The sequence below is a fragment of the Eutrigla gurnardus genome (assembly GCF_963514095.1).
Source record: "Eutrigla gurnardus genome assembly, chromosome: 8".
NCBI lineage: Eukaryota > Metazoa > Chordata > Actinopteri > Perciformes > Triglidae > Eutrigla > Eutrigla gurnardus.
The window spans coordinates 6,746,466-6,816,975 of NC_139922.1; the positions used below are offsets into that span (position 1 = coordinate 6,746,466).

Sequence of the window (70,510 nt, forward strand, 5' to 3'; positions counted from 1 at the left end):
AAAGTGCTGTTCATGTCAGTTTCGATCGATGAAAAATAAGCTACTACTTAAGAATTCATGGTCCGACTATGTGCTCCAACTTACCTGACTCCCTTGAACACTAAAACGGTCATTCGCGTTGATATTGTGTTAAAATCAGAAACCTATCTGAAACTAAACAGCCAATTTATCAATGTCTGCTCACAGCCTTTACATATGACCAAGAAAACTACTACATATCATTTGTAGCTGACAATAGTGTTTGCTTTGCTTGCCAACACACCCGTTCAAACTAAGTTTGAAACATTTGAACAGCCGACCAGCTGCTTTAACAATGAATGAAGTTTATTTTGCCGTGGCCGCGTTTAGTTCATTGTGTGAATGAATGCAACCATGGTATTATGACGTTGTGTCTCTACACCAATCAAATTAGAGCGAGTAGAATTCTGACCAATACAGTCAATGGAACCAGCACCGATGAATTCGCGGACGCAGACGTTGATCCCCGCAATTGAGACGGAGATTAATCACCGGCACAAAGAAATCTGAGCTCAGATCAGCTGTTTCCACCGAGTTCTACTGGCTCTACAACACTGGTCGAAAGAGAAGCCATGTTGGGACGTTTAGCTTGAGAAAACACGCAAATAAGCGACGGTACGATGTCGGGTCCAAACATGAACGTTAACACTGCCACAGAAACACTGAACGGAGAGCATAGCGTCCTCTAACCCTCTGCTAGCATTGACAACTACAGTAGATTCGCCATGTAACATAAACTAAACCAAATTACATTCACAATGTTCTAAACTTTGGGCATATGTAAGTTTATCGATACAACGTTTCGCTACTAAACGCAGACAGAATCTAGTTATCTTACTTTAAATCCTGACTATTAACCAAAACAAGTTATTTCGGAAACGAATTTAGCTAAACATGCTTACAGTTGGAACAAATAAAGACGTTAGCCGATGCGGCTACACGACGCAAGCTAAAACGTGAGCTAACATATCTTCAGCACTATAACGTTAACTCAGAGCGTCGCTTGTTATGACGAACAATTGCGTTCACAAAGTTTGTGTTGTGTTGAAATAACCGAGAGTCTGAGGTAATAGTTCACATGCCGTTGGCAAACACAAAAAGTAGTCGGGATACATGTTCCACTCACCCTCTCTGCTTCATCCCTTGTGGATGTTTAAACGACCAGCGAGCCTCGGCAGTCCCTCCAGCCACTAAACCCGCCCTCGCTGCGCTCAGAGTCCGCGCTCTGACCGATTAACGGCCCGAACGTGGCCGCTCGAATCGAAGAAGACATACTATGTACTCTTAAGTATACTTACCTACACATACAACACACGTACCAGTCTACATTCATGAATCTGACAGTGATCAGAAAATAACGCCACATAACCCCACATAATGCTAACGTATATAGCCCACAATGCTAACGACCACAGCGCGATGTCACGTTTCAACTCCGCTAGCAGGTCTTCCTGGTTAGCCTTTGAGGTTAACTTAACTTAAGTTAACTTAGTTTCGCTAACGCAATGTCTGTCCTTTATTTAAGTTAGCACGTTAGGAGATTTCGTGATTTACTTGCAATGTTTTAATGTGTAATGTTCAATGTATTCACCAAAAAACGACACTATACTAGGGCGAAATTCGCTACATTAAGCTAACAAAAGAGAGTTGGGAGAGTAGTAAAGGAACAGAATGTAAATACTAGCTGGTAAATGAGGACAAAGAATGAAATTTGCATTCATGAATTGTTATTTAAAATAAATAAATTCTGTCATCAAGCCTCAGATGCTTTGAATCATTCCAAAACTACTGAAGGTAGACTGATTTTTTTCAGTAGGCTACTTGTTCTGCTTGAACATATATCCGTTAACACTGATCACAACTTTGTCTAGTTAATAATGTTTGTTTCATTAGTACTGAACTATGTTTTTATGTTCAAAAAGACTAAACCAGACGTTCATTTAAAACCAAAGAAAAAAAACCCTGTTTACATCATTAAAGGAAATTTCTTCCATCTCCACCACAAAACTCAAATGCTTCTATTTGTAACACGATCAGATGCAGAAATTCTCACTTTGCATTTCTTTCTGAGACGTGACCACTGTGACATTGGTATCTCCGTTCTTCCACACCAGAATGTTGTTATGGAACCCAAACATTTGAGCCCATAACAAAGATTCGGTCCTTACCCCAATGTTCTTTTTTATGTTTCTTTTCTTTTTCAGGTCAGACTGTAAAATTGCTTATTACCTGTAAGGTATTCAATACAACATCTGATCTGGCAGAATCTTCCATATTAGATAAGCAGATATTGAGATTTTTAACAAGAAAAATCTTCATTCTCATTTCAATGTATGTAGGCTACACCATGTTTGTTTTGATGTTATTAAAATGGTAACCCCGATTAAATAGAGGTTATCTAGCTATTTGTAAATCATTTGTGAAGAGCACTGAGACAGTTGTGATTTTGTACATGGGATAAAGATAAACCGACATGCTTACTTCCTGTTCTGAACTCCAGGCGCCAACCTTCCGTTCTGAAAAGAGAAGCCAATGTGGAAGTGCCTTAAACTAAGCGCCCCCTGATGGTGCCTTAACCATCAGGGGGCGACTCCTCTGGTTGCAACTAGAGCCGATTGCATGGAAGTTAATAAGAAAATGACCCTATCTCAGAAAACATTGTAAACATGAGTTTATGGTCTCAATAGTTTCAAGTCTTCTTCAATACAGCATGATGTTCATTTAGTACATTATGGCCCATTTAGAGTCAAATAGATGATAGTAGGTGTGCTTTAGGGCATGGCTCCCTTGTGATTGACAGGTCACTACCATGGCATCTCTACTGCAGCCTCCCTACCACCACTGAGATTACAACATGTAGCTATAAAGTTATATGGTCTCTTTTCCGTTCCCTGGTTGCAAAAATTCCAAGATGGCAATAGCAAAAATCGAACTTGAGTCTCCAAAACCTTATTTTCTAACAAGTGTTAGAATCATATTCAAATTCAGTCTAGCAGAAGTTCCCTCATGATTGAACTTCATTGATTAGTCATTATACGAAACTGATAAATCATTAGTTGTTCAGCAAAATCCCAAAGCACTAAAGGCTTTTTCTTTCTCCTGAAATCAAGCAGCTCAAACCCTCTCGTTTAAACATAAGATTAGGAAAAAAATGTGATGAATAGTATCATAATTGATTGAGAAGAATGCACAAAAGAAGTTCTTTATTTTGTACAGCAATCTTTATGAATCATCATACTCAGAACAAAATGCAAACTGTTTGTTTGATCAAATAAATATGATTCCTGTAAGTGATGAAAATGTTTAGAGATGTTTGTGAGGAAGTATTCAAAAGTGACGGGTTTGACTGCACTATTAAATGGACTGCTTCTGGATGCTCATGGGGTAAGGATGGTCTAGGGGCACATTTTTATGAACATTTCTGGGAAGAAATCAAATTGTTGATCTACCCTGCATACTCCTGATATGTCCCAGAATTATCAAAGAATGTAATCCAATGAATATTACCTGAAAACTGAACATCATTATATCAGAAAAAAGATTGGATCCAAAATGATGAAGAATGTGAGATAAAAGCAAGATTTTTTGAAATCATGAATTAAAAATAAAGGCTTCAATCCTTTCTAAGAAATGTTCAATGTTTTTATTCCCCTCACTTGTCCCAGGACAGAGGATGTCGTACATTGTACAGATTGTAAAGCCCTCTGAGGCAAATTTGTGATTCGTGGCTATGTAAATTAAATTGAATTGAATAGAACTACTAGAACTATGTAAATCCTTGCATGACTGACTGAGCTTAAAATCTAAAAATCATCCTTACTTGCAACTTTATTGACATTTACAGACCCGAGAGTAAATATTAGAACACCAGATTTCTGCACACAAATAGATTAACATTTCACACAGGACACAATTGTTTTTTTTAAGCAGCCGAGCTGCGTTTTATTGAGTAAAAATTATATAGGTTGCTATAGGAAGTATACAAATGTAAAAAAATACGTCAATGCTTTTCACTATTCAAATGAAGTATAAAAATAACACAGAATCTGTTCTTTTGACATGCTTTTGCACTTTAGATTCATGAAAAGCTATAAGCAAAAAAAAAAAGAAAAAAAAGAAAAGAAGAAATCCTCAAATGGGATCCTGTTAAAGCACTAAAAGGTTATATTAAAACAAGTTGAAAACTTCTCATATATCATTCACATGCAAGCCTACGAATGCACTCAAATGGTTTGCACCTACATGAGATATCAAAAAGCTATTGATTAATAAGCTCTATATTGTGCTATAATATAAGACATTTAAACAAAGCTTTATGCTGTATGTATCCTTAATATAAAAGTCTTAAAAGAGCAGGAACAAAGAAAAAAAGAAGAACAATTTTTTTGTGTACTGTTTTCAAGCAAAACATTTGACAAGCTCAGCAGTATTAATGAAGCATGTAAGCAATCACTCTTTGTTTTTAAAGGATGTTAAACATCTGACAAAAAGAGGGTCCTGGTGGCCTTTTCGGGGCCTTCTGAGCACCATAGAGTCTTGCCATTCTAAATGTACTGGTCATTGAAACATGAAAGAAAAAGAATAAGGCAAGCACAGTTTGTAAAAAAATAATGTAGTTCTTGGTCAAACAAGATAGTTCAAACACTTGTAAACCTTTTGTCAATACAGTACACAGACATTGTTTTCTAAAAAGTTCCAGTGATATATATAGTATGAATTCACAGAACAGCAGAGATCTTACAGGAGGAGTGATGTACAGTCACCCCTTTGTTTGAGGTAATGCCCATTTTGTGTGATTTGGTGACGGCTGGCATTTGAAAATCTTCCTCCAGTTATCGAAACAAAACAAAAAGATATTTTAAAGGAATACGACATGTTTTTGTGACTTGAGTTTGGTCACATTAAGATAATTGGTCCCAAAATAAAATGTCCAGTATTCCCTCTGTCTGATGAACATGCTAAAGCTTAAGCATACAGTATGATATATAATTTCAGGTAAAAAACAACAATGTGTATCATTATCGCAACAATTTACAGTCTCACAGGATAACAGTTCTTTTGTCAAAACATGTGTGCAGTAACTGAACATTCAGCTACTTGTTATTATTTCTACATACTGGATACCAAAGCATGTGCACCACATGGAACAAAGAAGAGTTTCAACCAGCATCATGGTAGTACTCTTATTGTTTTAGAAACTGAAAAACCCCTTTAAAAAAACCTCAGTGTCGTTTACAGAAATATTGCCTATTTACCAGTGTTTTCCACCTTTTTGCTTCTCGTTGTAGAACAGCATTTACACATAGTGACGCTCCCTCTTTCGTGGATTCAAATGAACGTCTTTCAACCAGGATCATTCACACGTGATGCCACTGGCATCCAGCCATTACAGTTAGCAAGATCAATGTTACTTTTCAGATTAAATCGAAACTTAAATGCCGTCACTCGTTAATTCTTAGCTGTCTGGAATGTTTTGCATTGGCTTGTTTCAAGTATTTGTATGTAGCTATCAGGGAGAAGTCACTGCGACATTACAACTCAACGTTTCACACTATACATCTATACAAACACATTTGTATATAGTCTTTAACAGAAGTTTTTTTCTTTTTAAAGGAAGCTATTTTACTCATATGAACTCTCAACGCAGAAGACAAAAAACAAAATAATATTTTCTTTAAACAAATGACAAAAAACGTTTGCTGAATGTATTTCCCATAGAGCCCTTGTTTCACCTGTCTTTTGAAGAAAGCTAACATTGTTCTCAGGTTTTCTTTCCATAGTCAAATCTAAATATATTGTCACAAACAACATAACAAATATAACATTTTATTTTGCTAGCATTGAACAACGACAAGGCTTTTCACAGCACCTGTCTGGTGTAAGCATGGCGCATGTTGTTGTTGAATGCTGACAAAATATTTGAGTACTTTTAATATCCAGTACAGTCGCAGACATTGATTATCTTAGACTCCAGACAGATAATTCCAATATCATGTTCCAGCTTTTCTAGACAAACTCTTTTTTGAGAAAATACATTCAGGTCTGAGGCGAGTGGAACAGCAAGTAACTCCAAAAGCGTCCCTCTAATGACTTTGGTTCAAGTGTTTTTGTTTAGATTAACAGCCTTTTGTCACACGTGTTAAATGGAGGAATGAGCTTCCTCTAAAAACTTTTACTCCTAAATAAAGTTTGATACGGAGCCAGTTAAAGCTGAACCACTGGTGCCATGTTGGTCTCTATTTTCTACAACTACTAAGTGTCGCCAATGTACAAACAATACCTTCTAAGGGCATTTAAAAGAACGAAAATCCTGTCAAATCACTGTACAGGCCTAATGTTAATGAACAAAGCGGAAGTGTCAGGCGTTGCCATCTTTCCCTTTTACTTTAGCAGAACCTCCGGAGAGGTAAGAACTCTACTGGCCTCCGTTATGAACGATGTCATCAGGGATGCTACTATGGGGTAGTGATGAAACACAGCCTATGCTGTATATCTCTGTTAGTGTGTGTTATGTGTGTTGAAGGCAGCAGTGCATTATCACCTGCATTGCAAAATGGCTGGACACGAATGAACAGCTACTTTCACTATTTTCCAGCTCCAATGATTTGTAGTGAAACTGGTGTTTCTCCCGCCAGCGTGGAGAAAAACTTCCAGCTCTTCACCAAATCCGGCTGGCGGCTGATGTTCCTTGGAGCCAGCATCGCAATAGAGAAGCTGGTGTGTGATCATAAGTGGCGTCTGTTTGCTGGTGATGGGTGGCATCTATTCACAGGCGAAGTAGTCCTTCAGTGGTGCGAACAGATGCCTGATGACGGGGACGCTCCAGGACCGGCCCAGGAGCTTCTGTCTGGCACCGCGGCCCATGTTGGACACGTCTGTGTAGTGGACGGGGAAGCCGAAGATCCTGCAGGGTAAGAAATACACAGACACCATTACACTCAATGTCATGATGCTGCTTAAGCTGTAGGACTATAAGAATAAGAACGGGCATTCCCATTCAACGTGGCAGGATAGTCGGAGTCACCGCATTTTAGAGTGTACTGCTGCTGTTGCAGCAGGCTAACTTCCATTTAATCCAAACCGATTTGGGGCAGTCACAAACTCACTTAGGTGAGTTTTGGAAGGGATGACTAAACAAGCAGTGGAGTAGTTACGTTACGAGGCATAGAGAGCCAGACTAAATACGGTGACTATGGATTTTCTCGGTTTCAAGCTGGGTATCCTGAATCCCGACCGATGTTAGTAATACTCTCAAAATGTCTCTGTTTTCACTGAAAATGCTGCATTCTTGACACACTGCAAGAGAAGCCCACATTTTTAATGGTTAATGCCGATATAAAAGATCATATTAAGACGGCCAATATAATATAGCTGTGTCACAGCCGGCCATTTAGCCATTCAGCCTGTGCTTCTGCACACTGATAAAATTTAGTTTAGTTTTAAAAGGTATCTGAGAATGAATAATTAAATTACATCTAGCCTGGCATTTTATGTTTTCTACAGTTATACAGTTTAAAAAAAAAGTGTTCCATCCAGCTAAATTACTCAAATATTTGCGTACCTGTGTGTGTGTGTGTGTGTGTGTGTGTGTGTTTCCTGCTCACCTCTCCAGCTCAGTGCACCACAGTATATCCTCCTTCCCGTTCATCAGGACAGGGAAGTGTTGATCCTTCCCCTGTTTGATGGAGTTGGAGCGGGTAGTGATGGTGCGCACCTTCCCAAACTGTGAAACAACAAATACACAGTCACTAACACAATACAAGAGCGTCCAAGTAGCCATTTCGCAAGTCAAACTGTAAAGAGTGACTTTGTTCTGTATTCTGAAGATAAATCAAACCTTTGCAACTCTGCCGTGATCCAGACAGTCCTGGAGCTCCAGCTTATCCATCCCAGATGCACACAGAGGCCTGAAACACAGAGAAGGAACACTATATGTATACTTCATTAGCAAAACTCACTCAGAATATCAAACTTGTCTTTCGTGTAGATGCCAGTAACAATGTTCTCCTCAGACATTGAGTTGTTTTTCCTACCTGTTCATGCCCGGCAGGTTTCCCCAGAAGTATCGGGCACGGTGAGCAGCAGAGACCTCGATAGCGTCGATCATCACAGGGTTACACTGCAGAAAAACACACACAAAGAAACAGTTATTACTTATAAACTCATGGTTATCATAAATATGAGGCATTTGAAATACACATCTCCCCAAACGGAATAAGCTCACTATCTGTAATTTGAGCAGCTGGGGACGGGTGGGGACGAGCGAGGATTATAGATTGAACATCCTTACACATTGCCACCGTTTAGGCAAACATGGAGGATGGACAGGTGAAGGGAAGATAACAAGTATCTGTATCGGTTACCAGCAGGCTCAGTATTGAACTTCATGCTAACGTGTTGACAGATTCAGTGTTTTTCTCCTTTTAGCTGAGAATATTCAGTTAAAACAGATGGGGATGCTGTTTCACCCTTATCATTCTCCATGAACTACACTGGTCTCAATTTAAAAATAGCCCTTTAAATGCTACATTAGCTGTGTCCCATTTCAGCAGCCACATCTTCGGGGGCTGCATTTGAAGGCTGAATGCGTCCTAGCAGCTGCGACGAGGCGGTCTCATTCCAAAGACTGCTTCAATTGCAAAGGAGAAGTGCGGCCTTCCTCTCTTGGATCCCACTGATGGATTCTTCAACCCATAAATTAATTCATTACTAAATATTGGCATTCTTCAAAGCGTTGAAGAATTTTCTTTCTTTCACAGACGTGGCTTTGATATCTCGCGGCTACAGTCCATGTAACTCACCTCCAGGAACCGTGAGATGTCCCTCTTGTCATTGACGCCCATGGCGACTACGTTCTCGAACATCCAGAAGAACGGCCGGTCCTCTCCTTCTTTGGGCTTGGCCTCACTCAGCAGACGGTAAAACTCGAAGAACAGCCTCCCTGTGCCTTCTGCAGGAAGAAAGCACCTTCAGTACAGACTGGACTTATAACTAATGGTGTTCAGGGATATAAGCACATCCCAAAACTACAAATAATCTCAAAGACAAAACACCAAGAATATTTAAAACTGGCCATTTTGAGCCACAAAAAAATTAAAGCATTGGGTCTTTTTCAGGACTTCTGTATCTGAAACGGCCTTTAGACCATCTAAAAAATGAACAGTATTCATCTAAACTCTTAATAATTCAATAAAATGACTTTAACACATAATCCCCAACAGCATGCACAGCTCAAACACTTGAATAGATTCAGAAACCTACCATAGAGCCCTTTCCTGGCAGGATTGACGATTGACAGGTCATTGCAGGGACTTCCTCCAATCACCAGGTCAAACGGACCCCACTCCAGAAGCTGAGAGAGACAACAGCACCACCAAGTGTTAGACTGAGGGAGTGACAGCTACTGCATGAATAAAACAACAATGGAAGTCGGAACAAAACTGTGAAGCACCGAGAATCATCTAATACTTGGTAAATTAAACATTTATGTATGCAGATGTCCATGCAGTAGAATAAATAACCTTTTTTTTTTACTGAAAACTGATGTACGTGTATCTAATAGTGTTGTTGATCAATTCGGGTCCAAATCCTGAAATTCTGTTTTTGACTTTTTGACATTTTGTTTAAAAATGCACAGTCAATGCCCTCTTCTGGTGGAAACCTGGCCATTGCAATTAAATTTTGCCATTGCCTTGTTTGTTTTTTGAAATATTCATATATAAGTTTCTCAAACCAAATGAACCGACTTAAATGACTATTATTAGACAATCAAAATATTTGCTGATTAATTTTGATCTTGATTGACAAATCAATTAACTGGCTCCAAATGTAATTTATTCATTCAACCAGCAACAGGGACAGCTACAAATGTAACCCACTGTCCGAACTCTAACATCTGCTCACGCTTTGTCTTCTTTCAGTCTCTCACACACAAACGCCTCCTTCCCCGGACACAAGAGTCCTTTTACAAGAGGACAATGAGGGAAGCAGGGATTGAAAGAGATGAAGAGAAAGAAAGAGGAATTAAGGAGTAACACACACACACACACACGCACACACACACACGCGCACACACACACACACACACACACACACTCAGTGTGACTAACAAGTGAAAGGGTTCCTGAGGGGATTTACAGAGTTTGAAGCTGCTCTTTGTCCTTCGCTCTGAACAACGTCACTGCAGCTGCCAGCTGTTACATTGATGCCACTCTCATGTCTGTGCATTAAATATGGATTAGCATCCGTTTGTAAACATAACAGGTAAAAACAAAATGTTTTTGTTGCCAGACAACCAGAGGGGATGCTGCACCGACTGATAAACAATAAGGCACAAAATAAAATCCTGAATCGTTGTATTTACATTTCCGTTGGTGTCCAGATGAAAACAAACAAGACGTGTATTAAAGAGTGTGGGAATTTCCCATATGAATGAACATCCGTTACATTCAAACTCTTGTTTAATAAGTTAATAGAATGCTGAATAGGGATGGGGAAAATATCGATACAGCAATATATCGCGATACTTTGCCGCCCAATTAAATATCGATTTTTCAACTCCAAAGATCGATTTAAAAAAAAAGATTCATGTTTAGATGTGATGTGAATGCAGTACCGCTCCGGTAGGTGGCGCAGAAGAGCCGCAGTCAGCAAGTCTGGCAGATCGAGTTGACTCAAAGTCAAATTTCGAACACTCACGCCCCTCCCCCTCTACCACCGAGCTCCTCCTCCTCCTGATCAATATCATCTGATGTACATATACAGGTACTTGTGTTTTCATCTTTATTTATATCGCAATATCGTGATACGTATCGTATCGTGACCAAAGTATCGTTATACGTATCGTATCGTGACCAAAGTCTCGACGGTCTTGCCAATACTCGCCCCTAATGCTGAATATTAAGCCCATAGCTGCCAGAGAAAGCTATCCCTATTTCTCAGTATACCAGAGTGGTGTTTCTATGGCAACATTCCAGAAGAATGCCGATTGTTCTCAGAACGAGTAAGATGGTGTCTTAACTCCAGAACAATGTCGTTAACGTTACATGAGCAGGACACAAAGTTACGTCAACTGAAATTGCTGACTCAGGCAGGAAGGGGAGAGAACCATAGGCAGCAGCTTGGAGTATGGCAGAAGTGTCTGGAGTGAATGTTCCAAATGAAAAAAAAGAAACTTAGCGTTCAGAGGATGGATTCAACTCCAAAAAAGAAAGAGATGAAGGGCAAAGGAGCGTTCTTGGGGGGGGAGGGAGATGAGGCGAGCTCAACCGGCAGGCAAACGTCTTCAGCACCTAGACAGTGTTTGTGTAATCCACACAAATTATACTCATAATATGGATTTTATTTTTGCTTCCTGGGCAAATGGGACATTGAAGACAGGTGTGACTCTGTGCCTTGAACTGAAAAGTTGAGTCTAAAAAACACTAAAAGGCGCCATGATCGGAGCAAGAGAAGAGTGCAAGCCAGGCCACCATAAGAAATAGGTTCCACCCATATCAGGTACCATGACAGTGGTTTTCCTGGCAATGCCTTCCTAGCAAAGTGTCTCTGTGTGATTGAGAATAAGTCATGTTTTTAATTTCATTTTTGGGACTTTTAACACTTAAAACAATTTCTTTCTTACGTTTTTCTTAGTGATGTTCCTGACATCATGGACGTATTGGATCTTTCCTTCATGTCTGACAACACCCACTGAGATGGAGTCCTCACACACCTCTGACGCCACATACTGGTCCACCTTAAAACCCAGGTCCCTTAGCACCAGATATCCTGGAAACACAGACACAGTTTGCATGAGTTTGAGATGAATGAATCATCAGATGGTGACGACATCAGCGCAAAAACATTCATCTACTGTCTCTTATCCTTCAAACACTCGCCCTTACCGGTGGCAATGCCGTCAAACAGGGAAAGGACTCTGATTGGTCGTCTCTGCTCTGCAGGAATTGCTGCAAAAATCTTTGGTTTCTCCTGCAAAAGAGAAATAAAGACAAATCATATTTCAGTCATCTACAAGTGTTATTCTTATATAAACAGCTAAATGTGTTTCTGATATCAAAATGTATTTTTTGTTTAAGTTTCATGTGTTATTTTAGGTGGATGTCAGTATACAGGAGTTCATTTCTGCCTCAGTAAAAAGCAGATTTGTAAGTCAGAAAAATAGAAAATAATTTGCATCATGTTAATCATATTGCAACCCCACTGATTTATCTTGGCTGGGAACCACTGACATACAGTATAAACATAAACATTTACAGACACAGATATATAGACTATATAGATTGTTCACAAAAATGTTACTTTGCCAAATCTTCTACAAGACATCTTTAAACAAACAAACAAAGTGACTCACAAACTCCTGTCCGTTGTCGTTGGCAAAGAATGCCTGCAGCTTGAGGCTCCAGTCGTGCCGCCGCTTCAGGGCGCCGTACTGCAGCATAGGCTGGCACATGTAGCATCGCCACGGGTCCAGATAGCGAGCGTTGTTCGATGCTCCGGGATCGATCAGGATGTCCAGACAGTCCACGCAGAAACACCTGGAGAGAATGGAGGAGAGGAGGTGAACGGATGGATAAACACTACAGAGGAGAAGGAAGACGGTCATGTGACGTGTGGACTGTTTCTGTGTGTGTGTGTGTGTGTGTGTGTGTGTGTGTGTGTTTGTCGGACCTGCAGCAGTTGGCGTTGCCGCAGAGCAGAACCTCCCGACCTCCGCAGCAGACGGTGCAGTAGGACTGGTAACCGTCATCGTCGTACATGTAGGACATCTCCAGGTACACATCCTGAACACACACAGGGAAGACGACATGAACATTTAGTGAAAAACTCTGCAGCACATCAGAAACTATTAAGAGAAAATCCTTTGAGAGGTACATCAATGAAAGTAACTCAGTAACTTTCTCCAGGGATGAGGAACCTTTTGAGGAAGTCACCACAAACATGATCTGGCTGGCAGAAAGCGCCACCTTCAGGAACTCATGGAAATGTTACACTTCATGACTTTCATGAAAAGCAGTTCTTTGTGGGAAATAATATCGTTTTTGTTTCTCTACCTTGCATGTTTGGCACAGGCCTCCTTCAAACAGCGGGTGGAAGGTTGCTGCTCTCATATTTCCACAAGAGAGACAGAACTCTGTAAAAATTAAACCAAGCGATTAATAATCCACAAGTTCACTCACAATGAAACACACAATGTGAAAGTGTGAGTCTTTACCTTCTATACTTCTTTTATTCTTCAGAACTTCATTCACCATTTGTTCTGAGAGGAAAAGAAGGACATGGTTGAAATGTATGAAAGGACAAACATAAATTTGGTATTCAGTACTTCAACATACATTCCTTTACTAGTGTTTTCTGTTTGGAGGTTAAAGAGAGTCATCATTCCCTCTTTAATATTCATTTTATTTGCTGTGAAAACATCTTTAAATAACTGTATTTATTCAACTTAAAAATTAAAACAACATTTTACAAGATTATATTTGATGTTTGAATTTACCTTCGCTCAAAAATGTTACTCAGTAGGGCCTGAATGCATCATAATGTAACTCAATGCAAGCTCCGTTGATATTGCTGCTACATTCATGACTGTGCTTATTACCGGCTGCTAACGGCTAATGAACTAGCTCTAATCTAGATCTAAACTACCAAACAGATCATTTTAGTTCCTGTTTATATGGAAAATTGACAAAAAGCAGGGAAAAAACATCACAATGTAAATAATAGAAAGATATCCTTCCAAAACACCTGCACACCATGCAGCATTGTTGACATGTACCTCTACTGTAGGACTCCTCGGGGGCGGCCTTGCTCTTACAGAGGCTGACTCTGGGCCGCTTGGCGCTGGGGAAATACTCTGGCAGGGAAACGTCGAGGACCTGATGGTCCAGAGGGTTACTGTCTGCAGGGAACACACAAACACACTAACTTTACCCTCATTTCCTCACTGAATGCACGCTTGCAGGCAGTTTGTATGTGATGAACAGTATACGACTGTTCTGCTGCCTTGCTCACCAGCTTTGTGCGTAGGTTTGAGTCCCTCCTCTCCTTTGGGCAGGAAGCCACCGTTGGCCCAGTCCAGCATGGGCTTTACCTGGTCATCTGCATTGTCCGACTCGCAGGGAGGAAACTTCTTCTCAGCCCGGATGCTGGCCATCTGCGATGAAAGGATGTGACATAGAGGTTTTATGTTTACGGACGCTGCAGACAAAGAACTCTAAAACTGATGGGCAGCAGGGCAAAAACAGGCAGAAGTAGTAAGATACGTAGTAAGAAAACAAGGCAGCCCCCAACGTAGCACTGAGAGGTTGGTCTGACTCATGTTGTCACCTCCTCCTCGACTGCATTTTGGACCTTGTGGCCATTTCAGAATTCCTCTCACTCGTTAATCACAACTGAGGAGTCCGAATCCGAGGAAATGACGAATGGTTTAACCGTCCTCCTTGTTTCCTAATCCTTTAATTACAGAGAGTCTAGATTGAAAGGTCGAGAGAAAATGAGAAGGAATCTTCAAAAAGGCAATGGAGAACCGAGTCGCCTCAAAGAGGGACACGATGTAGATGGGGCCAACGAGGCAGACAAAAGCCCCTTTTTACCCGCGGGGACTGGGAAGCTTTTGAGGAACTCACAGTTTTTCGACTGCAGCGACCGGAGTGTAAATGAAGTTCTAATAGGGGCCATTTTACCCCCAAAAGGATCGCAGTCAGAGGCAGGACTTTGACAAAGTGCAGGAACTTTTTGAAGGGATTTACAGGGAGGAGCGTCACTGATTGGTCAAACACACACAGCGTTGCTGCTTCAGCACTTTGATAACATTAAAAGTAGTGAGGCTTTGCTCACGACTGAGAGGGGAAAAGAGAGAGAGAGAGACACACACACACACACACACACACACACATCCATGCTGTGGTGTAAGCAGGCAAAAATGTAATCCAACTGAACCGGTGTGATCTCGGCAGGGAAACCACACAGCATGTTGTAACAGCAGACACATCCCCGAACACACGCATGCACAAGCAAGCAAAGATAAACTGCTTCGTTGGTTACTTCCAAAGAATTGACTCTTACCTCCAGTGCTTGGAAGATAGCCCTGCGGTAGGAGGCCAGCTTGGTGTAGGAAGCATGGCTGAAGAACTTGGGGAAGGCGGTGATGGAGTCCAGTTTGTCTGCCGAAACCTGGTGAGAGAAAGAAAAGTACGGGATCAAACAACAGCACACGATTATCTGATTTCCCTCTCTCTCACTCCTTCAGTCCACTGCTTTTCTTCTTCCCTCCTCACCTCAGAGAACTTGCCGTCTCCAAACCACTGCAGCCACCTCATGCCGTGGCTGGCCTGCCGTTTGCCAGTGGCGCGCCACGTCACCACGATGCCCGGCCACCAGGAGAAGCCCTTGATCTTCCCCCACACCAGCTCGCCAATGCCAAAACCCTTGTTGTCCTGGATGAAGGAGGGAGAGCACAGATGAGTAAGGCCATGGTTTTGTACAAAAGGTTCAGAGAGCTTTAGAGACGAGGGAATAAAGACATGAAAAAGTCAAGTGTGTGATTTGACCTTTCCCTGATAATGCAGGTGCATAGGGAAGAGAAAACAGGACACTTTGGCACATTCTTGTCAGGCTTCTTTGAGGAAAGGAGGACATGTGAGCGCGTGGAAGAAGAGAGGAAGAATGATCATCATGGAAGGAGAGTTATTTTGATGCTTTGACAGAAAGCTGTACAGATATCTGTACTATGCAAAAGCTAAAAAAAACCCTGCATATATGGTTTGATAATGAAAGAGGGGGAAAGCAATTATATTTTGGAAGAAATGTCTAAGTTTATCTGCCAACTCTAAATAAAACTCTGTGGATAGAATGAAGGGATCTAGATAGAGAAGAACTTCTTGAATCTTCAAGAGTAGATTTACAGTGTTAAAGATAAAAGATGAAACGGGTGAAAGGCGAGAGGAATAAAACAGAATAAAAACACAAATTGTGAGAAAGATTAAGAAGACAGATTTGGTAATATGCTCCCTTCTCTGCACTAGATTAAACTAAATCAAATATTTTGTTGGACAAAGAAAGGCGAGATAAGTTGAGACAAGAATATTAAGCTAACATTTAAAGAAACAACTCCTGTACCCTTGATTTCAAGTTTTTAAAAAGGTCCTTTTACTATAGTTTTAGTACAGACGTAAAAGCACATTGTGTTCTGATTTCCTCCTTTGCTCAATGGCTTCTTTTATTTCTGCTGTGAGCTTTGAACTTCAGGCCTTAAAGAACACACCAAACATCCCTGATAAAACCACCATTGACCCGTTTTTCTTTCTTTCTTTACGCAACTTATGTGTGCCGGTTTATGAGTAGGCGGAATGTGTATGCTTGCGAGTGAATCCCAGTTGAGCCCCGGCTATTTGATCCTTCAGTCTTCCTTAAGAGAGAAACCCCATTAGGCTTTGCAGGGATGCTACGCTCCAATGAGTTCAGCCTGGGTCGAGTGAAAACACAGAAAAATACAGCGAGACATGCACAAAAAAAGGCATGCTTACTGTGAGGCAGCGTGCATGCAGACCTGTATGAGTATGAACCAACACACACATAAAGGTCCTGCTGTGCAGACTGGTGGTCACATGACCTGAAAGAAACTATTGATACAGTGCAAACAAAACCAGACTGAGTGTGTGTGTGTGTGTGTGTGTGTGTGGCCACCTGCACTAACACAAGGCCAGGTGGAGGAGGTTACCCTCCTCTCTCTTTCTGTCACTGCCAAACCTCCACTTCCCTTTTTAAAGTATGCCGTCTCTCCCACATTGACACAGCTGTTTCTCTTCCTCAAACTTTTTCAAAGAGTGCTTTCAAAGTAGAGGTGTAGAGGTGTGTGATATCAGACTGGGAGCAGTTAAAATGTCTCCGTGACCTGCCTCGACGGAGAGCTCATTGGCATCCTGCTATAGTGCACATTCTATACATTCTATTAGTTCAGTTCTATGGCTCCAGTGTTTCGCTTAGTTTCTTTTCCCTTCATTTCTCTGAAGATCTTCCAACTCATCGTTCTGCATCTGTGAGTGGATTTGATTCTCATCCTTCCAACCGTCCTTCTCCAAACACACATCTTACACTGTACTCAGGCTGGATCTCGGAGCTGGAGGAGGTGCTGATGCTCTGGGCCGAGTCCTTGGAGTCTTGTTCCATCAGCTCCAGGCGGGGGACCTCAGGGACCCCGCTGGATGCAACCACAGCCACCCGTGGACCACCGCCACCGCCACCCTGATGGAGAGAAGGACATGTAAGCTACTTTTCTTTTCAGATGTTATTATCCAGCCTTCATACTCGGTGTGACAAGGTTAATCCTGATCATTTGAAGGGCAGTTGTATTCATACAGTCAGTACATTATCTATAGTAGATGATATAGTAGATGATGGTCAGAAAACCCCATGTTTTTCTGAGTAGGTAAAATGACTGTTTCCTAGTTAAATTAGTGAAAATATTTGAAATATTCTTGATTTTATATAACAGGCTCAACATTCCTAGGATTGTATGTTTAAATATATGTGTAGACATAGCATAGTAGTTTTAAGTCTGCAACAAAATGTATTCGTTTTTTCTATAGTTGTGGACATCATTGGTCTTACCCACAGGCTTTTCATCCACCAGCATGTGGGGAAGTAAAAACAACAGTTTAACTGACTGAACTGTTCCTCTGCACCAGCAACTACAGTAAGCACAGAGGGTCAAACTGAACCAACTGATTGATTATTTTCACATTTTCACAAAATTAGGCCTGAAAAAGATCTGAATCAGGAGGAAAGTTAGTTTACTGAAATATTCTTTCAAATAAACAGCACAGGATTTGGAAAATGTGAATTACGTGATGTAACGTGGGGTAAAAAATGATGGTGTGCGTGTGTTTACCAGTAACATGCTGTGTTCCTGTTTGCGGTTCTGTCTGCGAGGTTTGTTGAGCGTGTGCGGCGTCAGACCGGCCTGGAAGATGGTTCTGGGTCGAGGCGTCTGTCTCAAACCCAGTTGAGATGCTCCTGATGTCTTTTCCGGCTAACAAACACATATAAACACACACTTGATGGATTCGATGTCACATTTACACAGAGGAGATTTATTAAAGTACGCATGTCTGTGGTCATACCTCGCTGTAGGAGTCCCAGGTAGGTTCCTCCTCCTCGGACTTCTTCCTACTTCTCTTCCTGCTTTCCCCTGAACACTGGTTATCATCTGAGAGGAGAGACGGCAGGAGATCAACAGAAGGGTTGACAGATGGCTCGGAGAGAAACTCAATATAGAGATAACGTGTGGACAGTAAGTAGCAGGAGGGGCACTTCTTCTCTGTGGTTTTGCCTTTTAAATTAAAAATGAAATGAATTTGTGGCTAAAGTGCTAAATCTCAGCCTTAAATGAGTTTAATCATTTTATTCAAAAAGCCAAAGTTCTTGTTTGGCCAAGTCAGTCACATGACCTCAATCCTCAAAAGCAAGAGGGTGAAAGTGGCTGTTTTTCAGGTCTGGCAAAGCATCCCCTACTACCTCAGGCACTCACTGACAACAAAGACTTTTTATCTGCAGTTAAAATCAGCTCCTTTCTTGTAAATGACAGGAAACTTGTAAACTAAAGTTTTACTGACTATGGGTGAAAAGAGTGACACATTTAAACTGTCACTGTCTGAATACTGGATGTGTGTGTATTACCTTGAGGTGAGGCGGCGTCTCCGTTCTGCTTAGGGCTGAAGGGAGAGGGCGGTTCAGCCGCCGCCAGAGGGCTGTTCTCATTTGTCAGCTCCACACCACTGTCGTTCTCTGATAGGCCCTCAGCTGGAGGCTTGTCTCCGTTCACCGGCGCCTAAAGACAGAGCATTAGAGCCGATGATCAGATTGATTCACTGAGGAAGGCGAAGGTGTGAGGAGCGGAAGCATACAAAACGCCAAAGTTCTGTTATAACGATGAAGAACATTGTTACAAACTGCATCTTAAATTATTTAAATTTCCAGGTTCTTCATTTTGGGTTAACAAAAGGCTTCCAATCTACACTGGCTGAGGTTACATTACAACAGGATTTCTCAGGAACAAAACAGAAATTCTGGTTTTACCAAACATGGTAAACTGTGTGCTTTTGGTCCGGCTGAGGCAGGTGCAGCATGCATAATGAAATCATGGCAGGAAAAAGAAAGCTGTTTTCTCTGAATAAAAGACAAATGTGCACGGGGAAAGCACCTGTGTTTGAAGCCACCTGGACATAATGCCCCCAAAGTGAAACTGTGCTGATTCTCAAGAAGACTGCTCATCTGCATGCTCCGACACTCTCTCACACAAACTCACAACTCTTACCATTGAGGTCTTTGTGAGGGAAAAGCCAAAGGTTGGTCGCCAGCCAGCAAATAGCAAACCTGTCTTGTTTCATAACTCTATATTCATGTCATAAATATACAGATTAGATGGCAATCTACATGAGGAATACAAAAAAACAAGCAAACAATTATAATAATCATCCACTTAGCGATGAATATGAGCTTAATAGAAGCTAACGAAGAATAAAGAAAGTGTTGCCGCCCACAGCTGAGGATGACGGTGTGTTTGATGTACTAGCTGTCAGCAAGGCTTTCCCAAAGACTGTCAGGATGTATTACACCTAAGGAATATTAAAAGATAACATAGCGTCTGGCTGCACAAGAATGATGCCTGCTATTAAACTGTCACAAGATATCCCTGTAGTGCTATCATTTCAAACTATTAGCTGACATGCTAATCCAATGCTTATCCCCACAACGCAGAACACAAAGGATAAACGCTTTGCCTGAAAATCCTGAGCGTATTCCAGTCCTGCTCAATGTGTTAAGTGTCCTGAGATGACCTCTGTTGTGATATGACACTATAAATAAAACTGAATTGAATATGCCATACACTTTTGGTGGCTTTCCAACTGGGACACAGGTTTCCACAAACCTCTTGGAGAACATCCAACATATGTCACATACAATATATCAGCTTGATTCACGATTGTCTCCTGTCTACGCATCACCAAAACTACGCTTAATATAATTTTGTTCAAGCTACGTCTTGCAAGCAATTTGGAAAAATAAAAGCATGACAAGGATCACAAGCACTGAAATGTTAAGAGTTTTTTGGTTTAGGAACAAAATATATTAAAGCAAAGCAGCAGCTGATCAGACAAACTGATTTAAACCTAAAGCACCGGGGCATGAATGTCTTCTGCAAATCCAGCTAACCCTCCTTCACCCTCTGGCATTGTTTTTATTAATTAAACAAATTCTTGTTCTTTTGAAAGTAATGCTGCCAGCAAATCCAATGCTGGCAATGGAGCCAATAGATTTGGATAAATTAATATGTGAGAAATGTTACACAGTGCCTGCATGTCAACCAGAAGTAAGCTGTCTGACTTAACATGAACCCTGCATAGAAACTAGGAGAACAACATGGCAGACGATTCATCTTCAGTGACCGGGTTTCATCTGTTTAGAGAGAGAGAGACCAGCACAGATGGCCTGAAGGTGAACAGGAAAGCTTGTGATTACTGTTTCTCTCTGCATCACTTCATCTCTCACCTCATTGGAAGTGAAAGAGTGAACCTGCTGGCTGCATTTCCGTGGCAATGGGGCTCAGCTCAGTTCATGTTTGGACTTGTGCTTTCTACACTTAAAAGTACTGATTCCACCTAATCTCCCCCTAGGACGAGTACAAAAGATGTGCAGATACTGATGTATTTACGTAACACCTAGGGAGATTTACACAGGCACGTGTCTAAGGGTGTGTGTGTGTGCAGGTTTGAAAAGCATGTGGTTTTAAAGTATTACATCATCTTAGCCACAGCAACCAAATAAAAGTTATAATTGTAATATTTCCTCAAAATGAATTCATTCTTACACATGTCACCCCAAATAAACTGGCTGCATGGTATGGCATGGCAAAAAATGTTATCAAAAAAATTCAACTTGCATTTTTCTTTTTTTAACATATGGCACTAGAACGGTGTTATACTGACAATTATAGCCACAATTGTGCTGTTTACATAGACAGTGCAGGCCTTTGAGTGAAATGTGAGCCACTTTAAAACTGCTTGGGTAAGTTAGGCTAATACAAAAACAATGGTAATCATTGAGTGGAGGGTAAAATGTAAACCTTCACCCATCAGCCATTTGGACAAATAACTTCATTTAGCACCATGTATGTGGCTGCTCACATTATACTGTTCACAAGGAGTCTTTCATTTACAAAATGTTTTGATTTGGTGCAAAACAGACAAAAGATGGAACTAAAAGAGAGAGGAGAAAGGGAGCGGATGTGCAACAGATGGAGAAATTGTGTGATTTTTGAAGGAAAATCCCAGCTCCGCGTATCGAGGCTGTTTACGATTGTTAAACGTCGTAAAGCAGGGAATGCATGTGGTGTGTAAGTGTGTTTGTGACGCCAAATTTCCACTATAACAAATGAACTCCATGAACTTGTGCATGAAGAGTGAGCCCAAGATGATTAAGTGTCAGAACTGCTGGCAGGAATGAGGAGAGAATACTTTTTTTTACACTTTCATAAATAAAATATAAAACATTTACAATATGTTAATTAGCTTTAAACCAATGTATCAGCTTATCTCCCTGGAGTTGTACCTTATATGATTACATATAACAAATATAAAATATTGACTGATTGATTCCAATGTCCCTTCACATGCAGAGCCCACTGTCATTTCTTCAAATAGCATGTTTTGTTTAAAAAATCCATCCATAATAAAAAGAAAATTGATAATTGATACAGAACATTGAAATGCAGCAAATCCTTACATTTGAAAAGTTGAAAGCAGGAGGATGTTTTGGTTTTGGTTTGATAAATGTCGGAAAAAAAATTAAATTAAAACTTCCATTGTTTAATTGACCAACTGATCACTTCAACACTAATCAAGTCAAAATCTTCGTTGTTTGAGACCGTATAATGCATCTACAAAAGAGGGAAGAGTGAATAATGTATTTCTGTTCGGTGACATCAGAGTATGAAAGTGTTCAAAGTTAGCTCCTGGATGTTAAAGTGAGTCCTCTTGTGATATTTCAGGAGTAGAGGATTGACAGCAGAAGAGGGTGGAGGGAGATGTGTCTGGATTGTGGAGGTGAATGGAGGTGAGGAGTGACTACAGAGCTAGCAGGAAGAAAGTTTGGATAACTGGAACAAGTGATGACAGAAGGAGGAAAGAGTAGCACTTCTGGCTGAGGAGAGACAGGAATGGAACAGCTGTTTCTAAGAGGCTCCGCAGATGTTTATACTGCATACTACAACTGAGTGGAGTTGTAATCTGTCCAGACAGATAACAGACTGGGGCCACAGAGTATCCAAGTGTTTGGGTTTGATTGGAAGAAAGAGCATACTTGTTTTTTATACGTATTTTGCATTTGCAGAAAAATGTCTCCAATCTTAGTCCTGTGTCACCTGGGCCTGCTGTGCTGGAGAGACACGCTCCGTGTAGACGCGACCGTGTTTCATCATTCATGGCTGAAATAGCAACTTTTGCTGCTTTGTACATGTTGTGGAAGTCCCAGATACACCAGGTAATCAAACTGCGTCCTGTCTGACATAACATCACCCAGAGTTGCTCGGTGAATTGAATTGAGCGGTGTTCACTGTGAATAGCAAGCCGCACATCGGCTGGTTTACTACCCAATTTGTTGTGATTTATTAGCAATAAACAAATAAAAATGATGCCGAAGTAACGTCATAATGACTACTTTGTAAAACGTCCAAAGTCATGGTTTGTTAGCTCTGTCCGCAAGACGATAAGCAAATAACTTTTAAAATGCTTGTTTTCTGAATGGCGTTCGGGTTGATCAGCGATAGACTATGCTAACACTGTAGCTGCTCCATCGCCATCTCTGCATAAATACGGCAGTGACCGTGTTCTTTGTACCACAGACAATCTCTGGTTTGTACTGGTTTGGTGTATAATAGCTGGACGTGTGTCTCTTCATGAGCCTTAAATTTGAAAATGTGTTAAATGGAACTGTCATGGGACTCCTCTAACACTAAGAAAACACACTAAAACATAAAAAACAACACTTCAGGGGAGATAGACTGACTGGGGCTCTTTTTATCAGCTTCCTGTTATCAGCCATATATTTACAGCCGGCAGCTGCCCAGTACATAGTCCTCATGTTGCGTCTGCTGGGGATCTTCATACTGATTATACACATGCAAACAGTCCAATTGTGTGAAAAAAATACTTTCACTCAGAAACCTGTAGGACTTTATTGATATGCACCTACTTTCATACTATTTTACCAGCAAAAGCCAACAAAAGATGTAATGCCACCGATAGCTGCTAAAGGCATGAGCTATCTAGAGCTTCAAATTCAACATTTCTCCCCCACAACATAAGATATTAGTTGGTTTGGTCATTTCTCTGTATGGCTGTTTGAAGGCATGTCTCATTGACAATGGCAAGCCACTGAAGAATGCCTACACAGCTACAGAAAGAAAGCCAACTACAAAGAAAGAAAGAAAGACACTAAGACGCTGTGAAAACAAGACTGAGCTGTTCATTGTTGGCTCCAGGTAGAAATGTGCTTCCAGCGATGTTTTGACTCGGGCACATTATGGCTAATAAAGCATGTCACTCAAGATGGGAGACATTAAACATAGGCTGCAAGTCTCTGCTGCTTTGCATCCATTTCTTACTGATCGTTCAGTGTTTATAGGAACAGAAGTTAAATTCAAGAAGCAGCACACAAGAATGAAAAAGAGCAAATAGATCAAGTGTAAGTACATATGGCATGTTTCTTAAAATGATCGGGAGGTATGCAGCTAGGCAGACGGAACACTCTCCTGCCTCAGAGGCACAAATGAATAACGTATGGAGCTCTGACGATATATCTGACTTACATCCGACAGTAAAAACATAACCATAAATCTTTCGTTTTCAGAAAAGGTTTGTCATAAAATGTATCGTAAAAAAAAACCAAACAAACTAGCGGTCGTGTGTCTTCGTGCTTTAACCCCAATTTAACCCTCTGAGACGATCCCGGCCTGACGTTAGTCTTCAACAGGCTGGAGCAGTCTTAAAGCTAGAAACAAGCTACTGGTATCCCATGAAAGTAGAACATCCAAGGAATCGATTGATATCATGTCATGCTCGCTGAATGACGCTCCAACGTTAGACTCAAGTTAGATGAGTATAACCTGGCATGGTGATATTCTCTGGCTACCCATGAGCCTCCCCAATGGCCATGCCCATTATATGCTAATACCGTGCAGATTTGGGCATGTCTGTAAAGTTGAGACTGGTAGGTGTTCATCATACAGTAGGCATGTCTATAAAAAGGGCGAGTGGGGATATCTGTAAAGGCTAAAGCTGAGTATTTTGCATGCAGTATTAATGTGCTATTTTTCTCCGATTCAATAATGAAATATTGGAATATTTCTGCATACTGGGGTCCCGACACAGTCTTGCATACATAGGGCATTACTGGGAACCTGAGACTCTTTCTGGATCCAATGAGCCTAATGGCATTCCTATGTGACAATGTTAGTCCTCATAGTAGCCATTTCATGTAATGAGAACATGTTTTGAAAAGTGACCTGTTGTGACCTCTAGGATCATCACAGCCTCACAGACTTTACAAGCATAATGGGGCATTCAGATGATATATTTTCCAAGATACATTGACAATAAGGGGGTTTGTGAAAAGCGCCCGCCGAAAAATGTAATTCTTGCAGAAATCTTCAAAAAGTTTTGGATACTAAATCACAGACTTCTTCTATGGTGTTGCTCAGGGTCTTTGAGTCTTAATGTGGAATTTCGAGGGATTTGTGATTTCATTAATTCTTTAATGTTAAAAATGTATGCATTTCAAGTTAATCGTCAGGTTTCCAGCTTTTAGATGAAGTAGACCCCCAACACACACACACACACACACCAAAATGGTGTAGAATATACATCATCTATGTGGTAGAGCTATGTAAATGACATTAAAGTTTAAATGTTCAAATAAAAAATCTGATTTATTAATGAATGTAGAAATAAAGTGCCAGTGTAAACCACGTGGACTGTGGCGATGCAGATTCCTATTGGGCAACCCTGTTATCTGTTTTTAAACACTATAACCCAGACGGGAAACACTGATATTTCCAGCAGCGGCCTGCGGGGAGGAGTGACAGACAAGGGAGGTCATACACACTCACACCTGGAAGCTGATCATGTCTGTGTGTGTGTGTGTGTGTGTGTGTGTGTGTGTGTGTGTGTGTGTGTGTGTGCGTGTGTTTTGAGGCAGCTTAAGGGTTCACACACTTGCTGAAGAAACTCAATGAATGTTTGGCTTAATTTGAATCTTAATGGGTTTACTCGACCATAACTCATCCTCTTCTGAGCGGCTAACAAACAAAATGATTATCTGCCTCTGATTCTTCTAAGAAATGTTCCATTTTTACCCGCACTATAAAATAAACAAGAGTTGGTAAATTTGCCACTGGATCCAATCTTTGCAGATTCTGATTCCGACTCTTTCTAAAAGTTGACAGCGGGGCTATTGACTTTTTTCACCACTGTCACAAAAAGTGACAGTGGTGAAACACATTCTAAATGTTCCCTTTACTTTGTCGTTGTCATCTAAAGTGAGTATCAACCTTCTCTTCTAACTCATAACTCACATTTCATAAAAAAAAACACTGTTCCTTTAAATGCAGGCATATAACGCAATATCATATGGACAAGTATGACAACTTTAACATATTTCTAAAAAGTCCTGAGGAACTGCATCGCTCTCTGTCATTTAGTGATTAAGTAATGTCTTTGAAACAATATGAAATTCACTTAAAAGTCACTTTGGACTGTTGGACAGAAACTAAACCATTTTGATCCTTTTCTCATTCTAGTTCCATCTTCTCTTATTTCCCCCTTTCAACTCATTTTGTTTAAAGCTCCTCTCCCTCTCTCTTTGTATCCAACTAGACCAGACCAAGTCTGTTTTTGTAAGAGATGAGGGAGGAAAAACTCCAGTCGATACACAGAGAAAAGAAGCTGAGGCGGCAGCTTGGTGGTTACAATTCTCGTAAACGCTGGAAAACATGACAGAAACTTGCTGAAAGAACTTGGTTTCTTGACATTGTTTGGTCCCACACCTTCTACACATCCCTCGCCTTAGAAGGATTTACACCCCCCCCCCCCCCCCCCCTCCTGTTTCTGGATGACTGCATCCATTAAATGTGTGTTCTGTGAAATGGTTAATTGCTCGTTCCAAATCCTCTAGTTCACAACGTCAACGTCAAATAGGATTTGAAGTGGGCCAGGTAGCTTTATGACTATTATCATCATCATCCTCCATTAACCTGCCTTCTGGAATATCCATCACTCCTCCTCCTCCTCCTCCTCCTCGCTGCTGGCAGACATGGACATGCCCAATGGAGCATTAAAGTTGCACAAATGATCCCCCCACCCCCGCCAGCTCCTGCCTTTCACTCGTTTAAAAGACAAATACTCAAACTATTTCTACTCCCACCACTACAGTGTCAAGTGTGTGGAACATCATCAGTCTGCACTCTATATGACTCCCGATGTGTGAGTGTGTGCGTGTGGCAAAGCTGTGTGTAAAGCCTTGCACTGTTCTGATTTCACCAATCTACGTCACACACACACATTCCACACGGAGAGACCGTCTACCCCGCGGCGCTCCGACGATGGCGCTGCCAAAACGTCTTAGCGAGGCCTAAATGATTAGGGTTCACTGAAACTTGGGACAGGACTGCTGCAAATGTGTTATCTTTTGTTGACAAAGGTAAAAAGTGTGCTTGTTGTCCGCGATGCCGCGGGCCTCAACAAAAATGCAAGCTTGCAGAATTGAGGGTGGAATGAAGCCCAGCATCCTCTTTCATGTAACACACAACTAACTTGTAGGGGTGTAACGGTACACAAAAATCTCGGTTCGGTACGTACCTCGGTTTTGAGGTCACGGTTCGGTTCATTTTTGGTACAGTAAGAAAACAAAATGCAAAATATAAATGTGCTAGTTGTTTATTACTTTTGTGCTTTTAACAGTAGGAACATGCACTGGAGCTAGAATGCTGCTCAAAAATATAAATACAAGTATTTAAAATATTTATTTAAAAAATAAAAATAACAGACCGTTTCTTTAAAAACAAATATTTTCTCCATCTGATGGTGCAAAATTGAACAGGGCAGGGAGAGGCTGTTTAAACGCGGTGGGGAGCTATGTTTGCACTAACGTTACGCTCGTCTTTCTCCTCGTTGTAGCGATGTTCACGTGGGGGTGGTGCCGTTTCAAATGCGTCAACAGGTTTGACGTGTTGCCAGAAATATACCCGACCTCACATGAACAATGTCGGCAAACCGCTTTGCCGAAGTGTTCCCAAACGGGAGACCTTAATGTCGCGGGAGGGTCCTCCAACTCTGGCTTGTTGCCAATGCTAGCGGCATTAAGGTACGTGTCCACAGGAGCGATTTTAAACGTGAGTGGACGCGCCGCTTCCCAGTATTGCACGCTTGGTGGGCTGCCACTAGATGATGATTGACAGGCGCTCTCCTTCAAACAACAGATTTTTGCGAGCGTTCGCGAGCGTTCCCGAGGCAGCGAGTCGAGCCCGGTGCCTCTGATTAGCATAAAGTAGCTGCATGTGCGGCTGCAGCATCCTCCACACATGCGGTCCTCTACTTAATATGTCCGTATGGAAACTCGTTCGGTACGCCTCCGTTCCGAACTGAGCACCCCGTACCGAAACGGTTCAATACAAATACATGTACCGTTACACCCCTACTAACTTGTGTTAGTCTATAGTGAAATCAGGGCAGACGTTTGTTTCCCAGTTTGTGTTTTACCTTCACTTAAAGGGACAGTTTCAAAAATATATCATGAGACTTTATGGCACTCGGCTGTTGTGCTTAAAGCATGATCGAAAGCTCCAGAACGGACACTAATGGGACCTTGTGGTGTTCAATGTCAATATCTTCAAATAAAAAATCTGCTTTCGAAGGCAGGCCACTATTCCCTAAATCCTGCACCTTTCCTGTAAATGGGTCCTGTCACACCGAAACACTCCAATGGAAAACCAAACACAGAAAGTGTTGAGGATGAAATCACTTCATGTGTTGACATTGTTGTACGATTTGAAAGGTGATAAGAAATAACCCGGCTGCCATCAAGCTGTCTAAGCTTGAAGTGAATACCTTCAGTCCTCCTATCACACATGATAAGGGCTGAGCCTGTTAACACAACAAACAACAAACAGGAGAAAGGGATTGAAGGTGTGACGATCATAAGAAAATAGGGACAGATGGAGAAAAAAGAGAGGTGGAAAGAAAAGGAAAGCAGATGGTGGAGGGAAGGAAGTGTCCCTCTCAGACCGAGTGAAATATGAGACTGAAAAAGAGGAACCAGTAATAACGGACGACAGGAGCCCCGTTACTCGTGTGTCTGTGGTTGTTGAGTGAGAGTTAAAGTGTGTGTGGGTTCATGTGAAACAGAGAGTAAAAGTGTGTGTACCGATTGTGAAAGTTTCTGCAGAACGTGTTGCTGCCTTGGAAGGAAACGGAAGGCTTGAACTCGCGGTTACAACATGGGAAGTTGGCGTTCAAGTGGTTAACTCGTGAGACGACTGCTGCTAGGCAACCGCAACATGGACACTACTGTCGCGCACTGTCGTCATCCAGAAAACACAGAAGCTAACAATTTAGCATGCAAGTGACGTAATGCAGGAAATGCTAAGTCAGAATAAGGTACTAATTAACTTTTAAAACTTTTATAGCATATTTCATACGAAAGGCAGCACCGGGTGCTTGACAATAAAGGAAGAAAGGCATTGAATGGATATAAAAGAGGTAATTTGTGACATATTAAACGTAAACTTTGAAAGTTTGGCGTCTTGGGCAAAATTAAACCAGCACTTAGGTGTCTGGGGCAAGAAGCAAACACAGACCCTCCCAATATCCTGCCGCACACAAATTCACGACAGGCCTCGATTACACAGAAATAAGAATAAAACCACCCAGTGTGGCCTCACAACACACAACATCCTAATCTACCAGCTACTGATAATAATAAAGTCATAACAAAGTCAAAGATATTAAAATCAGTACCAAGTTTCAGCATATGCATATACACATCAGTACATAGGATGTATACAATTAAGTAATACTAATACAATAATTAAAATAATAATAATAATAATAATAATACACCCTTTAAAATAATTGCAGCAGTGAAATTAAAAAGAAAAATAAGATGAATCGAATGCATAACTTGTCTGAAAACATCAGCCAACACATCACCAAGAAAAAAAAAGGAAAGTTCTTACTGGCTTGTAATTAGCACACGAGGGGGGCGTTCACATGGATCTCGTGAACGCGGCACCGTTTGAAGGCAGCATGTGAATCAAGAAACATGTGTGCTTTCTTTTCTCCGGAATATAATTCAAGTGAACCCATATAAAGACACTAGTGTCCTCCATCCTCCCATGAATCCTTCTTTCTTGCCTGCTTCCTTCCTTCCTCCCTCTGTCCTTTGCTGCCTTCATCCTTCTATCCACCCCACACATCCTCTCATTGTTGATGCAGCTGTGGTGTGTGTGTGTGTGTGTGTGTGTGTGTGGCACATGCACACACCCTCACAGCCAACATGCATTCTCAATTAGACTCATATAACATGTTGGCATCTGCCTTGGCATTTAAACACACTCTTAAAACTGCAGCCTTCTCAGAGCGAGGATCAGTGTGTGTGTGTGTGTGTGTGTGTGTGTGTGTGTGTGTGTGTGTGTGTGGGCGCATTTTGCCGTCATGTGGGGACATAAAACAGTCAGGTAACACAGTTGTTGGGGACAATTGCACATCCCCATCATAGAAATAATTAGATTTTAGGATGCAGACTTGGTTAAATATTAGGTTTAAGTTGGGTTTAGGTGAAGGTTAAGATATGGGTTAGGTTTAAGCAGTAATGCACCCAAGTTAAATATTAGGTTTAAGTTGGGTTTAGGTGAAGGTTAAGATATGGGTTAGGTTTAAGCAGTAATGCACCCAAAAGTCATGAAAACACGACTGTGTGTATGTGTGCGACTCACTGTGGCCGTCATGTTGTTGCTCTCCTCCATGATAGCAGCAGAGTATTTGTTGGAAGGCATCGTTGTCACAGTGGATTGGTCCAGAGGCTGTCCTGACTCCTTTTCAAACCTGGACAAAACACAAGGACACGGTCAGAAAATAAACCAGGACAAATGAACGAGTGTTGTCAGCTTCTGCACTGGCAGTTCAAATCTAACAGCTTTCTTTTAAATCCATTCAGCCAAGAATATGGATTAAATCAGAATCAGCTTAATTCGGCCAAGTATGCGTGCGCATACAAGGACATACAAGGAATTTGAGTTTTTCTCACAATGGTCTTACAGTACACAGAAATAGAGGTAAAAATCACATGAAATTTGTCTATGAACAAGTCAAGCGTTCGTAAAATAGGAACTCAATCTATATAAAGAGTCATGTTTTTGCATTTATATGAGACATTTATACAAAAAAACATCTAGACACAAAAGCTGATACCTCACAAGCTCATCCGGAGAACACTTCGGCTCTAGAATAGCAAAGCATGATTCTGGCTAAGTTTAGGTAGCCAGCATCATTTGCAACAGGATGCATTCAGATTCCCTGCACAAAGATGGGACACCTGGTTTCTGAGTCCACCTCACTACTAAAAAAGGACACGCTTGAATAGGCGCTGAAAATGTAGGCACATGATCCGAGCGTCTACTCGGGAATGAAGGGGACCGCTAACCTGTTAGGAACCAGATCATGCCTCAATGACTATCGATGCTTTCTGACAGTTTTGCAAGCACAGTGACTTAACGGCATACGCATCTGTATCACGTTTCAGTTAGTTTTGAGCCGGAGCCAAGGCAGAGAGGAAAAACACTTATATGCATGGCCGCATATCACAAGAGCAGATAACAACAGTGCACATTTTGATATTTGCTGAATCTATATTTCATTCTCACACTATGCTGACACATTTGTCAACACAACATGCTCTTAAAATGCAGTCATGTTGCACCGGTAGCGCAGTGTTCGACATCCAAAAGGATCTTAGTACCAATTGTTTCCTTGAATAATGAAACCTAAATGGAAAATGAATGCTTTCTCTTTATCAATATTCTCCCATTTCATCCAGTTTAGATGATGACAGTCAGACGAAGGCTGCACAAGTACTGATAGTTCAGGAACATTCTTTAACTAACACATCAGGGTAAAGTGAGATTTGTGATGGAGGTCTTGTTTAACCTGTTTCTTTCTGGGGTTTTTTAGGTGTGGTGCTGCATGTTTTGTTCACAGATTAAGAAATAAAAGTAGTTTAACGCTGATAGACATGTATGGATCTTGCTCCACCCAATCATTTATCAGGAATCGATAAAAGTTGGATCAACAATTTCTTATATTCTCACCCATTGCAATTAGAGTTGAGAATAAGTTTGATTCAGTCTTTGTAGCACAAACGGTGTGACAGCTTCCCAGACTAGAACCAAGTCAAGAGTGGAAGTGATGGGAAATCACCATTAATGGATTCTTTTTGAAGATGTCAATTATGGATAAACCTGCGGAAGTTTCTCCATGAAACCAAGTCAATTAAAAAACACAAATGATCATTTATACATGACTCTGTGTGTGTGTGTGTGTGTGTGTGTGTGTGTGTGTGTGTGTGTGTGTGTGTGTGTGTGTGTGTGTGTGTGTGTGTGTGTGTGTGTGTGTGTTTGAGGGAGTGAACAAAATAAGTGAAAGTGTATTTGTACATGCATTATGGATTCAGTACTGCATTCTTCTTTACATTGTGTGACTGTCGACTTTGGAAGCAGATCAATATATATGTTAATGCGCATGTAAGTGTGTGTGTGTGTGTGTGTGTGTGTGTGTGTGTGTGTGTGTGTGTGTGTTACAATTACAATTAATTATAGAGAATGCATTCGTAAAAAACAGCAACACACAGGGGAAACAGAAAGATTGTGCAGGACAACATAAGCGGAAATGCTTGTACGTTCAATTAATTTTTGCATAGTCAGCAATAATCCAATCCAAAATATTATCTCACTGGCTTGTCAAAAACACATTACATGTTATATGCACCTTCTTCGTGGGATTGTTTGCATTTCAAAGTTGTGGAGTTTCAACACTGGACCTATTCATGAATAAGTCCACCGACTATTTGTCACGAAGTCATTTATCAAGTAAGAAACTACATTATTTGCCAAACTAAATATTTGGGCTTTGAAATCTCGGTCGAACAACTTTCTTGAAGTAGTTTCTACACTAAATTGAAAAAGCTTCAAAACATTAAGCATCATACTTCCTCTGGCTATGTTCACAAGACGAGGATCTAATTCACGCTTGGTTACCAGATTAGATAAACTCACCAAACACAGAATCTTGTTTAAACAGAACAACCCATATTAGCTATTAAGATTTTATTGTTCCATTTTTATCAAATGAATATATTTTTACATCTATATCTTTTACTATGATTAAGGTGTGTGAAAGTGACAGCAATGCTCCGCTGATTTAGTTTTGGTTGAAATGTTTTTGTACAATTTCTATTTGGTTTTTAGGAGATGCACTGTGATTTAGGACCAATCTTATTTTCATGAAATTTGCAATTTGTTAATCAGCAGAAATGTAGCAAATAAAAGCACATTTTAATTTGAAACATTAAAATCAAATAGAACAAAAATTAAATATAAACGCTTACCAAACATATTTTCCCCTTAACATCAATAAATAATTGTGATCTCAATATTGAGTGATAATCATTTTTGCCATATTTGGGATGCCCTAAGTTTACCACAAAATGACAAAGACTCGCTTTGTGTTAATCAAGCTGCTGAAGGCTGTTAGTATTATCTTTGACACAGAATCAAAGATAATACTAAGAAGAGTACTGTGCTGCACATTTCTTACAGTGTAGTCATGCTACAAAGGAGTTTTTATGGCATGTGTGGACAGGACAGGAGGAGTGATTACGGCACAACATAACTCTATTGACGTATATCTCTTAGCTCTAACATGTAATGGGGTTATGCTGTGAGGAGCAGCTTTTGCAAAAATGAAGGTGAGTTCCCAAAATGGGATTTATGTCCCCACAACATGAGTAATACATGTTCACACACACTTCTGGTGTGGAGGTGGGTCCGTCTGACACAAACTGCCTCAGACATTAATACATCTCAATATTCTGTGATCAGGGAGTCTCCCTTCAGAGAGGTGAAGGAGTTGATCACCCAATCAGGATGTTGATGCCCTCTCATTCTCCCCACGCCTTTGACCTTTCACCCACACACAACAAGCAGACCAAACAGAAGCCTTCTGCTAACTGTCATTCAGGTCTACATCAGTTTGTCCTGGTGAGTTAGTTAAAGTAACCCTTGTAACACTTACTTATGACAAAGCATACAGATTATCATGTGACGACCAACCAGGTGAAGACTGGAGGCCACACTGACAGAATTAAGTGAGTAGAGCTGGGCGACATGTTGGTAAGCAATGATAGATGAATGAAAAGATATCAGAGATTTTGCCAAACAAAACGTTTGTAAGTTGTAAAACTAAAACATGGCCAACTTCCATCAGGACAGCAACTACCCAGCTATGTAATCTGTTGTACTCTAAATGGGAACATAATACACAAAATGAACATCATGCTGTCTTGAATACATTTGAAACCAGTGACTGAGTCCATAAACTCATGTTGACAATGTCATGAGTGAGTTTATGAGTCATTTTTTATAGATTTCTACACAATCTGGCTTCTTTGCAACCAGAGGAGTCGCCCCCTGATGGTCATTATAAGGATGACGTTAATAAGGATAAAGTTTAAGGGACTTCCGCATTGGTTTAACTTTTCAGAACCGCCTGTGTTTATATGATTTTTGCATGATGTAAATACCCTATTCATTACTGTTCTATTCACTATTCAGACAGTCTAGTTATTTTATGCATAAGCAGTCGATTTTCTGGAAAACATCAATATTTCTATATAAAAATAGAAAAAAGTTTTATTATTTATTATTATATTTTATATCCAATTAGGCCCATCTAATGGCAGGTAGTGCAATCTAGCTGTGTCAAATGCTGTGGTATGTACACATACTGTAGTAAGAAGACAATAAATGTTAAATGTTTGCCAACTAAACATCTGGTTATGTCACATTTTACTGAATGTGTTTATGCTTTTATTTCCTTTATGCTCAACGAATCAGCTGTTTGCTTTGATTGATGATGAGAAAGATTGATGTGTAACAGTTTTTCCCATACTGTCTCGGTCTTTGCATTCAGGTATTCATATCTGTGTCTTTGCAGAAACATGTTTCAGCTTCTAGAAACAGAGAAGTGAGAATGAATTAGGAGAAAGGAGGAAGGATGGAGGGCAGAGAGTAATGAGGGGCCCAGGAAAAGGGGACACAAAGTGGGGGAGGGGGTCTTCACATCAAAGTTGTGTCTGGTGGCGAGAGATTAGGGACCGCATTGCAAGAGGGGATTGTTCACTCCCCAAAGGGTATGCTCCTCTGGGTCTCTCACTGGGGGCTGCATTCCTTGTCTGTCAGGTACTTTATGGCCCCTTCGGGCTCAGATCCACTCCTATAGTAATACGTAGTCTACTTTGTTGCCTAGAATGCACTCATACAGTGTATCCTCCACTCACTCAAACGCCCGGACCAGTGCAGAAGCTCCCCATTTGGGTTACAACACAAATCTTATTTAACTAGATTAGAGATTAAAATACTACCAAATGAATATTATAATACAATTACATACCAAGCAAACTCCAGTATTGTGAAAGAAAACATGCTATAATAACAAGAGGGAAAATATGGTGATGTTTACTAGAAAATTAGACTATACATAACTGTATTGGGATGCATTGATCTGATCGGTGTCGGAGCTGATATCGACCCTTTTAAGTGGATCAGGTATTTGCACATTATACACTATCGTTATAAAAATAAGTTGGTTCAGTTTCATTCATTCATGGCAGCTCGACAAATATACGCATTTTTATATTGGCAGACTGATGAGATGAGGTTTTTGGAAAAAGATATCAGAAAAGAAAAGGTAGGATCGGTGCAGACCTATAAAATGGGAACCTTTGGAGCTGGTAACAATTGATAAGAGTTAAAAAAGTAATAGTTTTCAGTATGAGTATCATTCTCCAATCACACTATACAACCCTGTGTCTAAGATGAAATGCCACATAAGTTTCTACCAGGAAGCAAAACCGCCCCACGTAAGGCCTAAACCCAGAAGGTACATTAAAGGATACATCAGACGGCAACCTCTGGATCTGAAAAGGGAGGCCAACATGAAAATGCCTTAAATTTGCCTTAGCTCAGGTGGTTCAAGATGATTAAAACAAATCTCAACATCCCATAAAAACAACTTCTGGCATATGACAAATCAGTAATGAGAAGATCACAGTGTCCCAGCTATAAAACTCAACTGTAAGGCATTGGCAGACATGTGGTGAACTGCTCTCCAGGTGTGATGACAACAGCGAATATAACCTCCGGGGAAAGCTCACAAAATTAAATCAGTGATGGACTTTTTCTCAACCTTCAGTCTGCTCCAAACATCATAACACACATACATTTCAGTTTCTGAAGAAGCTATTCGATTGTTTCATCTAAATGTGAATTAAAACCTACATATCCAATCAGGCTGGTTTAATGAATGGTTTATAGACATTTATTTATTTAAGATTTTATTCACTTAAAGTCCAATCTGAATAAAGCACAACAATAGCAATGTTATGTTGCTTGATGATTGATGATGGGAGTCCCTGTCAGTAGATAAAAAGTTTCAGACTGATGTCTTACAGAGAATTAACGCCATAATTCACTTCTAAATGACTCCTCCCCCTTCACTTTTAGCCGCGTGGCTTCTGTCTGCCCTTTATAGAGGCTCCAACATGAATGATAATATATATTTTATTTGTCTGTAATTATGCTCCTGCTTGTTTAACAATAAACCACAAGATCTAGTAATAAATCACCAGTAACCCAAGAAGAAGGAAGTTCAACCGGTAAACCTGCACCGTCAGTGCACGTTCAAAACCAGGAAACACACGCACGCGCACACAAACCCAGTCGTGCGATCCCAAGAAGTCATGCAGTTAAAACCAGATCCAACACCAGTCCGCAGTCTAATCCTGCAGACACCGCGGGAGTCCGTGTAAAATCACTGTAAAATCCCATTCTACACCCGCAGACGCGGGTCGTAATAACAGCATTATAACCACATCACGTAAAACTCACTTCAGCAAAGTTACATCCTTGCAGAAATACCACATGACAACAATAGGTAAAGTGTTTTTAAAGTCACCTTTAAGTCGCCTTGTTACTGTGGCCAAACACCGGCAGTGTGCGTTCACGTCTTGTAAGACGCTGATAGGAATGTTGTATTAAATGCGTTATAACCGCGATACAAACACACTATGAACGTTAACGCGATCACTATTGACATGTTGGTTGAAGTGACTCAGGTTTAACTCTATGCAGCTCTGCTCGCCGTGCACATGGACAACAAGAACACCGAGCCTCAGACTGTACAAGTGCACGGAACACACACACACACACACACACACACACACACACACACACACACACACACATAAGCCGCAGCAACGAGCCTGGCTGCACAAACGGAGTCGTGGCAAATATGATTCACTATAAGTGTGTGTTTCTATCTGAATCTATGTCTATCTTTAATTATTCGGTAAATTCCTGCAAAGAAACAAAAAACACTCCTCGGGGAGAAACTTACATAACAATCCACGCTCGTTGCGCTCATCCACGGCTGGGAAATAACACGGACGGTGTGTTCTTGTCTGGAGAGTGGAATTTGTGAAAATAAAAACCTGTTTTCCAAAAAGAAAATCAGCCTTGAACTTGTGCGCGCAGGTCAGGAGTCGGCGGAGTCCTATCGCAGGAGTTGTTCACTCTGGTTAAGCATGCTGCTGCAGACCTCTCCCTCCCTCTCTCTCTCTCTCTCTAGCTCTCTCACTCCCTCGTGCTGTCTCTCTCGCGCGCACAAACTCGCTCTCGTGCTCTCTGCGTGTGTCCCGCTGTACACTGCGCCGGGTCGCTGTGGGTCGGCGCATGTTATAGTGGAGCCCGGGGAGGAGGAGGTGGGCGCAGATTGGCCGCACAGAGCGGTGGACGCTTCCCACAGGTGAGAATGTTAACTCCCATTCTGTCCCCGTAGGTTACACATGCCAACAGGAACTACTTCTTTATTTGAATTAGAGGAACTATAGTCGCACTGTCGCTGAACAGAAACTACGTTTTCTCAAGAAGACAAATAATAATTCGTCGGAGAAGTACTCATACTCACATATTTTACTTAAAATACTCTATTGCAAGTAAAAGCATTCATAATCTTACTTAACTTAACGTACCACCACTAACTATACCGTCTGTATTCTACTTGTATGCTCTTTCTTTGACCAGTGGTGAATAAAGTAATCAGATCTTATGTCAAAGTAATACTACACTAATAACACCGTGTAAATATGGTCTCTATATGTCATAATATACTTATATAAAAGTATAAACGTATGTAGCCTATTATTAGAAATACTGAGACAAAAAAGATCTGATATTCTTATTACATTTTAAACTAAATTGGCTGTTTCTCCTGATAAATAGTATACTTGAAGAAAAAGAAGCTGGCACTTGCCCACGCATGCGCACTGCAGAACCCGGAAGTGGAGCCCAAACAGAAGCTTGACGGTTTTGCAAAGGCAAAAAGATGCAGCTTCACTTCACTAAAGACGTTTTGCCGGATTCTGTCAGCACCGACTTTCAGAACCTGAACAAATTCAACGAGCAGGTAAATGCAGACGTTTTGTTTGTTTGTTTTTTACCGGTGACACCAGAGAGATGAACCAAACAGCATCAGTTTAGTTCAGTTAGCTCACTGAATGTATTCCTTCTCGTGTCTGAGGTTTCATTCTCCCCGGGGCATAGTTGTGAACAGCTGCTGTAGTTTTTACACATTCAAGATGAAGTGAAAGGACGCGTGGTTGTGAATTTGCGGGATTTATCTCGTCATCCAGCGCTGTGTTCAGCGGTTGACAGCTCGTGTGGATCATGTGACTGTCAGTGTACGACGTAGTCACAAGTAGTAATACCACGGTGTAAAGATAGTCACTAACAACATGGATAACAATGCATTAGTATTGGAACTCTGGAACAGACATCTGGAGAAACTCTGTAACGGTGATAACATTTCTAAATTACTTCAAAACTACTTTCTGTACGCCGATATTTTGTATTTTTTTGGTTTAAATATTAACTACTACAATATCTGCTATAAGCTCTAATACTGTCCCATATATTAGCCTATATTTATTACATATGCTTAAAAAACATCTCATACTGTCATTGGAAATGTTTGTATATTTAGTTTATAATTAAATTTTAAGAAATTAGTTGTCACATCATATTTAGCCAACGCTTTTGAAATATAAATTGTATTAAAATAAGTGCATCCAACAACATCAGTGTTGTTATCCATTTTCTATAGGTGAAGTGACGAATTTACTTATAATTACACAATTCAGCTACATTTAAATTCCTGCCCACTTTAATACGTTTATTCGAGATAAAGGAATATTCTGGGAGTGTAACTGTGTCTTTTTCCTGTGTCTAGTGTTCATGAGACTAAACTCAGTAGAGTGAAAGCACACAGTTGTACAGTGTGTATTATCTCAAACTGCAGAGAAAGTCAGGAAAAATGTTGTGTATATACCGTAGGAATATATATTATAGAATTGAATCAGAACATTTTATTAAACATCGTTTCTTTGAATGCATACACAATGAAACCGCTGGACCCAGACCCACTCACTCAGTGATTCATTTTAATATCAAGCCTTTATTGATCAAGGAAAGAGTTTCACTTGTTGACTGCTTCTTTATGTTTTTTTTTCAAATAAAGAGTTGATCAGAGTTTATTTTTCTCCAACAAGCCAAACACAGATTTAGACTTTGACAAAGACTTTCATGTTTTCATTTCATGCAGCAATTTCTTCGTTTGATTGAAATTCTGTTCCAGTTCTTGCTGGAGCCTAAAGAGGTGAGTACACACACACACACACACACACACACACACACACACACACACGCACACACACACAGTAACAAGTTTAATGTTAATAGGACTCTGGACTCAGTGATTAGCCACTGAACTGAGGCAAAACATTGCCTGTCCTGTGTGTGTGTGTGTGTGTGTGTGTGTGTGTGTGTGTGTGTGTGTGTGTGTGTGTGTGTGTGTGTGTGTGTGTGTGTGTGTGTGTGTGTGTGTGTGTGTGTGTGTGTGTGTGTGTGATTAGACAGAGAGCTTCATGCAGCAGCTTGGTGAGTTTGCAGGGGATCATGGGATGAGTGCCGGTCCTCTGAGGAACCTGATGAAGAGCGTCCTCCTTGTGCCACAAGGTGGGAAACACACACACCCACACAAACATCATAACTCCAGTTGTTCATCTAATATGGAGGGAATTTTCTTTCCTGCCTGCTTTATCTACTTCTACTTCAGTGTGTGGTTTCCTACAGTACATTCCTTGACACAATAAAACATAATCCCCCATATAGAATTGAAAAATGTACTAACATGGATTTTCCCCTTTCTTTTAGTCATGAAAACTTAATCATGCATCCTGTCCTAGTATTATCTTTAACTTTAAGACAGACCTCAATGAAGCGGTTTTGAATTTTCCCACAACACTTAACGTGGTACTCATGAAGTTTCAGCTGCTGGGTGACAGAAAAGCTGTAGCTGCAGGAAGGTTTCCGTCTGAGTGACAGTGATTCTGTTCTTTCTTCAGGCGCCTTGAAGAAAAACCTGACAGCTGAGCAGATCAAAGAAGACCTTGTGACATTAGGTACATTTAACAAAGTCAATTTTAAACCTGAGGTTAAGTATAGCTGCTGGATATTGTCCTTTTATGACAGTTCGTCACATTCTGAAGATGGAACTAAACTCTCACAGCATTTTTACTCATTAATGTGAACATTTTACGTGGGAAACAAAACCTGCTTTATCTGTTGATTCCTCAGGTCTAAGTGAAGACAAGTCGGCTCACTTTTCACAGCAGGTAACCTTCCCTACTATTTGCAGACATCAGTAAGTGGGTTAAAGGGATAGTTCAGGCTTTTTGAAGTGTGGTTGTACGAGGTAATCATCCATGGTCCGGCAGTTTGCAAGCCCTCGGTTTGGAGGAACAGACAGGAGCCCCAGCAGAGGAGCAAAGCTAGCTGTGCCACCTAAAAAAAGAAAAAAAAAGAAAGAATTATCAGTTGAAGTGTAGGCTATACTTTGAATATCTCCCTTGCTGTCATGCGGCCCTTTCTGATGGGGAACCTGAGGCAGTTTATGCTCTCTTCAAAGCCACGACACTCCTTTGACCAAAACAAACATTCTTCCTCCCAGAACACAGGATTGCTGTTCTACTGCTGCTTCGGTCCGTTAGTTTGTGACTGTGATGATAAACTGACTATGGAAACGTTATTCATCACAACTCAACTTCAAAACATCCACATTATCCCTTTAAACCAGCACCCTCATTCACAAATATTAGTTTGAAATATTCATAAACTGGTCTTTAATGGATTTATTTATAATCTGATCACTATATAAATTAGTTAGAATCAAATGAAACTTGTTGCATTCTGTCCTTTTAAAGTCGTTAAATGCTTCCGTATCAAACCAGTTATTATCTGATGAGCACTTTCTTCTGTATTTTGCAGTGGGGGGAGCACTATGCAGCACTATCCAAACTCGCTGTGGGACAGACTCTGATGGTCAACCAGCTGGTTGACATGGAGTGGAAGTTTGGAGGTAGGACGAAGCTAAACCAGACATCACTTCATGTAACTCTTGAGAAAATGATAGGTTCCATTTAGGTCTATTTCTGAGCGCTGCAGTTGTCTCTCCTCTCAAACAGCCATCACATATTCATGACCACCGAGGCTCTAGTCTAACCATTAGCATAGCTTAGGTGCTTTCATTCTTTGTTCTTGCTGATTTAAATGAGCCTCATTGTTTATGCATATAACCTAATGACTTCTTCAGACTCTCAGGTGATAGAAATGCTAATACACTGAGCAGGAGAGTGATTCACATTATGTTGAGCTATTGTTGAGCTCATCGTCATGTTAAAAGGCTTTGCTCCAGTTTGTGAGGGGAGTGGACAGGGAGTGCCTGTACATGCTGCACTCGTACTGTAGTTTACTCGACTGTGCTGTCATTGACATGCAAAAGCAAGGCAAACAGACTGTGTCTCTGCATGTCGCCAATGAACAGTCGGGCATCTGTGGAGACTTGTACATATAAAGTGCATTAAAAAGAGTCCAGGTCCTTTGAGTTCTTGTACATGTTGTTCCAAATTGTCATATTCAATTTCCTGACTCTGTTTTTTGAAAGGTATTGGATTTTAAAGACATTTACTCAAAGTATATTTTTATTTATAGCTAAAAGCGTGAATATCGATAAATTGATGGAAAGAAAGTTAGTGAAAACATTTCTAAAACCGTCTTTTGGAAATTAAAAACGGCCAATGCAATATAAAACTATAACATGTTATAAAGTAAATACTTTGTCTAAATTCAGTAAAATTCAACTTGAATTTGTTCTTTACATCTGAAAAAAACAATCATGTATTTTTGTTTGTGATTTCATTGATGATTTATGAATCGAAGTATCATGATGTGTTTTCTGACCCTCACAGTCACTGTTGGCACCAGTGAAGTACAGAAAGTGGGCAACATCTTTCTGCAGGTTTGAAAGCTGTGTACACACACACACACACACACACACACACACACACACACACACACACACACACACACACGCATGCAGTTACACGTCTTCTTTGTTCAGTCATGTTGACCACAGTTGTGTTGTCCTCTTGCAGTTGAAGTTGGTGGTCAGAAAGGGGAATTCCACTGAAAACGTCTACATGGGTGAGCGACAGTGGCATTACTGACACAGACAGAAAACATTTGTTCGCTGAATGTCTAGTTTTTGGCAAGAACCTCCTTTCTAACTGGATCTCAAAATGGGATATGCAGATGAGTGAATCAACTTGAACATTTGAATGAAGACACAGCAGCAGATTCATGCTGAAGTACTTCTTCATTGTATGCTGCATGTGTAAATATACAGGGGGCCGGAGATATCAAGGAGGCCTGAAGTTGTTGAAGTCTTTAAAACTATTTTTAGATGAAAATCAGGTCCAAAGGTTATTTTTTAAATGGTCCTGAAATGTCAATATGTGCTGTTGTGTTGCTTTCCGCTACCTCCTCTGGGCCATGGAGACCACAACTGTGTGTACCTCATGCCCACATACAGAACTGTACTGAAGAGGGAAAAGGTCTATACAAGGGACATTCAAAACTGGACAGAAGAGTCTGTGCAGTGTCTAAAAGCCTGTTTTGACTGTACTGATTGGGACATGTTTATAGAGGCAAGTGGGGGGGACTTAGACGAGTTAGCAGATGTAACATGTTCTTATGCCACATTCTGTAGAGACAATATCATACCATCTAAAAGGATAAAAATTTACTCTAATAACAAGCCATGGGTAACAAAATCCGTCAAATCCAGCATACAGGCTAAGAAACGGGCTTTCAAACTTGGGACTGCCTCTGAATTGTATGAAGCCACGAAAGATTTGAAAATTGAAATTCTAAGGGCAAAACAGGACTATAAAACTATTTTGGAAAATAAAATGGCTGCAAATAACCTGGGCTCAGCATGGTCAAGTATGAAAGCCATTGCAGGCACTAGTAACTCAAAGAATATAAGCGCTGTCACTTTAGAGGGTTTTAACACAGATTATGACCTTGCAAATGATCTTAATCATTTCTTTTCCCGTTTTGACACTTATGATTTCAGTGTAGAAAAACAGGAGCTCAGTCATAAATTGGTTAAGTTGTGTTCTAGAGAACTTAGTCGAATATTTCATTACATCTTCAATAAATCCCTTCAAAATCAGCATGTCCCAAAATGTTGGAAAGATGCGGTAGCCGTTCCAGTTCCAAAGAAAAGCTGCCCAAAAATTCTGAATGATTTTAGGCCTATTGCTCTGACATCTATTGTCATGAAAGCTTTTGAAAAATTAGTGAGAAATGAAATTTTAAAGAAAACAGAGTCTGATATTGACCCATTGCAGTTTGCCTATAGGCCACATAGAGGTGTCGAGGATGCCACAGTCACTCTGATGAACATGCTCTTTAAACATCTGGAAGGGAAAGGAACACATGCTCAGCTTTTATTTATAGATTTCTCTTCTGCTTTTAATACAATTCAACCCCACATTTTAACAGAAAGACTTTTAGAGCAATTTGATTTGAGTAAAAATCTTGTTGGATGGGTTTTAGACTTTTTAACCAATAGGACGCAAAGAGTGCGAGTCAATGGAGTACTGTCTGACCAGATCTGCTCCTCCACTGGCTCCCCTCAGGGCTGTGTTCTGTCCCCTCTCCTGTTCATCCTTTACACTAACATGTGCCGCAGCAAAAGAGAAGACAGATTTATTTTAAAGTATGCAGATGATTCTGTCATTGTAAGCCTGCTACAAGGGAATGAAACAGGCCATGGCCCAGTCGCTCAGGATTTTGTAGACTGGTGCGATACGTCCTTTTTACACATGAACATTTCAAAAACTAAAGACATGCACATAGATTTCCGGAAACTCCCCAGTGCTAAGGAACTCACCAGCATAAAGGGTCAGACTGTTGAGTGGGTGGATAACTATAAATACCTTGGGACCATCATCGACAATAAGCTAAACTTTGAGACAAACTGCGAAGCTGTGTACAAAAAGGGGAACCAGCGTTTATATTGTCTGAGGAAACTTTCATCGTTTCACATTGACAGTAAAATGCTAACCATGTTCTACCGCTGCTTCATTGAATCTGTTATATCCTTTAGCCTGGTGTCTTGGTTTAGTAACCTATCCCTAAAAAATAAGAATTCCCTGAACCAAATCGTGAGGTGGGCTAGTAGGCTGATCGGAGAGCCACAGCTGAACCCAGAATCCCTGCATACAAGGCAGCTACAGAGACTAGCTGGGTCTATCTTAGAAGATGGATCCCACCCACTATATGGTGAATTTCAACTTCTCCCATCAGGCCGTAGGTACAAAATGCCTGCCTGCAAAACAAAGAGATACAGAGGCAGTTTTGTTCCCTCAGCTGTCAAAACGTTAAATAGTCAATAAGTAATTAAGCCACTCACTAACTTATTAACCTATGGATTGTATTTATTTATTTATTCTGACCTGTTTTTTTTTTTTTTTTTTGTATCTGCCATGATGGCTTGCATTTAGTATTTATTTATCTTTTGATAGTAATACCCTTTTGTATGCTTCCTATCCATATTCCTATGTCTGGAGCACTGTTGTCACTTTTATGTCTATGTCGGTCGATGATGTTAATGTTGTCTGCGTGTGTGTGTAAGCAGCCAATTCTTTCTTTGTACCTGCAACCAAATCTACCTTCGGGTACAAATAAAGTTACCTTACCTTACCTTACCTTTAAAGACAGAGATTTTGACTTTGAACGCATCACCGAACTGCAAATGTCCCGTCCAACTATTTTCTCTGGCCCAACTTTTTTGATTGGACAGGGTTTTTACAGTCCTGCCACGGCCACACATGACATTTTTATTGTTTTATATCAGAACATTTGATTTATTCTTTGCTATCGGTATGTTGTGAGGATTTCAATTAATATAACAGAAAGTGTTTCTGAATAGAATCACCTACTCAACCTTTAACACAAGCAGGAATGCACAGATTTAGAACAGCTTTTCAGACTTTTTTTTTTTCAATGGTTGAGCACTAATAGACCCTTGTAATGCTGATGTCATGATTATGTCTCGGTGTTAGCTGGAGGCAAAGCAGGAAAGACTGGAGGCAAACACAAATCACCTCAGACTGTAGCAGTCCAAAGTTACACATCCAAAACACTTGCTGTGTCGTTGGGTGCCAGAAACCCAGGAGTAATGTGGTTCCAACCTGCATACCTTTGAGATGACAAACTGTGATTTGAGGCCATAGCGAGCTACTCTATTGGCAATGTATTCAGAGACGGAGCATAAATGTTTATATTTAGTTAATAGTTTAACTTAGCCTTCTGCAGCTGCACCGCAGCAGTAAACTCACCACTCCCACAGAAGGCTGACCATGAGAGAGATGGAGAGAAGATGTTGGCCGGTTAGCAGAAGCTGAACTATTATCAATATTTTCTCTCCGTGTCTGAAACGCTTCACCAATAACAATCCTTTTTGAGTTCCGTCTTCATTTTTCACGTTGCTTTGCAGTGTAGGCAGCTGTTGCCTAAGCTGGAATAGCAACTTTTCCTGCAGGATAGTTGTAGACATTCAAAGATGTGTATCCCCTCAGTTTATCTGGTTAGCTTGTAGGAGTCGGCCAGTTTGGTGCCGTTGATTAATGGTAACTTCCTCACTTGCGGTCCGGGAGGGCGAGTGGCTGTGTGTTTCAATAGGAACTCTTTTTCTCAAGCCATTGTTATTAAAACAAGTCTTATCTAACGTGTTCAGAGAATCATTCTGCCTCCACTCAAAAACCCTTCATCATGTTTGCTAAGAGAAAAGGCCTCTGTAGCAAAATGACATTGTATACCGAGCTGGGTAGAAAGAAAACAGGATGACTGGGAGCTTATTAGGATGTGGTCAACATGTGGAATTGTTTTGTGCCTTTAACGTCCAAACGTAATGCATGGTAAATGTTCATTATCCCTGTTAGCCTAAATTGCCTAATTAGACTCAGTGATCAGTGCTAATCTATTTGATGCCTGTGAGTACAGTAAAAGAAAGATCACTAACAGGTGTACAAAGTCTCTTTTCATGATCCCCTGCAGCTGAAAAATAATACTTAATACATAAATGAATTAACTTTTGCCTTTGCACACTAAAATTAGACATCTGACTGCCATGCTGTATGTATTTGGTTGGTGAACAGTTTGAATTGTATACATGTTGACTGTACTTCTGTGTGCACTTGTGCAGGAAAACAGCAAGAATATCACATGACAGTTTTTGTCTTGCTAACGGTACTTGCATGATTCATTGATGGTCTGGGACCCACCCCCACATAATCTCTCACTCACCGGCAAGAGTTAGCTTTGTGCAGTCACTGTTAGCATTATTACTGCTAGCAGTTGCTATTTCTCACTGGAAGTCCACGTGTCATGTTATTTCCCCAAAGCTTACAGATGTTGATCAACAGGAGGCATGCTGTAGAAGTAGTTTTGGAAATGTGATATACAAGTTATCTTCTATCTTGCCAGTGTGTGGAATTTCAGTGGATCTATTGGCGAATGTGACAACTCAGCATTTCTCCAGCTTATTCACAGCAATACAGACATTTCTTCACGTTGAGATTTTTCCCTTTGAAGAGCTTCCAGACTAGTTTTTACAACGGCAAATACAAATGACATGTCATGAAACTGGATACAATAGTTTGAAACCTTGTTGTTTAGACCAAAGTGTGAAATGGAGGAGTACAACTGACATCTGACTTAATGTTTATAGGGTTAGGGGGTTAATAATAATGTAATAGTCAATGTGTTTGATACTGTTTCCTGTTTTCTTCTCTCATCTCTTCCAGAGTTGACGCTCCCACAGTTTTATAACTTCCTACACGAGATGGAGAGAGCCAAGGCCAGCATGGAGTGTTTCAGCTGAGTGATTCTGTATGTGTGTGAATAGACAAGTGTGTGTGTGTTCATGCCAGGCTGTAGCTGCAGGGCAGTGTGTGTGGTATGTATGACATCATGTTGTGTGTGTCTGTGTGGGCCATTGACTGAAGCTAATCACAAAAACACATTTCTACTCAAATAAACATGAATAAAAAAAAGACTCACTCTGAGGTTTTTCTCACTTTGATCTGATTTGTGAATCAGTCCTGATGTTTCATTGATACTTCTTCTTTGCCTGTCTGTCAGAAGAAACTCAAGGCCTGTGGGAACATTTTGGCATCTCGATACCAAAAAAACCTGCAAAATGAACAGAGAGCGTTAATCCAACCTCACCCAGACATGTTTGATCAAGTTCAGTCCTGTTAATGCGGAATAATAATGTGATTTGAAAGAATATTGCGTTCATTTACACAAAGATACAAACACAGTCATGATAGTGTGTTGCCCTTATCCACCCAACATGACTCTGTTAAAGAAATAAAAACATGTTTTTTTATTCATGGGTAGATAGATGGACGGTAGACAAAAGAAGTATTCAGATCCATGAGTTCAGGAAAATTACTAATACCACACTGAAAATATTCCACAAGTAAAAGTCCTACTAAACCTTACCTTAAAAGTAATAGTATTAACAGTAATCCAAGCTTCATCTTGTGGGTTGGCACAGCCAGACTGACTGCGTATACTTTAGTGCATGTGAACTGGCTTCCAAACGGCTGCCTCTGAACTCGCTCCTTGTGGTTACAGCTGATCACGCCGTCCTGACCGACGGCATTCACCCTCTGGTTCCCCTCAGGGTTAACTGTTGGCTCTGGCAGCACTTTTGCCGTTGTTAGCACTGTTCGTGCTGTTGAGAGCTTTTGAGAGGCAACAGAAATGCTCACAATCTCGTAGATGGCACCTTGAAGGAGACTGCGAGGAAGTTGATTTTTTGTTGATTTTGGCGGTTCCTGTGGACAAAAGCGGTACTGTTTCCGACGACCAGAATCCCTTTAAAAAAACGTAATTTTACAGTAGCAGGATCAGTGTTGGCTCCCAGCGGGGACCTGCGGAGCACCAAACTGCTGCTGTTGGAGGTTCAATTTGTGGGTGTGGAGCTGTTGGAGGTTCAATTTGTTTTCCAGTTTAGAAAAGCATATGTGACCCTCGATCATTATTGATCCACGACGGTGGAACTGGGCTCTAAATATTGAGTAAGTCTGTTTTTCTCATGGCTGTCTGCAGTTTCCTCAGTGGTTAGATTGAAGAGAATTGTCCATAGTATGTTCAGCTGAATTGTGCTAAACAGAGAAGAAACTTCTGTTTTTTGTGAAGTTTCATTAAGAGGTTTGCTAAAGCAAAGCCTTCATCAAGGCCTGTTAATTCTACCATGTATTGCTGCACGGATTACTCTTTTTTTTGGCGGCTAACCCGTAAATTAGCATCGCACTGGTTCCCTTGACAAAAAGCCAGGGCTGTTTTCCATTGGATTTTGGTTTATATACTCTAATACAGTACCGGCTTAAATCATTACGATGCCAATGTAAATGTAAGACCTGCAAGTCTAATATTAAATGTACAATAGACCGGATTTAGACTATTGATATAGCAGCAAACAACTATTTGCTAATGATATAGTGGAGTAACGTCTAAGCAGAGAGTAAAGTTTCTCTCCCTCAGGGTGTGTAATTTGAGCTTCTCTGTCATTTGTTTGTATAATTGGGCCGGCACTTTTAATGCATGTCCATGCATGTTAGCTTGCCCCCTAGCTAGCTCAGTGCTCTTGCTGGTCACAGCTAGTAACGCCATCCCAACCAACGGTGTCGTCATGGAGGCCATACCGACCCTCCGGTTCTCCACTTTGAGCTCTAGCAGCACTTTTGCTGTTTGCACTGTTTACACTGTTTACACCGTTAGCGCTGTTAGCACCGTCGGCTACAAGCCTTCAGCTCAGCGTCGCCATGTTGAGAGCCTTTGAGAGGCAATGAAAATCAATCTAATATATAGCACCTTTAAGATTTAACAAACAGGGTGGGCAGGAATAGCAAATTATTGGTTTCTGTGCCGAGAGGTTAAGACTGAGATTATTTTACTAAATTAAATTGACATCTGGAGTTTAAACCTGGATGAGCAATGTACATACACTACAATTTATTGGATATATGTTCATTCTTTTTTATTTTTAAAAACACACTGAAGACCATTTTAAAATGAGGAACAAGCCGCAGTTTGGGAATTTTTGATCAAATGCAAAATAAACTTTTTGAAACTTCTCGTTTCAATATTGGATTAGAGTCCATCCTCAGTTCCTCAGTTGATCTTTCTCATTTCAAAATTGTATTCAGTATCAGTCTTTCAAAATTACTCCCGGTTCCCCTTTGACTCCTCTCCCTCAGGGACCCCCCCCTTCCCCCGTTGTCTAATTCTTACCTTTACCTTCACATTCTTTCACTTTCTCCTTGAGTCTCTCTCTCTTTCTCTCTCTCTCTCTCTCTCTCTCTCTCTCTCTCTCTCTCTCTCTCTCTCTGTTCATGCTGCCTCTCCTTCCTGGCTGTCATGTTACTACATGTTCTCATCCACACAGGAAAAGTGTAAAGATCTCCTCTTCCCCTTTTCTGTCATTGAATGTATTATTAAAAAGAACAGATCTAGTCCTTCAGTCTTTCAGTGTATTGTTACAAACCTGCATTTGTTGTATGACCTTTTTTTTTTTATTTTACTTCCCACTGATTTGGATTTTCTGCGTGTGACTGAAACCTGGCCCAGTTTCGATGAGTCAAGCTTCTTTTCAGAAGTCGTACACAGGGGTTTTACATATTTTAACTTCACGAAAACTACGGGAGGAGGAGGAGCAGCAGCAGCGACTGTTTTACTCCAGATTTGAACTAAATATGTTCTCGGTGCAGCGATCTCATCCGGTACATAACGACCACCTAATTATAACAAGAACTTTATCAATGACTTTTCTGACTTCTTGGCTGGAATTATGCCAACATATGACAACGGCTTAATTGTCAGAGATTTGAACATTAATGTTTGCTCTTTCCAAACCACTGGCTAGAGACTTGCCTCTTTCAAGCTTGTACAGTCTGTGACGTCCCACACAAGAGCGTTGGCACACATTAGATCTTGTTCTGTCATGTGGTCTACCTGTTTTAACATTGAAGTACATGATGCAGTTGTCTCTCATCACATGCCTGTTTTATTTGAGATCTCCCATCATACCACCTAGCGTGTGCTCCAGCTCAGTGTTGTCGTATCTTTAACCCTTCCACTGCTGTACAGTTTTCTGCTGCTTTTCCATATGCCGAGATTATCACTCAGGGTCCGCCTTTGTTTTAATACTGAGCAGTTAACCTCACTATTTTATTCCACTTGGCAAAACATCCTGGATACTATCGCTCCATTTAAAAGCACGCCAAGGCCAAGCCTAGAACCATGGTTGAACGACACTACTCGTGCTGTGAGACAAGAGTGCAAGAGAGCTGAACGCAAATGAAAAAAAAGACAAGTTGACAACTACCTTCTGCTTGTTTTCACAACCCTGTACGATGCACGTTATAACCATGATGTTTGATTGTTCACAAACTATCTTACTACAACCTGATGCTTCCTCAACTGTGCACAAACTACTACAGGTAGTGCAGGCGACGGCGTGCAGGTGCAGGTGCTATTGACGGAAGTAAGAGGGGGAGCGGAGTGATGATAGACTATATGATGATGCAGTAAACCATAATTATCCTCGTCTCTCACCTGGAACGTTGTCGTGGCATTAAAAGCAACAGCTTTGGAGTGGTTCAGGTCATACTTATCAGACAGAAGATTTTCTGTCAAACTAGTCGACTGTTTCCGCCTCAGCTCCGCTCCTTTGTGGAGTCCCTCAGGGTTCTATTCCCAGAGGAGCAAAATAAAAAAAGTTTGATTTGATTTTCTATTTTGTAATACCAAAAAATAAAATCACCAGATGACGGATACAGAAAATGCCCCCGAACCCCCGTCCAAGAGCCAACACATCACACCTTGCAGGAGTCTCCAACTGGAGTGATGCTGCATGCTGTCAAGTCACAATTAAACAGCTGATATGCTGGTTACATTTTATACAGCCCCCATGCTTATGTGCATATCATATGTCGTTTTGATGAATTATTCTGCACAGTTTCTTTTGCAAATCAACAGGTGGGTTGGGGACTGACACATTGAAATGAGTTCACACATCTCCATGAAAAATTGTGAAAACTGTTAAAACTTTTCACTCCACTAATAACTCCCTCCCTTACGACTCCCTCAGGACTGTCCATTCCCAAACCAAGTAGAATACGTTTCCTCAGAAGACAGCCTTCTATAGGATTCCTAAACTGTCAGTGTGTCATGACTGGGAGCATGCTCATAGTAGTATACTGGGAGCATGCTCATAGTAGTATACTGGGAGCATGCTCATATAGTTGTTTTAATTGCAACAGTTGGGTTTCAACCAGTAGAGGGCAGCATCTTTGTAACACCAGACAGTATATTGAATTTGAATACTGGAACGGCCTACTAAACTACTACTATGAATTGAAAAAAATTAAAGTAATGGGGTTCAGTTGCTCTTTAATTGTCACAGATATTTAAAAATGAGAAGAGGAGCTTCCCATTTTTGTCGATTTATTTTGTGTTCATGCATCTGTGTTTGCCCAGTGGGGAATAACCACAGGCTTTCCAAAGAAAGTGTTTGAGGGATAAAGGTGTGTGTGTGTTTTACCGTTAAACCTACAAGAGAAAGAGGAAGTTAATGGGAACTCTGGTACCTCACAGCCGTCAAATTAAATGGTGTGTGTGTGTGTGTGTGTGTGTGTGTGTGTGTGTGTGTGTGTGTGTGTGTGTGAGTGTGTGAGTGTGTGTGTGTGTGAGTGTGTGAGTGTGTGAGTGTGTGAGTGTGTGAGTGTGTGAGTGTGTGAGTGTGTGTGTGTGTGTGTGTGTGTGTGTGTGTGTGTGTGTGTGTGTTCAGTCCAGGTGCAGCATGACAACACAAAGATGGAAGAGAGAGACTGAGTGATGTGTCTCCTGCTGTAGGTAAGTTCATCGGGGTCTTTGGGGTCAAGGTACTTCATTTTCTTGCCCCATGATAAACAGAGGACGTTGCTTGGACGTGTTTAACAAGCTCAAGTAGTAAACCAGAAATATTAGGAGTTGAAGTTGTCACAAGGGCACGAACATCCGTTAAAAACAGCTCAAGGCACCCTAATTGTAACATAACTTTGTGGGATAATGTGGAATAGAGACTTTGCTCTTTGCACATCCATCCTCATGAATCCAGTCACCAGCATCGACATTCCACCAACCACTGGTTTATCACTCGCACTCCCTGAGATCATTAACGTTATCGGCAGTTAGCAGCTGCAGGTAGAAGTGACCATCTGTGAGTCCGCTGACGTTATTAAGATGGAGGGAAACCGTGTTCTCTGAGCTGGATTTGAACCTGCCACCCTGAAAAAACAAACTGAATCAGAATGGCCAGGGATGTGTGCACATACAAGGAACTAGACTCTTTAATTGCCCAATTTGGGCCCTCAAGAAATTGGGGGCCAAAAGAAGGAGTGGGGCCCGAGGCATCTGCTGACAGCAGTAACTACTTTACTATGCCATTCCATGAGGCCTAATACACATGGCTCGCTCTCTTTTTTTAATTGTTTATGATACTTTAAGGTTTTTCCATTAATATCTGGGCATCTAGGTGAAAATTGGGCTAAATTTAGTTGAAATGTTTTTACAAATAGTACCATAGATAGATTTGTGCACAACCTACATGTGTACCCAGTGTGTGGAATATGTGTATGTATATACATACCTGTGTATGTACTCATACCTGAACAATAAAATTGCAATTCAATGACTATATTCGAATGTGTTGTGAGAACCTGCATTACACGGAAATATAGTCTTTATTAGCTGTTGTTGTAGAGACCCTTCTACTCCAGCATCAGCCTAGTTTGCTAGCTTGTGTGGTTAGAGGTAAAGTTAGAGCTGAAATGGCTTTTCAACAGTTTCTGGCTTCCGTATGGCGGCGCGTGTCCGAGTGGATCGGCAGGCGGGACGTAACGTCGGGAGGAATTTGATTTGCTCGTTCGAAAGTATGGCTCACGACCTTCTCACACTCTGCAGAGCCACCGTTACAGAATGATTGTTGGACGGATGTCATGATCTTATTGGTTGAAATTGGTACCAGCTGATGTAAGCACACTTGCTTACACATATTTTGTTTTCCAGGAAGAAGAAAGAAGATTTTGATATAAAAATATGAATAAATCGATTTTTCTGTATTTCTTTCGGCACATAATGTATATGACCAGGAATGTGACCTAAAAGATTTTTAAAGGAATAAAAATGTTTCATTTCCACTCGACTTTAACTTCCTGACTTACATGTGACTTGTATGCTCTTCAACATCAGAATTTCCACTTCATAGCTCAATATTTGTGGGATTTGTTCTCATAATAATTGTGATATTTTCTACTTAGGTAGCAATGTTTGTGATGAAGAAGGACATTTTCATGAGCTTTTGCCTGCCTTGAGTATACCCTTATACTGGTTATCTGTTCTATATCTACATGTCCTTTTCCCACAGCTAGAAACCAGAGGAACAAGACTCTAATCCTTATCAGCATCACAAGGACAAACTGCTCTTTGACTGGAGACCAAAACCAGACAGCTTTGGAGCTCTATGATTAAAGAGGACCGATCATTCTTTTCTGCTCATTCCCTTTACTTTAGTGTGTTGTATTGTGTTTTTGTGCATGTAAAAGGTCTCCAAAGTCAATGACCAAATGGAGTTTCTCTCCCCCATAGAAACACTGCTGCTGAACTGCTTGGAACGCCTCAATTGAAATCTTGCATTTTCCTTTATGTGTACTTCTAATGAATGAGAAGTTGAAAAACACATAGCTTTACAACTTATCCAGTTATGGTGAGGGCTGTGGCTTTTCTGACAAAAGCGGATGACAATCAATGAGAAAATGTTTGTTTTTGGGGGAGATGGGTAGCACTGTCACCTCATAACGAGAGGTTTGAGTCCCGGGTTTGAGTCCCGATTGTGGTTTGGGTTCCTTCTGTGTGGATAGTTTGCATGTTCTCCCTGTGTTATCGTGGGTTCTCTCTAGGGATAGGTTCATTGCTGAGTCTAAATGTCCCGTAGGTGTGAATATGAGTGTCACTGGTCGTCTGTCTCTACCAGCGATAGACTGGCGTCCTGTCCAGGGTGAACCTGCCTTCGCTCAATGTCAGCTGGGATCGGCTCCAGCCCCCGGAGGATGGATGGATGGAGACAGGAGACGGTGACCTGGCTGGAGGGCAAAGTAAGCAGGGAAACAGATATACGCCCTTCAGAGAGACGCCACTCACTATTAAGTCCCTAAATGCTCCTGTTCCAGTAAGACAACCACTCCTTTCATCCTGGATGCATAAGACTGGTTGGTGTGTCTCCCACAGCCAGGAGAACCGCCTCTATCAGAACAGATGGGTCGGGCTCTTGGTACAGGCACTTCAGTGGCCATCTAGCTGGATCAAGTACCCGTGTCAGGCCACATTCACTCTACACACGTACGTTGACCTACAGCAGCCATTCTTACATACTCAAACTTGATCATTTATGGTCCCAAGCAATTTAGTGTGCCACATCATTCCAGTAAGCCAGCATGCACAATACCAGGGCCCTGGGCCACCGAAATAGAACAGGGCCGTAATTAATTGCACCTGTGTTTACACTGCAACGGCATGTCAACATGGCTGCCGTGAAAAGGGCATATACCTTCTACGAGCTTATCTGCTCCACTTAAAGTCTACAATCCAAAAAAATATTATCATAGACAACTTAAAAAATCAGATGATATTCACATTGTACCGCAGAATTTGTTTTTGGAAACTGAGGCATTCTGAGATAGTGGGAAACACCTGATTTAGACCCCCCTCTTCTGTACAAGAGATGAACTACACATGAACAGAGTCATAGGAAGGAAGTGTGTGGTGTGTGTTTCTGTACATGTCTGTGTTTTGTTGATAAGCGTTGCCTTGTCCATTTACTGAGAACGTGGTTTTACTCTCACTGCTGCGGGTAATTAATGTTTTCCTGCTCAAAACGGTGAGAAAACGGGGACACTGTCACACAAGACACACGTGCATACTAACAGACTGTGTGTGTGTGTGTGTGTGTGTGTGTGTGTGTGTGTGTGTGTGTGTGTGTGTGTGTGTGTGTGTGTGTGTGTGTGTGTGTGGTGTAGCTGTGGTTTCCTCCCAGCAAGTCTGCCTTCTACGTGGAGTTTGCATGTTCTCCCTGTGTTAGCGTGGGTTCTCTCCGGGTTCTCCGTCTTCCTCCCACAGTCCAAAGACATGCAGGATGGGGACCTGTCTGTCTCTACATGTCAGCCCTGTGATAGACTGGTTACCTGTCTGTCTCTACATGTCAGCCCTGTGATAGGTTACCTGTCTGTCTCTACATGTCAGCCCTGTGATAGACTGGTTACCTGTCTGTCTCTACATGTCAGCCCTGTGATAGACTGGTTACCTGTCTGTCTCTACATGTCAGCCCTGTGATAGGTTACCTGTCTGTCTCTACATGTCAGCCCTGTGATAGACTGGTTACCTGTCTGTCTCTACATGTCAGCCCTGTGATAGACTGGTTACCTGTCTGTCTCTACATGTCAGCCCTGTGATAGACTGGTTACCTGTCTGTCTCTACATGTCAGCCCTGTGATAGACTGGTTACCTGTCTGTCTCTACATGTCAGCCCTGTGATAGACTGGTTACCTGTCTGTCTCTACATGTCAGCCCTGTGATAGACTGGTTACCTGTCTGTCTCTACATGTCAGCCCTGTGATAGACTGGTTACCTGTCTGTCTCTACATGTCGGCCCCGTGATAGACTGGTTACCTGTCTGTCTCTACATGTCGGCCCCGTGATAGACTGGTTACCTGTCTGTCTCTACATGTCAGCCCTGTGATAGACTGGTTACCTGTCTGTCTCTACATGTCAGCCCTGTGATAGACTGGTTACCTGTCTGTCTCTACATGTCGGCCCCGTGATAGACTGGTTACCTGTCTGTCTCTACATGTCGGCCCCGTGATAGACTGGTTACCTGTCTGTCTCTACATGTCTACCTGTGATAGACTGGTTACCTGTCTGTCTCTACATGTCGGCCCTGTGATAGACTGGTTACCTGTCTGTCTCTACATGTCTCCCTGTGATAGACTGGTTACCTGTCTGTCTCTACATGTCAGCCCTGTGATAGACTGGTTACCTGTCTGTCTCTACATGTCAGCCCTGTGATAGACTGGTTACCTGTCTGTCTCTACATGTCTACCTGTGATAGACTGGTTACCTGTCTGTGTCTACATGTCAGCCCTGTGATAGACTGGTTACCTGTCTGTGTCTACATGTCAGCCCTGTGGTAGACTGGTTACCTGTCTGTCTCTACATGTCTCCCTGTGATAGACTGGTTGACTGTCTGTCTCTACATGTCAGCCCTGTGATTACCTGTCTGTCTCTACATGTCAGCCCTGTGATAGACTGGTTACCTGTCTGTCTCTACATGTCAGCCCTGTGATAGACTGGTAACCTGTCTGTCTCTACATGTCAGCCCTGTGATAGACTGGTTACCTGTCTGTCTCTACATGTCAGCCCTGTGATAGACTGGTTACCTGTCTGTGTCTACATGTCAGCCCTGTGGTAGACTGGTTACCTGTCTGTCTCTACATGTCTCCCTGTGATAGACTGGTTGACTGTCTGTCTCTACATGTCAGCCCTGTGATAGACTGGTTACCTGTCTGTTTCTACATGTCAGCCCTGTGATAGACTGGTTACCTGTCTGTCTCTACATGTCTCCCTGTGATAGACTGGTTACATGTCTGTCTCTACATGTCAGCCCTGTGATAGACTGGTTACCTGTCTGTCTCTACATGTCAGTCCTGTGATAGACTGGTTACCTGTCTGTCTCTACATGTCAGTCCCGTGATAGACTGGTGAACTGTCCAACGTGTACCCTGCCTTCGCCCAATGTCAGTTGGGATTGGCTCAACCCCCAGCCACAACCCCTTGGGTACATTTTATGCATAAATAGGAATTTTTAAAAAATGGCCACATTAATACTGAATTGCCAGTTAAAAAGAACTCATTTAACAAAGGTTATGTGAGAAAGTAGCGTTATTCATTTAAAAGTAGGCTGAAGAGAGAAACTACATTATACATCCAGTTTCAAATCAAAAGCACCACTATTGTTATTATGTATTATAATTATATTCGTCATGTTATTCGTTGAGGAAGTGTTTTCATTTTTCACCATGGCAAGCCTAAAATATCTCCGAAAATGTGTGAGAAACTTTCTAAACATATTTTGACAAACATGGGAATCTTAATGATTACTTTTTCGCCTGCAACATTTTCAAAAATCAATAAAGTGATATACAGCCCTTCAGTGAGAAGTTCAACAGCTTTAGCCTTCCTCTGCAGCCACGCATGCATGTTCCAATAATGGGGAGTCACTCACTCACCCAGCCAGAAAACCAGTAAGCCCCTGAGAATGTAGGTCGGCCCGCGGGTCCAGCAAAAAGTCTTCAAAATGGACAGGAATAACAATTGCAGTATTCAATGTGTACACAAAGGTTAAACCTTTTTAGTATCCAGTATAAAACAATACAACTGCATAAAATGAGAACAAAATGCAAACAGATATTGTATATAAATATAATAAACAATTGCAAACAAAAAACGTTTCATCCAAGCCCCCCCTCTCAAAGAAGAAATTAATTTGCTATCCTTTAACTGTATGAGTTATCTGCCACTGTCCACCATTTGTGTCAGGTGAAACAAAGAAGGTTACCTTGATCTGGCATGATTTGGCTCGTACTACATTTCTGCATTGCTTTGGACAAACAAAAGCTCCCTTCAAATGAATATAAATATGAATGTTGTGTGGTAGAGTCGGAGGATCCTGTTCTGAGAGGAACATTCTGATGCTCAGCATCCAGAATGTGAACCAGTTACCCCACACAATTGGCAGCCCATAATTTCACTCCTTCAGAGGTACCTATCTAACCCCCCACACCCGTCTCCATTTTGTAGCTGGCCTCCTGTTACTTAGCTACCAGTTACCACAGTTGCTTGGGCTGATGGGGTTACCTTGGCAACCATATCCATCCCATTGTGTGGCGATCCAGTCATGGTGGGCCTGTTGCAAGAATGAATACACACACACACACACACACACACACACACACACGGATATCATTATCCCAATGCAGCCCCTCCCCCCTCCAGTGCTCAAAGCCCCATGCCTCCCCAAAACACACACATACACGATACACACTCTCACTCCCCACACAGCACACAGCAGCAGCTCCAGGTGGGGAGGAAGCTGTTGAGCCTGTGCACAGTTACACACACACACACACACACACACACACACTTTGTCCGAAATTGTATACACCACATACACAAAAAGTGTACTATTATTTAACATACTTTTGTGTTTATTAAAAATATTGATCTTTTCCGACACACTGAAGTGTCATTAGCACGACACTTCCTGAGAGCCTCCTCATCTTTTTAAGATGTGTAACCATGGTAACCCGTGCCGGCATCATGTGACCAAACGATGAATTGTGAGAATCATAAAGTCTGAACTCATTTTAAAAAATATATTATGCATAGCGAAGGAGAACCGTGCACTTAGGTTGAAGGCTCATTGACATTACAGCGCTGTCCGCATTGTCATCACTACCACATTTCATTTTGGGGATATCTATGCTGGTTTAGTGTCCAGTGTTTGCATACTGTAATATTTCAACAGAAATTTGCATACTATTGATTTCATGCTGAAGTTTTTGTTAAACTAAAAATTCTCACACACAGTTTGGGCTTACTAGCATGTTAGTATGGGATCTGAGACACAAACACACACCTATTAACAGCTCCTGGTTGTTTTGTTTGTCTTCCCTTCACCTGTGGAGGATACTGCTCTCTCTCTCTCTCTCTCTCTCTCTCTCTCTCTCTCTCTCTCTCTCTCTCTCTCTCTCTCTCTCTCTCTCTCTCTCTCTGTGTGTGTGTGTGTGTGTGTGTGTGTGTGTGTGTGAGGGATTAATACCTCATAAATAATCAAACCTGTTTCTATCCCACCCATGACTCTCGTTCTTAATCTGCCGTCCACCCCTCCCTCTCCATCGTTCTTCCACTCACTGATTCTGTTTCTCATTTGTAAAGAACTGAAGCCCCAGTTAATTGTGACTTAGTGCAATCAGTAGCTAAAGAAATACCACTGTGATTCAGAATGTGTGTGTGAATAACTGCATGTTTGCATGCCTCAGTGTGTGTGTGTGTGTGTGTGTGTGTCCTGCTGTCAGCTACAGTGCTAATGTATTCACAGACAACCCGCCAACATAAACACTAGCACTCTTTCAGTCAACACCACATACTGTTTTCTATGAGCTCAGAATGAATAATCAGAAAATGACCTGTTCAGTTTCATGTGAATGCAAACACTCGCTGTTCCTGGGTCTGCAGGAGCTAAACAGAGAGGGATTAGACTATGTCATTACATAGCGACGAGTCATTACTTTTTCAGGCATTGCTCCTTTAGAAAAAAAACAACATTTGTTGAGTGCTTGGAAGAACTTGAGTAGTAGAACCAAAAAGATGACTTTACATATGATTTTAACTAAAACAGACAGAAATAACTGAAATAAAAGGAATGTCACAAACTGAGATTCCTGCAGGCTCAACAGGTTTTAGTTGAGCCACATCTTGCCACTAGAGGCTGCTGTTGATTCATGAGAAACATTCAAATGTCATGGCAGACTGGAACAAAGACTCGAATGGAAAAGTGTTACTTGCAAAAGAAAGGACAGATATAAACGATATACAATCAAACATGTACAATCTGCATAGTAAATTATTTTAATCAAACAATTCAACTAATTAAGAAAGTAAACTGTGATAAAGGTTTAACTGTGACTCCAATTTAATTATGTTTCACTATTATTAACACTGTCAGATCTTCCTCACCCCATGTAGTACCATCAGAATTTGCATATTGGTCAATTTGACAACACGCCAGTTCTATCTTTATTTCTAAAACAGTTAGGATACATATTTTTCAGTAATGTTCCACTGACAATTTTATGACAACAAAATGTGGTGGTAAAATGTGTATAAGATACCAGTCCAGTGTTTCCCACAAGTTTGAAGTACACTTTAATGGTCAGACGCTTAATTTCCTGCATCCTGGTGACATGTTATGCATTGATTTATAGTGGGATTGTCTATGTAAAGAAAAAGTGTCAGTGTTGTTGCAAGGTGTGAAGGTGAATCACCATGCCGGCGTGTACTACCAGTCAATGATTTATTTTGCAATGTAAACGAGAGCTAGCATGGACACGTATGCTATGTAGGGAACGCAGCTGCTGCTTGCTTTCATAGAATTCAAGCTACTAAATCAGAAATCAATTACACAATAAAGAGAAAGGGAGTTGCTTTACCTCGTTTGTGCTAATATCAGGACAGAAAAGGCCTATGTGTGGGAAACACTGCAGTCACAAGCGTTTAATGTTGGTTGCATGCTTACAATCTGTCACCTGGTTGCTCCATTTTTATGGAGGTTGACACCCAGATACATCCATTCCTGAACACAGCGAAATAATAAAATCAAGGCAGAGGACAGGGTCTCTGCAGATCCAGACACCGCCACACGGGTCATAAGGGATTATTGAGAGGGATTATTTTTGGATGTCTCTGCGTTGTATTTAAGGAAAATCCAACTAATTCTACCTTTTAATATCTTTATTTAACTTTTATATACCGTATATGTTTAATTTTTGGATTTTAACCTTATTTGCATCATATTGTTATTGTTTTCTTGGACTTTTGTATCTGCACTATTGCCACTTTCCATTGCAACTGCTGCAGCAATTTCTCTCAGGATGATTGAAGTTGAATCCTTTCCTGTCTGTATGGATTGGAATTACCAGTGAGGTAACAGAGAAATAGTTAAAAAAAACTACGAGAGCAGACGCACAAGGCATTGTACTGTAGATATGTTAATTATTTTGTATGTGTGTTTGTGGGGCTTCTGTATGTTGGGAGTGTTGACAGCAGGCAGGGAATCGTTACAGGTCATGAATCACCAGTGGGCTCTGTTCCCATACACAAAGTAGTCTCCATAGGGTGAATAAGCATGCTTTACAGAGGCTCATTACTGTAATGTGTGTGTGTGTGTGTGTGTGTGTGTGTGTGTGTGTGTGTGTGTGTGTGTGTGTGTGTGTGTATATATATATATATAGTCTGCAGCACTGGGGTAAACATGCTATGCATAAGCCCACATACAAAGTATTGCACTTTTGACAGGTTAGTCTGCCCCCCCCCCCCCCCCCCCCCCCAGTTCGCTTCACTAACAAATATAACTAATATGTTGGCCGACCACTCAAAGGGTTTTACACTACATGTCTACATTCACCGATTCACACACACATTCATACAGTGATGGCTCAGACTGCCATGCAAAGTCCCATCTGCCCATCAGGATCGAATCAAACTCAATCACACACATTCACACACCGAAAGCACACGTTGGATTTTGGATTATTATTATAGTAAATGAGCTTGTATGAAATGTAGACCTTTTGTTCAGCAAGATCATCCTTACACATGAACACACCCTGTGATAGACTGGTTACCTGTCTGTCTCTACATGTCAGCACTGTGATAGACTGGTTACCTGTCTGTCTCTACATGTCTCCCTGTGATAGACTGGTTACCTGTCTGTCTCTACATGTCAGCCCTGTGATAGACTGGTTACCTGTCTGTCTCTACATGTCAACCCTGTGATAGACTGGTTACCTGTCTGTCTCTACATGTCAACCCTGTGATAGACTGGTTACCTGTCTGTCTCTACATGTCAGCCCTGTGATAGACTGGTTACCTGTCTGTCTCTACATGTCTCCCTGTGATAGACTGGTTACCTGTCTGTCTCTACATGTCAGCCCTGTGATAGACTGGTTACCTGTCTGTCTCTACATGTCAACCCTGTGATAGACTGGTTACCTGTCTGTCTCTACATGTCAACCCTGTGATAGACTGGTTACCTGTCTGTCTCTACATGTCAGCACTGTGATAGACTGGTTACCTGTCTGTCTCTACATGTCTCCCTGTGATAGACTGGTTACCTGTCTGTCTCTACATGTCAGCACTGTGATAGACTGGTTACCTGTCTGTCTCTACATGTCTCCCTGTGATAGACTGGTTACCTGTCTGTCTCTACATGTCAGCCCTGTGATAGACTGGTTACCTGTCTGTCTCTACATGTCAGCCCTGTGATAGACTGGTTACCTGTCTGTCTCTACATGTCTCCCTGTGATAGACTGGTTACCTGTCTGTCTCTACATGTCAGCACTGTGATAGACTGGTTACCTGTCTGTCTCTACATGTCTCCCTGTGATAGACTGGTTACCTGTCTGTCTCTACATGTCAGCCCTGTGATAGACTGGTTACCTGTCTGTCTCTACATGTCAGCCCTGTGATAGACTGGTTACCTGTCTGTCTCTACATGTCTCCCTGTGATAGACTGGTTACCTGTCTGTCTCTACATGTCAGCACTGTGATAGACTGGTTACCTGTCTGTCTCTACATGTCAGCCCTGTGGTAGACTGGTTACCTGTCTGTCTCTACATGTCAGCCCTGTGATAGACTGGTTACCTGTCTGTCTCTACATGTCAGCCCTGTGATAGACTGGTTACCTGTCTGTCTCTACATGTCAGCCCTGTGATAGACTGGTTACCTGTCTGTCTCTACATGTCAGCCCTGTGATAGACTGGTAACCTGTCTGTCTCTACATGTCAGCCCTGTGATAGACTGGTAACCTGTCTGTCTCTACATGTCAGTCCTGTGATAGACTGGTTACCTGTCTGTCTCTACATGTCTCCCTGTGATAGACTGGTTACCTGTCTGTCCCTACATGTCTGCCCTGTGATAGACTGGTTACCTGTCTGTCTATACATGTCAGCCCTGTGGTAGACTGGTTACCTGTCTGTCTCTACATGTCAGCCCTGTGATAGACTGGTTACCTGTCTGTCTCTACATGTCTCCCTGTGATAGACTGGTTACCTGTCTGTCTCTACATGTCAGCCCTGTGATAGACTGGTTACCTGTCTGTCCCTACATGTCGGCCCTGTGATTACCTGTCTGTCTCTACATGTCAGCCCTGTGATAGGTTACCTGTCTGTCTCTACATGTCAGCCCTGTGATAGACTGGTTACCTGTCTGTCTCTACATGTCGGCCCCGTGATAGACTGGTTACTTGTCTGTCTCTACATGTCGGCCCTGTGATAGACTGGTTACCTGTCTGTCTCTACGTGTCAGTCCTGTGATAGACTGGTGACCTGTCTGTCTCTACATGTCGGCCCTGTGATAGACTGGTTACCTGTCTGTCTCTACGTGTCAGTCCTGTGATAGACTGGTTACCTGTCTGTCTCTACATGTCGGCCCTGTGATAGACTGGTTACCTGTCTGTCTCTACGTGTCAGTCCTGTGATAGACTGGTTACCTGTCTGTCTCTACATGTCGGCCCTGTGATAGACTGGTTACCTGTCTGTCTCTACATGTCAGCCCTGTGATAGACTGGTGACCTGTCCAGGTGTACCCTGCCTTCGCCCAATGACAGCTGGGATCGGCTCCAGCCCCCGTGACCCTGAATACAGGATAAAGCGGTAGACGATGGATGGACGGTTTGACTACCACTAAACTAAAGGTGTTCTAGTGTTTAAAACAATGCTTCTTAGTAGTCTCATTTAGCCATGTACTAGCAATGGCAAAACGTCACGAGTGGGTTTATTTGCTGACATATTTTATCTTGTAGAACATAACGTGAAAAATCTCTTAAGCTTGTGTTTCAGATGCTCAGGAAGTGCAAAATTGTTAACTTACATCCAGGTTTTCGGACTCATTCCTGCAACACTTTATACACATCTCCAAAGTGTCAGCAGACTTAGTTTAAGCTCATTGGAAATGCATTCAAATGTCCAATTGGTTTTGAAAAGGGTTTATGCACCGTGACATAAAGAACTTCCATTATAATATGATGTACATATACCTTTACATGTTACTAGTCCAGCAATTGAAAGATGATATATACACGCTCAGTGAATCTGTTCTTTTCTGCTAAAAGTTTCCAACCCTTATTGATTCTTCCACTTTCTACACTTCAGTGATGAAGGAAAGGAATAGGAAGAGATGGCTTCGTTATTAGGCAGCACAGTATTGAAGTGTTTTGTGTACAGATATTGCATGTTTACTGTACAACATCATTCATGTGAGAAAACCTAAAGTATAATTTTAAAAATAAACATAACATATTTTCTCTTAATTCCTCAGAGGCCGACTCCTTTCCGGGGATTTGAGGTTTTTATGTGAGAGCTGTTATATTTTCAGAAAAGATGTGTTGTCCAAGTTAGCTGAGTGTGTGTGTAGTCAAAGCCGTGGACCACATAAAGACTCAACTCCACATCTACAGGTCTTATCTGAACAGAACCAGATGGTTGTGGTTTGTCTGTTCTCTGAAGAAAGAAATGTTTTAATGTAGATGAGGAAAGACTGAAATAAATGAAGCAGATAAGCCAATGAGTGATAGCTTTATACTTACAGGGTTTATTTCCAGTGATCATGAATGTCACAGGGGCTGCACAGTGGTGTAGTGGTTAGCACTCTTGCCTCACAGCAAGAGGGTCCCGGGTTCGATCCCCGGGTCGGTCCCGGGTTCCTTCTGTGTGGAGTTTGCATGTTCTCCCCGTGTAAGCGTGGGTTCTCTCCGGGTTCTCCGGCTTCCTCCCACAGTCCAAAGACATGCAGGATGGGGATAGGTAAATCGGTGACTCTAAATTGCCCGTAGGTGTGAATGTGAGCGTGTATGGTTGTTTGTCTATATGTTAGCCCTGTGATAGACTGGCGTCCTGTCCAGAGTGTACCCTGCCTTCGCCCAATGATAGCTGGGATCGGCTCCAGCCCCCCCGCGACCCTGAATACAGGATAAGCGGTAGAAAATGGATGGATGGATGAATGTCACATGACCATGTTGGAGGAGTTGATGAGCACATTTTGTCTCTATTTTGTCACATTTTCTCGGCTAAACATTGTGGATAAACCACTATTTTGCCAAAAGTATTCACTCACCTGCCTTGATATATGAACATAAGTGACATCCCATTCTTAATCCATAGGGTTTAATATGACGTCGGTCCACCCTCTGCAGCTATAACAGCTTCAACTCTTCTGGAAGGCTTTCCACAAGGTTTAGGAGTGTGATTATGGGACTTTTTGACCATTCTTCCAGAAGTGTATTTGTGAGGTCACACACTGATGTTGGAGGGAAGGCCTGGCTCTCAGTCTCCACTCTAATTCATCCCAAAGGTGTTCTATCGAGTTGAGGTCAGGATTCTGTGCAGGCCAGTCAAGTTCATCCACACCAAACTCTCTCCTCCATGTCTTTATGGACCTTGCTTTGTGCACTGGTGCACAGTCATGTTGGAACAGGAAGGGGCCATCCCCAAACTGTTCCACAAAGTTGGGAGCATGGAATTGTCTGAAAAACAACCCCACACCATAATCCCCCTCCACCAAACGTTACACGTGGCACAATGCAGTCAGACAAGTACCGTTGTCCTGGCAACTGCCAAACCCAGACTCATCCATCAGATTACCAGATGGAGAAGCGTGATTGGTCCCTCCAGAGAAGCGTCTCCACTGCTCTAGAGTCCAGTGGCGGCGTGCTTTACACCACTGCATCCAACGCTTTGCATTGCACTTGCTGATGTATGGCTTGGATGCATCTGATCGCCATGGAAACCCATTCCATGAAGCTCTCTACACTGTTCTTGAGCTAATCTGAAGGCAACATGAAGTTTGGAGGTCTGTAGTGATTTACTCTGCAGAAAGTTGGTGACCCATTCTTTCATACATGTTTGTAGAAACAGTCTGCATGCCTAGGTGCTGCTTTTATACACCTGTGGCCATGGAAGTGACTGGAACACCAACATTATGAAGAGCTGCGTGGAGTCCTGGCAGTGGCCGTGCTTGCTGAAAACTGACCTATAGCCTGCCACTGCCATTAACTTCTACCCCTCCCACAATACAGGGTAATCTGCACCACACCTGACAGCAAACTAACACAACAAACAGAAATACATCAGAATATACCTAGATTATACCAAAGTATTCTCCCTGCTCTTATTTGATTTTACAGTCAATCCTAGCAATCCTGACATACAAACTAAAGTCCCAGATACCCCACACCAATCAACAGGTGGTATCTCCTGGAACCTTTAAATGTGTGCTTTGTTTCGCTAGGGACTCTTTTGCCCAGAACACCCTGAAGAGGAGACACAACAGGTGAGTGAACTTTCATCCAAACATTACACAGTTAGCCACAAATCATTAAACTAACATGTTGTATGTAGTGCTTTATACAATTCCTTCATTATATTTCATTAACTGAGACAAACTTAATGTGCAGGAAACCTTTCACCACTGAGGAGGTGTCTACTTAACATCAGCAAATGTAACAATTTCAATAAAACAATTCAATCTCTTGGCTTAGTGTGATTTATTCTATTAACTGTTTACATTGTGCTACGCAAAGTGGTAATAAAAGGACCTTCATTACAAATCAAAACAAGAACTAAAAAATGAGAAGTTTTTAAAGAACATACAATCCTTATTTTTCTTTTGATAAAGCAGAGAAGGCAAATAAGAAATCACATCTTAGAAGACAACGGTTCTAAACATGCATGAAACATGAACAGCATTAAGATATCCTCATTCTATTGGGGAATACTATAATTTATTATAAAGATAAATATAAATGTCAGGTTAAATTTGGGGGAGAAAAGCAATAAGTAAAGAAACTAATGAAGGTTTCCTGATGCTGTTTTTATATTCTAATATCAGAGTTACTCACAGGTCATTTCTTATAAGTGCAAATCCAAATCAAGTCTGTAATGGTTGTAATGAGTGTTGTATCATTGGCTGCATGCCATTCGGTCTGCTTAGAAAACTGCATAGTTATATCTCATGCTGGTTCAGACTACGCAGTGTCAGCCCCATTCTAAGATAAGGAAAGATGATTGTTTTATACCCTGTGATGTATCATAGTAGTCTGGGACCAAAGTCTTGCATGTTTGATTTTTTTTATTTTATGTTCCATCACGGCCATCACTTTGACCAATAGGAGCACAACAGTAAACACTGGTGAATGTGGAATTGTTAAATGGATAAAAAAAAATGTATCGAGCTATGCCAACAACACTCTTTGTTGTTTTCTCGAGGGACTATCAGGACAGAGTGAAGAAAGGAAACGGCAGGTGAGAAAAAACAGACGTACTTCAGCGGCCCGGTGAGTAGGCTCCTGTCCTGGATCCCTTCCAGATGTCCTCACACACCTTATGAAAGATGACCAGCGATGATTGATCAGGGACCCACTTATAGCTCATTATCAGGCCAACTCACAACAAGACTTTATGACTCTATAATTGCCTAATCTGACATAATGGCCATCGTACCCGACCCAAATATCGTGCAGTCTTAACCAGGCAAAAGGAATTCAAAGCATGCACAGTATCATCGCTACTTTATCTTTTCACATACAGTATCTGTTGTCACAACACTGGAATTCCTCATTTTAATAGAGTACCTTGGAAAATATTGAAATCTGTATTGAATATAATAATACCAATACTACAGGGAATTAAAAAACTATATATTGAGGGCATAACATTTAAAATATTTTGCCGAAAGCAAATCTGGTTCACTTTTAGAGCAAAATTAAACGGAGAGGTCTGAGGAGGGGCTCGTTGATCATCAACTGTCTGTCAGACAAGAGGTAGCTTGAGAAAGTGTTGAAAATGTTTTGGTATATTGCTTCATTTTCACCAGTTGTGTGTAGGAAATAATTTAGTTACAGATAAAAAATGAGAGGAACATGTAACTGTGTTACTGGCGTGTCATCTTCCTCTTCTTTCTTTGTCTGAACTGTCGACAGTGAAGGGCAGTCTGCTCTGCAACTACATAGATCAGATCCTATTCACTCACACTGACCTATGACCTCTTTTGACAGACTGTCAGGCCAAAATAGACTTAGACTGAAGATCTAATGGACCCTGGTTTGATTGTGGCTTTTGGCAGACGGTGATATTTTTGCTCGAGGGGATAAATAAACAGTCTATCTATCAAAGTCTCACCCAAACAAGCCAGGGCAGAGGCTCGTCTAGATGCATGTGAATGTTTGACTATTTTGTCGTGTTTTACTGTGTCTGTGTGCATGCAAAGTTTAGCAGGTTGACATGTTTGTGTCTCTTTTTTCACCTCTTAGGGTTAATAAAGGTAAATTAAAATAATTACCCATGTAATGTTTATTTGTATACAAATACTTTAATACAATCCAATTAGATATGTATTGGACTAGACTAATGCTCATAATAAACTTATACAAGTGATATAACTGATCGCACAATTTCAACATGTGAAAATAATGAATGAAAACCATGAAATTATGTTTTCTGAGTGTGTCTTGAAAAACACTGAAGAAAAAAAAAATGCCTAAATGTGAATACTTTGCAGTTTTTCTATTATAATAAACCAGAATCATAATCTGGTTCATCATCAAGTAGGTTTCCACAAAAAAGGGAATTTGCTTTGGTGTTTTGGTGAGTAACAGAAACGTTCAAATGTAAGCAAGTATTGCAAAAATCAAATGTAGAATTTAAGTAAAATACAATAATATAATATGATATAATTTAATATGATAATAAATACTACAAAACAATTTACAATATATCTGAGTTAAATGAAAAGGCTCTGCAGTTTAAAGAAAAATATCTTTGGGTTTTGGACTGTTGGTCAGATGAGCATTCTTCAGTGTTTTCTGACTTTTTATAGTCAAATGATGAAATGATTAAACAAAAAGGTAATCAAAATAATACATTTTCTGACAGTACTACTATTTTTGGTCTGCCCTTCCAAAATATACTAGTTTTTTTGTCATGGTTTTCTTTTTAACCGGTACAGAAGCACAATTAATGATCCTTGATCCTTGAAAAGTCCTCACAAGTACAGTAGGATTAACACGTGAAGTATCTGTTGGCTTTGAACAACTAGCATGTCAGCAGCTTTGTTCACTGACAGGAATCCAATATTTCTCTTATTAATCTTTGGAAATCCCTGTGTGTGTGAGTGTGTGTGTGTGTGTGTGTGTGTGTGTGTGTGTGTGTGTGTGTGTGTGTGTGTGTGTGTGTGTGTGTGTGTGTGTGTGTGTGTGTGTGTGCGTTTGAGTATGCAAACATGCATCCACTTGTGGCTTCTTTGATCTTTGGTTTGATGAATGTGAGCATGTGTGCACGTATCTGTGTGCTTTTGTACAGGTAAGTGGCAGCCTTTTGTCTCCTTTTGCGTGTGTGTGTGTGTGCACTCAGTGTTTGTGTGTGTGTGAGTGTGTGTGTGTTTATACCTCTGGGGCATGGGTATACCTGCACCTGTGTGCTTGTATGAATGCTTGTACATTCATGTTTGTATATTTATCTGCATCACTTCTGTGCCACTTTGTGTGTGTGTGTGTGTGTGTGTGTGTCCCAGCCAGGAGTCAGCAGCAGACCTCGTCCTCAACGCCCACTCACACTCCCTCCAGCTGACTGGCACCATGGCAACCGAGAGATCCAGCCAGCCGAACAGGGAAGGCAAGCAGGGCGCTGTGTGTGTGTGTGTGTGTGTGTGTGTGTGTGTGTGTGTGTGTGTGTGTGTGTGTGTGTGTGCGTGTGCGTGTGCGTGTGTGCACACTCTTGTGTCCACATCTGTGTGTTAAGCTGTGTCTCAATCTTGATTTGCCTCTTTGCTTCTTCTTTGTGTATGTTGTGTGTGCACCGTGAGCATTTCCATGTATGTGCATTCATTCCCAGCTATGTTGTCTACGTGTTAGCTCATGCATACGAGTTTATTCAAATGAGAGTAAGCACATATGCATTTGTGTGGATGCTGAATGTTCATTTAGGCATGCACGCGTATGGCTGCATAGCTCTATGGGTGTGTGTTTGTCTGTGTGTCTGGAGTGTGTGTGTGTGTGTGTGTGTTATTTTCCATGAATGCAGCCCCCCCCATCTCTTTATGAGCAGAGGGCAACTATATCTTACTGTACCTACTACCGGATACATTCCCAATATAGTCTTGTCTTATTCTGGGTGTTTAAAGGTATAATATGCAATGTTTCCATATTGAAATGTCTAAAAATAATATTTGACTATGTTTAAATAAATTCATTTTAATCAAGGTAACGCTCGATGTCGTTTTGCCACATGTCAGTGGTGTCATAACCCAAATGGGAGCAAACGTTAACAGAAGCTCAGCTCACAGACCCACCGGGACATCCTCCGTCTGCCCAACAGTGTTGGCCAAACACTGATTTTTATTCTGTGTTTTTTAGCTGGTTTTAATCACCTTGTCTGTTTGTTTTTCGAGTGGAGGAGACCTCTGTGGGAAATAAAATCCTCAACGATGAACACTGAAGGAATTGGAACCGGGAGAAGCTGACTGCAATGAAGACAACAACTCCCATGATCCCACATTACGTCGGTATGCTATCAAACTTTGCCTTTTGTTGTTGCTGTGATTGAAAGATCCCTCGCGGCAGAAAATAACACATTTGCAATCTGACCATCAAACACACAGGCAGTAAACAAGAGTTGTATGCGTAATGTATTTGTTGTTCTGTGGTAGTTTTTG

The 70,510-nt window shown here is 41.3% G+C and overlaps 2 protein-coding genes across 2 annotated transcripts; one reads left to right on the plus strand and one right to left on the minus strand.

Moving 5' to 3' along the window:
* Positions 1–3,935: 3,935 nt before the first annotated feature.
* dnmt3bb.1 (DNA (cytosine-5-)-methyltransferase 3 beta, duplicate b.1) lies at positions 3,936–37,091 on the minus strand. The gene is made up of 22 exons (XM_084016053.1): positions 36,795–37,091; positions 30,062–30,170; positions 18,694–18,844; positions 18,138–18,223; positions 17,906–18,046; positions 17,110–17,259; positions 15,294–15,452; positions 15,082–15,189; positions 14,029–14,170; positions 13,793–13,915; positions 13,232–13,276; positions 13,071–13,150; positions 12,688–12,800; positions 12,371–12,554; positions 11,904–11,988; positions 11,642–11,787; positions 9,280–9,370; positions 8,820–8,968; positions 8,052–8,137; positions 7,856–7,925; positions 7,623–7,741; positions 3,936–6,922 (listed from the first exon to the last, which is right to left on the minus strand). Coding segments are annotated over exons 1-22 (2,481 nt in total). The 5' UTR covers positions 36,797–37,091; the 3' UTR covers positions 3,936–6,780.
* Positions 37,092–37,678: 587 nt separating this feature from the next.
* commd7 (COMM domain containing 7) lies at positions 37,679–46,917 on the plus strand. Its single transcript, XM_084016056.1, has 9 exons — positions 37,679–37,862; positions 39,057–39,110; positions 39,367–39,469; positions 39,859–39,915; positions 40,091–40,128; positions 40,781–40,871; positions 41,761–41,810; positions 41,947–41,995; positions 46,669–46,917. Exons 1-9 carry the CDS (start codon positions 37,782–37,784, stop codon positions 46,743–46,745), a joined length of 600 nt encoding a protein of 199 aa, XP_083872182.1. The 5' UTR covers positions 37,679–37,781; the 3' UTR covers positions 46,746–46,917.
* The last annotated feature ends 23,593 nt before the right edge of the window (positions 46,918–70,510 follow it).

Bases quoted from the DNA above. Each gene is read 5' to 3' on its own strand.
- commd7 (XM_084016056.1), top strand. From the start codon at position 37,782: ATGCAGCTTCACTTCACTAAAGACGTTTTGCCGGATTCTGTCAGCACC. The intron at 39,470-39,858 runs GTGGGAAACACA...TTCTTTCTTCAG, and splicing joins CGTCCTCCTTGTGCCACAAG to GCGCCTTGAAGAAAAACCTG. The intron at 39,916-40,090 runs GTACATTTAACA...TTGATTCCTCAG, and splicing joins AGAAGACCTTGTGACATTAG to GTCTAAGTGAAGACAAGTCG.
- dnmt3bb.1 (XM_084016053.1), bottom strand. The intron at 8,969-9,279 runs GTAGGTTTCTGA...TTCTTCCTGCAG, and splicing joins TGCCAGGAAAGGGCTCTATG to AAGGCACAGGGAGGCTGTTC. The intron at 6,923-7,622 runs GTGAGCAGGAAA...CTTACCCTGCAG, and splicing joins TGGTGCACTGAGCTGGAGAG to GATCTTCGGCTTCCCCGTCC.